At 34.3% G+C, this 72,089-nt stretch overlaps 1 protein-coding gene across 1 annotated transcript; it reads right to left on the reverse strand.

The window, feature by feature from the left end:
• Positions 1-18,408: 18,408 nt before the first annotated feature.
• Positions 18,409-51,970, reverse strand: LOC145788567 (inositol phosphorylceramide glucuronosyltransferase 1-like). Its single transcript, XM_082883358.1, has 11 exons — positions 51,470-51,970; positions 50,307-50,427; positions 48,061-48,246; positions 47,600-47,763; positions 46,594-46,701; positions 46,235-46,372; positions 46,013-46,117; positions 45,336-45,621; positions 45,117-45,240; positions 42,848-43,011; positions 18,409-18,976 (listed from the first exon to the last, which is right to left on the reverse strand). Exons 1-10 carry the CDS (start codon positions 51,701-51,703, stop codon positions 42,870-42,872), a joined length of 1,608 nt encoding a protein of 535 aa, XP_082739484.1. The 5' UTR covers positions 51,704-51,970; the 3' UTR covers positions 18,409-18,976; positions 42,848-42,869.
• Positions 51,971-72,089: the final 20,119 nt, after the last annotated feature.

A 72,089-nucleotide genomic window follows, 5' to 3' on the forward strand; every position in this document is an offset into this window, starting at 1 on the left:
ATTAAACAAAAAGGGATTTTTAACTCCAATGCCTGTGGGAGCTTCAATATCCCAATCTGAATTTTCTAAATTTTTTATTAAAAAAAAAAACTTAGCATTTATTGATTTGGTCAAAATTCCCTGATCAACATTTATTAACTTTTTTCAATCCACATGTTTTTCCACATGCTTGCATTTATTGATTTGGTCAAAATTTCCTAATCAGCATTTAAAATCTCCTCATACAAATAATTATAGATACAATCTGTGTATAGTTACTATAGTACCCTTTTCAACTTCTCTCATACACTATGGTTAGTGATAAGATTGTTAAATTATTTTTATAAAAAATCTTAAAAAACATAATTTATATATTAAAAAAATCTAAAATACATATAAATATCTATAATTATATCGTGTATAGTACGGGTGATAGGCTAGTATTAATTTTATTACAAACTGACATCTACATCAAAATTATATTATATTAAAGTTTAATATTTTGATAATAATCATGTGTTGGACTTTTTAAGGAAATTTTTTATATTTATTCTTAATGCATTAAAGTTTTATTATGAAAGGATTTTGACCAAATCCTTCAAAAGGCGAGTAGGTTGGGAAAAGTTAATAAATGCTGAGGCTTTTTTTAAAAAAAAAAAAATCAAAAAATTAGAAAATTAATATTGGGATATTGAAGCTCCTACAAGGCTTGCGGGTTAGAAACCACATTTTCCTTATATAATACTAGCATATCACCAGTGCTATGCACGGATTGTGTTTACAATTATCTATATATGTGAATTGCGATTTTTAAATGTTTTCTTTTTTTTTTAAATGTCTTCTTTTTTTCCTTTTTTATATTATATTAAATTTTATTATTTTGATAATAATCATATGTGTTAGACTTTTTAAGAAATTAAATGTCTTTTTATTTATTTATTATATTATATTAAAGTTTAATATTTTGATAATAATCATATGTGTTGGATTTTTCAAAATTTTTTTTTTATGCTTGTTCTTAATGCATTAAAGTGTTATTATGAGGGATAATAATCATATGTGTTGGGACTTTTCAAGGAATTCATGTGTTGGGTTTCAAAGAATTTTTTTTAAACTTGTTTTTAATGCATTAAAGTGTTATTATGAAGGTAAAACTTGAGGGTTGGGAGAAGTTAATAAATGTTAAGGTTTTTTTGTTTTTTTAAATCAAAAAATTAGAAAATTTAGATTAGGAGATTGGAGCTCCCACAAGGCTTGGGGTTAAAAACCCCCTTTTGCTTAATATATAGTATAGACTAACCTATCATCCGTGCTATGCACGGGATAATTATAAATATTTATATTTGTTATTAACTTTTTTTAATATATAAATTATGTTTTTAAATATTTTTTATAAAAATAATTTAACAATCTTATCACTAACCATAGTGCATATGAGAAATTAAAAGGGCTACTGCAGTAACTATGCACGGGCTGTATCTATAATTATTTGTATGAGGGGATTTTAAATACTAATTAGGGATTTTGATCAAATCAATAAATGCAGACATGTGGAAATACATGTAGATTGAAAAAAGTTAATAAATGTTGATCAGAGGATTTTGACTAAATCAATAAATGTTGAGTTTTTTTTAAATAATTTTTTTTAAAAAGGCTACTGTAGTAACTATGCACGGGCTGTATCTATAATTATTTGTATGAGGGGATTTTAAATACTGATCAGAGATTTTGATCAAATCAATAAATGCAGACATGTGGAAAGACATGTAGATTGAAAAAAGATAATAAATGCTGATCAGGGGATTTTGACCAAATCAATAAATACTGAGTTTTTTTTTTTAAATAACAAATTTAGAAAATTAAGATTGGGAGATTGGAGCTCCTATAAGGTTTGGGATTTAGAAACCTCATTTTCCTTAATATATACTAGCCTATCACCCGTGCTATGCACGGGATAATTATAAATATTTATATTTGTTTTAATTTTTTTTAATATATAAATTATGTTTTTAAAGATTTTTTATAAAAATAATTTAACAATCTTATCATTAACCATAGTGTACTGGAGAAATTAAAAAGGCTACTGCAGTAACTATGCACAGGCTGTATCTATAATTATTTGTATGAGGGGATTTTAAATGCTAATCAGGAATTTTGACCAAATCAATAAATGCAGGCATGTGGATTGAAAAAAGTTAATAAATGTTGATCAGGGGATTTTGACCAACTCAATAAATGTTGAGGTTTTTTTTTTTTAAATCAAAAATTTTAAAAATTAAGATTGAGAGATTGGAGCTCCCACAAGGCTTGAGGTTTAGAAACCCCATCTTTCTTAATATATTTACTAGCATATCACCTGTGCTATACACGGATTATATTTATAATTATCTATATTAGCTTATCACCCGTGCTATGCATGGGATAATTATTGATATTTATATTTGTTTTAGATTTTTTTAAATACATAAATTATGTTTTTTTAAGAATTTTTATGAAAATAATTTAACAATCTAATCACTAATCATAGTGTATGAGAGAAGTTGAAAAGGGTACTGCAGCAGTAACTATACACAGATTGTATCTATAATTATTTGTATGAGAGGATTTTAAATACTGATCAGGGGATTTTGACCAAATCAATAAATGCAGGCATGTGGATTGAAAAAAGTTAATAAATGCTAATCAGAAGATTTTGACAAAATCAATAAATAAAAGGAGATAACTTCAACAAAAGGAGATAACTTCAATCATACAAATCACAATTTTTTTAATACTATCTAATCATCATCAATAATTAAAAAATCAATCACAAATTAAGTCAATTGATAATTAAAAAACACAATAATTTATTTTTCAAAAAACATAGTGAGTTAAAAAGATCAATTACAATTTTTTTTTTCTCAAAATACAATCTAATCATCATCAATAATTGGTACATTACGTGACCCTAATGAGTATAATCCATTTTGTTTTTCAAAAAATACAGTGAGTTAAAATCAAATCACAAATTAAGTAAATTGAGAGTTAAAAAAACACAATAATTTTTTTTCAAAAAACACAGTGAGTTAAAAAAATCAATTATAATTTTTTTTTTCAAAATACAATCTAATCATTATCAATAATTGGTACTTTAAAAATAAAATAAGAAAAAAATCAAATCAAATCACAAATATTTTTATGCTATATAATTACAATCATATTTTTTTCATAAATAATTGTAAAGAAAACTATTAAAATAGTAAATAAAAGAGTAAATCACATTAAAAAAAAGAATCATTGAACAAACTACAATTACATCACATTTTTCCCATAATAAAATAAATAAATAAATGAAAAAAAGAACCATTGACTAACTGCAATCACATTAAAAAAAAGAACCATTGAACTAATTACAATCACATTTTTTTCTTTGTGAATGTTTATGTTTATCTAACTTCAATCATATTAAAAATAAAATAAAATAGTAAATAAAAAGATTAAATAAAATAAATAAAAAAAACCATTGAACTAACTACAACAATCATATTAAAAAAAGAGCCATTGAACAAATTACAATCACATCACATTACAATCACATTTTTTTCTTTGTGAGTGTTTGTGTTTATTTAACTTCAATCATATTAAAAATAAAATTAAAATAGTAAATAAAAAGATTAAATAACATTAAAAAAAAAATCATTGAACTAATTACAACAATCATATTGAAAAAAAGGGCCATTGAACAAACTACAATCACATCACATTACAATCACATTTTTTTTGTGAGTGTTTATGTTTATTTAACTTCAATCATATTAAAAATAAAATTAAAATAGTAAATAAAAAGATTAAATAACATTAAAAAAAAAACCATTGAACTAACTACATCAATCATATTAAAAAAAAGAGCCATTGAACAAACTACAATCACATCACATTTTTCACATAATAAAATAAATAAATGAAAAAAAAGAACTATTAAACTAACTACAATCACATTAAAAAAAAAAAAGAATCATTCAACTAATTATAATCACATTTTTCTCTTTGAGAGGGTTTATATTTATCTAATTTCAATCATATTAAAAAACCAAATTATAATTTTTTATTCGTTAGACAAATCACAAATATTTTTATGCGCTATCTAACTACAATATTAAAACAGTAAATAAAAGGAAAAGTCAAGAAGGAGAAAACGAAAAGAAGACTTATTGTTTGCATACGTAGTGACTGGAGTTGAAAGTGTAGGAGTGAGAAGTCAATAAGGAGAAAACAAAAAGGAGACTCACTGTTTGTAATAGATATGTGAAAAGTTAAAAAGAGTGTGTGTATTGGATAAGTTAAGAAGACTTGGAAGAATTTAATAAATGCTAAGTTTTTTTTTTCAAAAAAAATCAAAAAAAATAAGAAATTAAGGTTCAAATATTGGAACTCCCACAAAATTTGTGAGTTAGAGATAGATATAAATAAATAGATAGATATAGATATAGATATTTATATTTTTTTAAAATTTTTTTTAATATACAAATTATTTGTTTTGGAAAAGGTACTGCAGTAATTATGAGAGAAGTTAAAAAGTCTTGTGGGTTGGAAGAAATTAATAAATGCTAAGATTAATTTTTATTTTTAAAAAAACAAAAAATTAGAAAATTAGGATTGGCATATTGAAGCTCCCACAACCTTGGGGGTTAAAAACCCCATTTTACTTAATATATAGTATAGATAATTATCTATATATGTGAATTGTGATTTTTAAATGTCTTTTTTTTTTCCATTTTTTATATTATATTAAAGTTTAATATTTTGATAATAATCATATGTATTGGACTTTTCAAAGAATTAAATGTCTTCTTTTTATTTTATTATATTATATTAAAGTTCAATATTTTGATAATAATCATATTAGCCTATCACCCGTGCTATGCATGGGATAATTATAGATATTTATATTTATTTTAAATTTTTTTTAATATATAAATTATGTTTTTTCAGATTTTTTATAAAAATAATTTAACAATTTTATCACTAACCGTAGTGTATGTGAGAAGTTGAAAAGGGTACTGCAGTAACTATACACGGATTGTATCTATAATTATTTGTATGAAGGGGATTTTAAATGCTGATCAGGGGATTTTGATCAAATCAATAAATGCAGGCATACGGAAAGACATATGGATTGAAAAAAGTTAATAAATGTTGATCAGGAGATTTTGACCAAATCAATAAATGCTAAGTTTTTTTTTAAATAAAAAATAAAAAATTTAGAAACTTCAAATTGAGATATTGAAACTCCCACAAGCCTTAGGAGTTAAAAATTCATTTTTGCTTAATATATACTAGCATATCACCCGTGCTATGCACGGGTTGTATTTACATATATATGTGAATTATGATTTTTAAATGTCTTTTTTTTTCATTTTTATATTATATTAAAGTTTAATATTTTGATAATAATCATATGTGTTGGACTTTCCAAGGAATTAAATGTCTTCTTTTTTTATATTATATTAAAGTTTAATATTTTGATAATAATCATATGTATTGGACTTTTTAAGGAATTTTTTTTTATACTTGTTCTAAATGCATTAAATTGTTATTATGAGGGATAATAATCATATGTGTTGGGACTTTTCAAGGAATTCATATGTGTTGGACTTTTCAAGGAATTTTTTTATGCTTGTTCTTAATGCATTAATGTGTTATTATGAGGGTAAGGCTTGGGGGTTAGAATAAGTTAATAAATACTAAGGTTCTATTTTAAAAAAAAAAATCAAAAAATCAAGAAATTTTGATAGGGATATTCGAGCTCCCACAAAACTTGTGGGTTAGAGATAGATATAAATAAATAGATAGACATAGATAAAGATATTTATATTTGTTTTAAATTTTTTTTAATATACAAATTATTTGTTTTGGAAAATGTATAATTATGAGAGAAGTCAAAAAGTCTTATGGGTTGAGAGAAGTTAATAAATGCTGAGATTAATTTTTTTTTTAAAACAAAAAATTAGAAAATTAAGATTGACATATTGAAGCTCCCACAGGCCTTGAGGTTAAAAACCCCTTTTACTTAATATATAAGTAGCTTATCACCCGTGCTATGCACGGAATAATTATAGATATTTATATTTGTTTTAGATTTTTTTTAATAGAGAAATTATGTTTTTAAGATTTTTTATAAAAATAATTTAACAATTTTATTACTAACCATAGTGTATGGAAGAAGTTGAAAATGGTACTGCAGTAACTATACACAGATTATATTTATAATTATTTGTATGAGGAAATTTTAAATGCTGATTAGGGGATTGTATCAATAAATGTAGGTATGTGGAAAGACATGTGGATTGAAAAAAGTTAATAAATGCTGATCTGGAGATTTTGACCAAATCAATAAATGCTGAGTTTTTTTTTTAATAAAAAATTTAGAAAATTCAGATTGAGATATTGAAGCTCCTACAAGTCTTGGGGGTTAAAACCCTCTTTTGCATAGTATATAGTATAGATATAGATATAGATAATATAATATAGATAGATTAGATGTGTTGAAATTTTCAAAGAATTTTGTTTATGCTGGTCTTTAATGCATTAAAGTTTGATTATGAGGGGGTTTTGACCAAATTTCCCAAAAGACATGGGGATTGGGAGAAATTAATAAATGTTGAGATTTTTTTTTTTAAAATCAAAAAATTAGAAAATTAGGATTGGGATATAGGAGCTCCCACAAGCCTTAGAGGTTAAAAACCCTTTTTGCTTAATATATAGTATAGAAGTATAGATATAGATGTGTAGGACTTTTCAAATTTTTTTTTTTTATGCTTGTTCTTAATGTATTAAAGTGTTATTATGAGGGATAATAATCATATGTGTTGGGACTTTTTAAGAAATTTATATGTGTTGGATTTCAAAGAAGTTTTTTTTATACTTGTTCTTAATACATTAAAGTGTTATTATGAGAGTAAAACTTGGGGTTGAGAGAAGTTAATAAATGCTAAGGTTTTTTTTTTTTTTTTTTTTAAAATCAAAAAGTCAGGAAATTTAGATTGGAAGATTGGAGCTCCCACAAGGCTTGGGGTAAAAAACCTCATTTTGTTTAATATATAGTATAGACTAGCATATCACACGTGCTATGCACGGATTGTGTTTATAATTATCTATATATGTGAATTGTGATTTTTAAATTTTCTTTTTTTTTAATGTCTTTTTTCCCCCCTTTTTATATTATATTAAAGTTTAATATTTTGATAATAATTATATGTGTTAGACTTTTTAAGGAATTAAATGTCTTTTTTTTATTATATTATATTAAAATTTAATATTTTGATAATAATCATATGTGTTGAAATTTTCAAGAAATTTTTTTTATACTTGTTCTTAATGCATTAAATTAAAGTGTTATTATGAGGGATAATAATCATATGTGTTGGGACTTTTCAAGAAATTCATGTGCTGGATTTTAAAGAATTTTTTTTATGCTTGTTCTTAATGCATTAAAGTGTTATTATGAAGGTAAAACTTGAGGATTGGGAGAAGTTAATAAATGCTGAATTTTTTTTTAAATCAAAAAATTAGAAAATTAAGATTAGGTGATTGGAGCTCCCACAGGCCTTGGGGTTAAAAACACCCTTTTGTTTACTATATAGTATAGACTAGCCTATCACCCGTGCTATGCACAGGATAATTATAGATATTTATATTTGTTTTAATTTTTTTTAATATATAAATTATGTTTTTAAAGATTTTTCTATAAAAAAAATTTAATAATCTTATCACTAATCATAGTGTACAGAAGAAATTAAAAAGGCTACTACAGTAACTATGCACAAGCTGTATATATAATTATTTGTGTGAGGGGATTTTAAATGCTAATGAGGGATTTTGACCAAATCAATAAATGCAGGCATGTGGATTAGAAAAAGTTAATAAATGCTGATCAGGAGATTTTGACTAAATCAATAAATGCGGAGGTTTTTTTTTTTTTTAATAAAATTTTTAAAAAATAATATTGAGAGATTGGAGCTCCCATAAGGTTTGGGGTTCAGAAATCCCATTTTCCTTAATATATTTACAATTATCTATATATGTGAATTGCGATTTTTAAATGTCTTTTTTTTTTAAATGCCTTTTTTTTTCCTTTTTTATATTATATTAAATTTTAATATTTTGATAATAATCATATGTGTTGGATTTTTCAAGAAATTAAATGTCTTCTTTTTTTATTATATTATATTAAAGTTTAATATTTTGATAATAATCATATGTGTTGGACTTTTCAAGAAATTTTTTTTATGCTTGTTCTTAATGCATTAAAGTGTTATTATAAGGGATAATAATCATATGTGTTGGGACTTTTCAAGGAATTCATATGTGTTGGATTTCAAATAATTTTTTTTATGTTTGTTCTTAATACATTAAAGTGTTATTATAAGCGTAAGACTTGGGGGTTAGACTTGGGGTTTAGGAGAAGTTAATAAATGCTAATGTTTTTTTTTTTAAATCAAAAAATCAAGAAATTTAGATTGAGAGATTAGAACTCCCACAACGCTTGGGGTTAAAAATCCCATTTTATTTAATATATAGTATAGATAGATAGATATATATATTCTAAACTATTGAATTGTTAGCATTTGCCTCTATTTAAATAACCATAGCACAATAAAGCTATGGAGGCGTTAGGTCTCTCCATAGTGAGCTAACGGAACTGCTACGTAGCTCGAAATTGGCTTAACTCCAAAACGACGTCGTTTTGGAGAAATTTTTTTTTTTTTTTTTTTTCATTCATTCTCGTTTTTTTGATCATCTTCAGCTGGGTTCATCTATTATCAATTTGGATGGTTTATTATTCAAAAACACAGAGATCATCTATTAAAAAACACAGAGACCTGGGTTCATCTTCATCCACGTATGAATTTGTGTTGTTCTGTGTGGACAGAACAACCCAGCTGATATTAAATTCATACGTGGACAGAACAGAGTTCAACCGATCTTCATCTTTATCATTTTTTTTCGTTGTTTTTCTGCAGATCATCTTCATCATCTTCAGCATCATCATCATCTTCATCAACAAAAAAAAAAAATCACCCTCTATCTTCGACAAAAAAAAGATCTTCTTGAACAAGATCGAAGATATCACAGATCTGGCAAAACTTCTGCAGATTTCGTTGATGATCGAAGATATCACAGATCTTGTTTTTTTTAATGAAGATCGAAGATGATCGAAGATCGATGATGAAGATCGAAGATGATCGAAGACATCACCACCGATCACCGACCGCCATCACCAACCGCCATCACCAATCTTCCTTCTCCTCTCTCTTCCTCTTCTCTTCTCTCTATCTTTGCTTCCTCTTCTCTTCTCTCTTCTCTCTCTCTCGCCTCTGTCTGTTATTGAAAAGCAAGGCAACTGTTATTGAAAAGCAAGGGAAGGAAAAGAATTAAAAAATAATAATAATTTCGAGCCAGTTTTCGAGCCCAACTATTTAAGCTACGGGTCATTTCCGGTGAGCTACTATGCCCCTTCTGTCTTCAAGGCTTCGTTGGAAAAGCTAAAGACTCTATTGGAAATTTCAGACTTAAATTTAAGATTAATGTTTTGGAGCTCGAAAGCTCGAAAATTATAAATACATTCCAGAATATTTATTTAAAATATAAATTGTCGTTTATAATTTATAAAATTATAAATATTTTTTTGTTATAATTTTTTATTTAACAGAATTAATTTTTTAAAAAATCATAATTACTCTCCTATACAATAATAAAATTACTTAAATTATGAATTAAAACATATTTTTAACATCATTAAAAATTATTAATTAACTTGATAATATATTAATAAAATAGGTGATTTGTTATAAAATTAAAAACTTCTGGAGTGAAATATAATTTTCAAAACTATGCGAGGCGATTTATATTTTAATCAAATATCAAAAAAATGTATTTATAATTTACCCATTTAAAATTAAATTTATTCACTCCTTGAGACTTCGATTAAACCACGCTGCTTCATTCACATTCCTTGAGACTTGGATTGAACCATAGTCCTTCATTCACACGTTGGAACTTCCAGTGCAGCACCACCTCGTCTTTTGTGCTTCGTCGTGTTTACAATTTTTTTAGTTGGAAAATTTTAAATATATATAAAATTTATAAAAAAAAATGATAAAAATAATACGGAAATATCATTATTATAATGATATTTTGTTTTCTAGTGAAAAGTTTATAATAAATCAAATTGTTATGTATGAAAATTATATATAAATAAAAAATTTATATAACATTACACTCTTTTTTGATGGAGAGATTTGGTTAATAGTATGACTTATCTTTTTTTATTTTTTCATGTTAATATATCTTTTTAATTTTTTACATTTTCTCCATTTGTTTATATTCAATTCTCTGCTAAATTAAGTAGAAAATGAACTAACTAAATAAGGGTATTTTAGTAATTTAATCATTACATTTAACAATGATAATCACTTACATTTGAAAAGATAAAAGGGGTGCAGTGTGATTTCAATAGTATTCAGGGGGTTTACTGTAATTTAATTATTAAAAAATTGGAGACAGACAAAAACATGAAAAATAAAAAGGAAATCTATTAGAAAATCATAGATTAATAAATAAAAATTTGTTCTCTATTTTCATTTCCATGTTGCTCATTCTAAACAATGTATTTAAAAAATTATCTTTTTTATTTTTAATTAAAAAAATAGAAAATCTTATTATTTAAATTAGATATACCGTTTGGAATTAATTTTTAACAACGTGACTCGGTAAATTAACAACATTATTACAAACTTAGATTTGTAAACTTATAATTTATTTAGAAAAAGATATTGACAATTTAAATTCATTTTATTCATAAACTCCCTAATATGAAAATACATATTCAGAATAAATTATACATTGATAAGGGTGGGTGCATAATATTTTTTATAAATTAATAACCAAAAAATGAGGTACGGACAAAGAAGCTGCTACGGCGTAAAAAATGATAACAGAAATATACAAATGCTCTACCAAACAAATCAAACCATATATGTATATTACATATGAACCAATAAATATAAAATAAATCTTTGATTAAACAATGTTTTTAACATAAACATGTACATAATCACTCTCATATTATTCATCTCTGGAACTAACTAAAAAAAAAAAAAAAAAATCCTTCATCACACTCCAACAAATAATCCCAAATAATTCCACATATATATGTATGTTTGTTTTAAGAATCGGAGATCTAGTGTTTCATGAGCGCAAGAAAAGACAAAACAATCGAAGAGAAGACGATAGCTGCAGATATCGGCAATGAGTAAGCAAATCCAGCGTCCATTGACGGTGACGGTGCTGGAGCCATTTCGAAGTCTTGCGACGATCCAATAACAGAGAAGATAGTGATGACCAAGAAAACTGTCAAAGCCTTGAATGAGCTCAATTGGGCCATTGTAGATCAGAGTGAGAGAGAGGGAGAGAGAGTGTTTCTCTATGGAGATTGAATTTGAAACAGAAGAGATAGTAGCAGTAGTGATGCTTGTAATAGAATGAAAGATAGTGAGGTAAGAGGAAGATATATATAGGAGAGGGATTTTCAAAGTAGGGTTTAGATTTTTGAAAAGACTCAAATTAAATGATGAGTGGAGTTTTTTTTTTTATTTGGAAAAAAAAATTAAAAATTAAGATTTGAATATCGAAGTTAGTAGGATTTAGATTTTCAAAATAGGGTTTAGGTTTTCAAAAAGGCTCAAATTAAATGATGGATGGAGGTTTGTTTTTTTAAAAATAAAAAATAAAAAAATCAGAAAATTAGGATTGGCATATTGGAGCTCTCACAGGCCTTGGGGGTTAAAAACCCCATTTTGCTTAATATATAGTATAGACTAGCCTATCACTCGTGCTATGCACGGGATAATCATAGATATTTATATTTATTTTAGATGTGTTTTTAATATATAAATTATGTTTTTTTAAGATTTTTTATAAAAATAATTTAACAATCTTATCACTAATGATAGTGTATGAGAGAAGTTGAAAAAGGTACTGCAATAACTATACACAGATTGTATCTATAATTATTTGTATGAGGAGATTTTAAATGCTGACCAAGGGATTTTGACCAAATCAATAAATGCAAGCATGTGAAAAGACATGTGAATTGAAAAAAGTTAATAATTGCTGATCAGGGGATTTTGACCAAATCAATAAATGCTGCGTTCTTTTTTTTTAATAAAAAATTTAAAAAATTCAGATTGGGATTATTTAGAGCCATTGAACAAACTACAATCATATTTTTCTTTTTGTGAGTCAACTTCAATCATATTAAAAAATAAAATTATAAACAAAATGAGATAATTTCAATCATACAAATCACAAATTTTTTAATGCTATCTAACTACAATGACATTTTTCTCATAATAAAAAAATTAATTGAAAAAAATAACTATTAAAATAGTAAATAAAAAAGATTATTTAGAACCATTTAACAAACTACAATCACATTTTTCTTTTTGTGAGTATTTATATTTATCTAACTTCAATCATATTAAAAAATAAAATTATAAACAAAAGTAGATAATTTTAATCATACAAATCACAATTTTTTTAATGCTATCTAATCATCATCAATAATTAAAAAAACACAATAATTTATTTTTTAAAAAACATAGTGAGTTAAAAAGATCAATTACAATTTTTTTGGGGTCAAAATACAATCTAATTATCATCAATAATTGGTATATTATGTGACCCTAATGAGTATAATCCATTTTATTTTTCAAAAAACACAATGAGTTAAAAATTAAATAACAAATTAAGTGAATTGATAGTTAAAAAAACACAATAATTTTATTTTTCAAAAAACACAGTGAGTTAAAAAAATCAATTACAATTTTTTTTTTAAAATACAATCTAATCATTATCAGTAATTGGTACTTTAAAAATCAAATCAGAAAAAAAACCAAATCAAATCACAAATATTTTTATGCTATCTAACTACAATCATATTTTTTTTCATAAATAATTGTAAAGAAAAACCATTAAAACAGTAAATAAAAGATTAAATCACATTTAAAAAAAAATCATTGAACAAACTACAATCACATCACATTTTTTTCATAATAAAAGAAATAAATAAATAAAAAAAAGAACTATTGACTAACTACAATCACATTAAAAAAAAAGAACCATTGAACTAACTATAATCACATTTTTTTCTTAGTGGATGTTTATGTTTATCGAATTTCAATCATATTAAAAATAAAATTAAAATAGTAAATAAAAAGATTAAATAACATTAAAAAAAAATTATTGAACTAACTACAACAATCATATTAAAAAAAAAAGCCATTGAACAAACTACAATCACATCACATTACAATCATATTTTTTTCTTTGTGAGTGTTTATGTTTATTTTACTTCAATCATATTAAAAATAAAATTAAAATGGTAAATAAAAAGATTAAATAACATTAAAAAAAAAAACCCATTGAACTAACTACAACAATCATATTAAAAAAAGAGCAATTGAACAAACTACAATCACATCATATTTTTCCCATAATAAAATAAATAAATAAAAAAAAAGAACTATTAAACTAACTACAATCACATTAAAAAAAAGAATCATTCAACTAATTATAATCACATTTTTCTCTTTGTGAGGGTTTATATTTATCTAACTTCAATCATATTAAAAAATCAAATTATAATTTTTTATTCGCTAGACAAATCACAAATATTTTTATGCGCTATCTAACTACAATATTAAAACAGTAAACAAAAGGAAAAGTCAAGAAGGAGAAAATAAAAAGAAGACTTATTGTTTGCATACGTAGTGACTGGAGTTGAAAGTGTAGAAGTGAGAGGTCAAGAAGGAGAAAACAAAAAGGAGACTCACTGTTTGCAATAGGTATGTAAAAAGTTAAAAAAAGTGTAAATTAGAGAAGTTAAAAAGACTTGGAAGAATTTAATAAGTGTTAAGTTTTTTTTTTTCAAAAAAAATCAAAAAAATTAAGAAATTAAGGTTCAGATATTTGAATTTTCACAAAACTTGTGGGTTAGAGATAGATATAGATATAGATATAGATATTTATATTTGTTTTAATTTTTTTTTAATATACAAATTATTTGTTTTGGAAAAGGTACTGCAGTAATTATGAGAGAAGTCAAAAAGTCTTGTGAGTTGAGAGAAGTTAATAAATGCTGAGGTTAAATTTTTTTTTTTTAAAAAAAAAAAATTAGAAAATTAGGATTGACATATTGAAACTCTCACAGGCCTTAGGGGTTAGAAACCCCTTTTGCTTAATATATAGTATAGATAGATAGATAGCCGTGGTGCTACGTGCACCAATTAGTGTACTAACTAATGTACCAACAGTAGTTATGATATTATTATTAACTCCACTCATTAATCACATCATAAATACCAAAAATCTCTTAAATTATTCCACATCATCAATATGATTTTTCAACAATTGTCATTAATATTTTGGAAGAAAATATAAAACGTACGAAATTAGAAAAACTAAACTAAGATTCCTAAGAAATTATTGAGATTATTGATATAATTTATTCATTTCTCTCACATTTTCAATTTGGGATTAATATGATTTTTCAATAATTGTTATTAATATTTTTAAAAGGAAATATAAAACGTGCAAAATTAGAAAAATTACGGATCATTGGAATTGCTAAAATTTTTACGTGAGTTGCATGTAATTATTTTCATTTAAAATGAGTAAAAAAAATAAAAAAAATAAATCAATAACTATATAAATCTGTAATTTATGTAAATATATATGATGTTTAATTGTAACATAATCCAGTTACACCCGCTTATATAGTAGAAACGATTACTAAATTAAAAAAATTAATAACTTAAAACTAAAGTGTAATTCTAATTATTTAATTTATTTTTCAATTAAATATATTCAAATAATGAAACTATATAAAAAAATTATTTTAAAAGTTGAATATAAAACATGTTGTGACATATGTATAATTTAAAATAAAAATCTTAAATATTATGCTATAAAAAAACTAACTTACAATAACTATATATGATAATTTTATATAATATTAAATTATAACATATAAAAAATATTAGTAACTTATGTATTGATTAGTTAATAAAATTAACATTCAAACAAAAAAATAAATATACAAAGACCGTATACAGGATAGAAGAACTTATTAATATTAAAAAATATTCTTAGCATAATACTTACCCAAAAAAAATCTTAACATAATTTTTTTAAATAAAAATAAAAGATTTAATTTGATAGATGGTTGGATTGGGATGAAAATTGCTAAATTAATTAATGTGGGATTCTTTGTTATTAGCTATATTATATTAGAATTTTATATAGATAGGGAACCTAATACTATATATATGATTTATTAGTTTATCTTTATTGGGAAATTTATTAGAAAATTAAGTATTTGTATCCCAATTCGTTCATCAGACATTCTTGTATTTTACCCTTAAAAATATATTTTGAATCCTTAGCAACTTGATGATATAAATATTCACATTAAATAAATTTAACAATATGAATGTTTATATTGATAGTGTGAATGTTTATATCATGAAGCATTTACACTGTCAATGTGTGAACATTAATGTACGTTTCACCCTATTATTATTAGGAATATTTTGATAATTATTTAACTCATAGAACTTATTAGAATATAAAAAAATAATTTAAATTAAGTGAAATATAAATAGATAAAAAAATATTTCTAAATAAATGCCCATATTTTCATTATCATGTTACCTTTATTATATTTTTGTATCATTTTTTGTGTTTTCAATAATTTTTTTTCTTTTTCAATCAGTACAATATCAGACTTCTCCTATTCTCAAGAAAAAAAAAAGAAAAAGAAAAAGAGTTAATATGATATAATACATTAATTCCAATTTATGTTGGCCTTAACTCTTAATTTCAATAATTTATTTAATGACATGAGTCGATCTACCAACATAAAACAATACTATATATATATATATATATATATCAATTAATGTACTTACTAGTATATAAACTGATGATATGACATAATTTTAAAGATTTTGGATATTTATAATTTATATAATAGGTGGAGTCAGTAATAATGGCATAACACTAGTTGGTATACTCGTGTGTACATTAATTAGTACTTTATAAAAAAATTTTAAAAAAAATACTCTATCCGTCCCTAAATATTAGTCCCTTATTCCATTTTTCATTGTCCTAAAATATTAATCCCTCTTTATAAATCAAGTACAAAAATAATATAAATTTCTTATTTTGCCCTTCTTTTAAATTAATAAACAATTTAAAAAGTACAATTATGACATTGATATTCCCAAAAAATATACTATCAAAATGGTAATTTTGAAAAATTAACTTTTTTCAAATGCAATAAGTGTACTACCAAAAAAAGTTAGATTCCCCAAAAGGGACCAATATTTTGGAACGAAGGGAGTAATTATGATTATTTTGAAGCAATTTAATACTAGCCTATCACCCGTACTATACACGAGATAATTATAGATATTTATATTCGTGTTAGAATTTTTTAATATATAAATTATTTTTTTTTAGGTTTTTTATAAAAATAATTTAACAATCTTATCACTAATCATAGTGTATGGGAGATGTTGAAAAGGGTGCTGTAGTAACTATACACGGATTGTATCTATAATTATTTGTATGAGCGGATTTTGACCAAAACTCACAAAAGGCATGTAGAAAGGCATGTAGATTGAAAAAAATTAATAAATACTGATCAAGAGATTTTGACCAAATCAATAAATGCAAGCATGTGAAAAGTTATGTGGATTGAAAAAAATTAATAAATATTGATTAGAAAATTTTGACTAAATCAATAAATGCTGAGATTTATTTTTAAAATAAAAAATTTAGAAAATTAAGATTAAGATATTGAAACTCCCACAAATTTTGGGGGTTAGAAACCCCTTTTCCTTATATATAGATAGATAGATATAGAATATAGATATAGATATAGATATAGATTTTATCTTGCAATATGCATAAAATTTGTAAGTTAACTTTTATATTTATAACTTTTTAAATTATTGGTTTAAAAAAATTAAAATATATATATATATATATATATATTTAGGCAACTTTGATAATTTGTATTAAAAAAAAGTTAAACCTGATTAAATGAGATTAAGGCCTTGTTTGTCATAATCTAAAAAAATGAAAAAGTCAAAAAGTTACTATTTTATTTAAGTCACATCATCTCTCTAACACATCACTTCAAACCCAACCTACACCCAACCTATATTTCATAAAAAGTCAAAAAATACACTTATTTAGAATATCTCAAACAACCCCTAAGTTATGACAAACCGCTTTTTGTTAAGAAAATATACAAATTTAAAAGTTATAATTAAAACAAATATACTATTTAAGTGATATTTAATAATAATTAATACGATATTTCTATTATTAATCCAATAATTTAAGTTACATTTCTTTTAATTTCAATTTCATAACTAAAAATACAATATGAATATAATACACATATGAATTTCTAGTCTTTATGAATAAGAATGTTTCAAAATAGTTTCAAACTTTCATAATTTTCTTTTAATTTTTTTTAATCTAATTTGATTTTAATTTTGAATAAAATTTTGATTTGATATGAATTACTTTATTTTTTTTATTAAATTTTTATAAATTTTAAAAGAATTTTCAATCTTATCCCAATTTTTTTTTCTTTTTACCAATTTTGATAGAAAAAACATATTTTTCAACGTTTCATCTTTTTAAATTTTTATCAAATTATAATTGGATAAAAAAAAATATTAACAGTTGAAGATTCTCTTAATTAGAATTATAGTGAAATAACATCTTAAAATAGTCAAAATTTGAGTATGTGATTGATTGAAATGTATAATTTAATTAATTCTTTTTTCATATTTGTATAAAAATTGACACTTATGACTCATCATTATAAGTTAGATTATGGAAAAAAAAAATTTTGGGATGTCCAACATTTTCTATTTGTAAATATCCTATATATTAAAAAATGAAAAAAAAATGAAAAAGAAAAAGAAAAAAAATTTAACTTTTTGATATGTGTTTATAAGTTTTTTATTTTATTTTATTTTATTTTTTATGGACATAAACAATTGATGTTTCAATTTAAAAAATTAAAAAGTAAAAAAAATAAAAATAAAAAAGATTGAATTTTTTAGAGATTGAAGAAATTATCTAACTTTTCTATATACTATTAAGATGGACTATTTTAATCACATAAAAGAATAGAAATCATATTTAGAGATTATCCCTATATATTATGTTATTATATACAATTATAACGGTAACAAATTAACTATAATATATATGAAAAGTTATATTAAGTTTTCATTTTCAATTAATTGAATTATAATTAACAAACTAACAAATAGTAGTAATGGTTTAATGGGATATAAAGAGGATTAAAAAAAAAAAAACAATGATATTTAGTCACAAAAAAAACAATGATATTCAGGCTAAGCCTGTGTTTGGCAAGGGCTAAACCAGGCTTTTTTGGCTATTTTAGCCACAAAAAATAAAATAGGCTATTTTAGCCATAACAAACAAAATATCACATCCAACCTATAATCATTACATTCTTCTCTCACAAAAAAAGTCAAAAAAGCAAAAAAGCCAAAAAGTCCTTCCCAAACCAAGCTTTTTAGCCCAGGCTAAAATAGCTAAAAAAGCCAAAAAGCCAAAAAGCCAACCCACTTCCCAAACGGAGGCTTAAAAGTTCTAAATTTACCTAATTATACAAAAATCTAATGTTATAATAAAATCTTGAAGTCTCAATAAATTTTCACATTTTTTATAAAATAAAATGACAATAAAAAATAAAAAAAAAATCTAATACCCATTTCTTTTAGTTCAATTTTATAGTTTTCATTGAAGAAAACAAAATCCGATGAAAATCCTTGGCATGGAATGGACATAGATATTTTGATGGCAACTATAATCACCAATAATTATTCTCTACCATGCAAACCTGTAAAAAAATACATAAACCTCACTAAAACCAAAACCAAAATCAAACTAACAATAGAGAAAGCGAATCACACAGGAGAAAAAAATTAAAAAATAAATAAATTTATAGAGTGGAGAATGCTATCTCCAACAACTTAAACCTCACCTAACTCAATTTGTTAGCTCCTCCGCCAATGCCCGCAAAGTTTATGAATTGGGATGACTAATGAGATTATTCTTTAAATAAGACTTGAAAATTGATTAATTTTTTTCATTAAGTGATTTAAAATTTTGATATATATATATATATCAGAAAAATAAATAATTATATTACTAAATCAAAATTCAAATTTAGATATTGCCATATTTTTTTTTAGTTTCATATCTAAATTCTTATCTTTTTTTATTTTTATATGGTTTCTATTCGAAGTTTTGTTTTTCAATTTATTTAAGATGGATTTGTGAGTTTCTTATTTTTTTTAATTATTATTATTTAGGTAAGTTATGATGTGAGTTAGATATATGATAGACATGCAAGTTTTACTGATTTAAAATATAATGGTGGGAGATATTTTCAAATTAGATTGGTTTAGATAAACTTTAAAGATTTCTAAAACTTAAAATTGGATATTGAGATGCAAAAGAAAAATTTTAACTGAATAAATGAAAATCAAATTTATTAATTTTATCTATTTGTATATTTGATTTTTTGTTTTATTTTTTATTTTTTTTTATTATAATATAATATATAAGATATGGATGGATATCTACAACTTTTATGAAAAATATTATTTTATTTTTTGGGAAAGAAAGAAGGAAGGCAAGTTTTAATTTTAATTTTGTTGAAAATCAGTGAGAGAGATTAGGATGGAGAGATTATGAAATATTTTTATTATTAAATAAATAAATCATTCAATAGTTTTTTAATCTATTTTACAAATTAAAAAATCAATAATTTAGTGATTAAAATTTTAATAGATATACATCAAAAAAATTGATAATTATATTACTAAATCATAATTTAAATTTAGATGTTATATCTTTTTGAGTTCTATACCTAAATTCTTATCTTCTTTATTTTTGTATGTAATCATAATGTATGAGAGAAATTGAAAAGGATGTTGCAGTAATTATTAGAGGAATCAAAAATGTTTGTAGGTTGGGAGAAGTCAATAAATACTGAGATTTTTTTTTTAAATCAAAAAATTAAAAAATTAGGATTAAAATATTGAAGCTCTCACAAAACTTGTAGATTAGAAGCTCCCTTTACCTTATATAATATATATATATATATATATAGATATAGATATAGATATTTATATTTGTTTTAGATATTTTTTTAATATACAAATTATTATTTTTTAGATTTTTTATAAAAATAATTTAACAATCCTATCATTAACCATAGTTTATGGAAAAAGTTGAAAAGGGTGCTACGGTAACTACGAGAGAAGTCAAAAAGGTTTGTGGGTTAGGAGAAGTTAATAAATGCTGAGATCATTTATTTTTTGTAAATCAAAGAATTAGAAAATTAGGATTGAGATATTGAAACTCTCACAAAACTTGTGGGTTAGAAATCTCCATATAGATAGATATGATTTTTCAACAATTGTCACTAATATTTTGGAAGAAAATATAAAACGAGCGAAATTAGAAAAACTAAACTAGGATTCCTAAGAAATTATTGAGATTAATGATATAATTTATTTATTTCTCTCACGTTTTCAATTTGGTGTTAATATGGTTTTTTAAATAATTGTCATTAATAATTTCTTACGAATTGTAGCTTAGTTTTTCTAATTTTGCACTTTTTTTTGGGGGGGGGGGGGGGGTTGGAATTGCCAAAATTTTTACGTGAGTTGCATGTAATTATTTTCATTTAAAATGAGTAAAATAAATCAATAACTATATAAATCTGTAATTTATGTAAATATATATGATGTTAAATTGTAACATAATCAAGTTACACTCGCTTTTATAGTAGAAACGATTACTAAATTAAAAAAATTAATAACTAAAAACTGAAGTGTAATTCTAATTATTTAATTTATTTTTTAATTAAATATATTCAAATAATGAAACTATATAAAAAAATTATTTTAAAAGTTGAATATAAAACATGTTGTGACATATGTATAATTTAAAATAAAAATCTTAAATATTATGCTATAAAAAAACTAACTTACAATAACTATATATGATAATTTTATATAGTATTAAATTATAACATATAAAAAATATTAGTAACTTATGTATTGATTAGTTAATAAAATTAACGTTCAAACAAAAAATAAATATACGAAGAATGTATACAGGATAGAAGAACTTATTAATATTAAAAAAAATTCTTAGTATAATACTTATCCAAAAAAAAATCTTAATATAATTTTTTTTAATAAAAATAAAAGATTTAATTTGATAGATGGTTGGATTGGGATGAAAATTGCTAAATTAATTAATGTGGGATTATTTGTTATTAGCTATATTATATTAGAATTTTATATAAATAGGAACCTAATACTATTGTTGGCTGTATAATTTGTAAAAGTCGATCACAATTTAACACATAGTACGAAGAGGGCAATTTAGGGAGTTAATGCAAATTGCCAACCAAAGTCAGGCACGTGTCAGTCCGTATTGGTAATAATGGATCTGCATAGTACCGGAACAATCAAGGGATACAAGGTGATGTGGCCTAACGGTTACTCACAAAGTTTAAATTCAAAATCAGGAAGGAAACCTAACTGCAAGAGTGGCGTAATGGGACTGACTGAGAGAGAGAGCATGTTCAGCAATCATGGGAGGGCATTTCGATGGTTGAAAGCCCACTTCGACGATTATCATTGGAAAGTATAAATAGCGGAGAAGGCTTCAGAATGAGGCATCTAGACTCAGATAAAAAAATCAGTTTATTTACTTCATTTTTCCTTCCAGTTTTTACAGTTCTTTATATTTCAGCACTTCAATTCTTGTACTGCACTTCATTTCCTAGGAGTAGTTTTCAAATAATTTGTTGCTGTAAACCTCTATGAGGCTGGGTTAGATTATTGTAAGTTTTCATTCACTTAATGAAATTCAGATTCTGAAATTGTTCTTCACTTGTTATTTACTAAATTCTCTTAAACAAACCACCAGTAAAAGTCCTCTTCATTGAGGTTGAGAGAACTAAAACACAATCGTCTAATAATTAATTGGTAATTAATATTCTGTAAGGACTAATTGATCCTTTCTGACACGCTTAAAATTTCATTATTAACCTTTAAAAACCAAAAAAGTAACATATTTTTGGCACACCTAGTGAGATTAATTGAAATGGCTAGACGTAGGAGGCAAGAAGAAAATGAACGCTTGGAAGAAGGTGTGGAAGGAGAGGTAGAAGGACCTGATCCAGAGAATAATGTGATAACATATCTTATGGAAACACCTATCTCATTAGAACTTATGGTCGAACAGACCAGCAATTCAAAACATGCATCACATGTTCAAAATATTGGATGAGGTCATGGAATTGGACCATCCACTGTTCCATTTACCCAGCCAATGAATCCATAGGGAGGCTTGGTAGATGCCATGAGATAACATTTAATGTACACAATGGAAAGATGGACAACATCCTTTATAGATCGAATGAATTCCCATCAACCAACTAGCACAAGGCATATGGAGGAAAATTCAAATATTCCTGAGCAAAGATTGGCTAGAGATAAATAGCCCATGCAAAGTAATGGACATACTAATGGTTAAACTAGTAATCAAAATTATGAAAGATCATCACATATACCTCAGTCATAGTATGAGCCTCTTTCGATGCCTGTGGCAAATCAAAATGTCTCAATAGAAAATAGCATAAAAATATTTCCAAATCTCATGTTCAAAGCCATACCTGGCACAAGGAGGTTCACTAATCCTCTGTTCAAATTCACACCCGGGGGTTAGAAGGGTTTCCTGCTGCTGGGAGAGAAACATCTGTTCCCCCGATTACAACACCTTTCGCAGGTCATTTCGCAGGACAGGCTCATAAATGTCAGCCATACCCTCAACAGCAGCCAGTACCACAGGGACAGCCAGTCCCAAATATATCTCCCTATGGACCAAGAGGACATCAAGCACATGAGATTCCACCAAACCCTGTGTTTGTTCCTCCAGTAGTAGTCCAACAAGCGTAGAATATGGTTCCTAAGGACCAAATTATTGATATTGTCAGAGAAATGTGTGGACTTATGGCTCGAGGGGTTCAAACTCCTGTATATAGAAAGCTATACCTAGAATGGGTGGATAGGGTGCACGAATACCCAAGGGGGTTTAAGATACTAGACTTTGCTCTCTTTTATGGAAATGAAAACCAGTTAATAGTAGAACACATTACCAGGTTTGCAGGCCAATGTGGTGAATTTACTAACAATGATTATATGAAATTAAGACTTTTTCTAAATTCTTTAATTGGGGCAGCTTTTGTGTGGTATATCAACTTTACACCTCTATCCAAACTTGGTAGCAAATGGAAGAGGCATTTCATGCTCAATTCTTCCAAACAGAGCTAGAAGTTTCCATGACAAATTTGGCAAGGTTGAGCCAAAGGCCTGATTAGAAGGCTGCTCAATTTATTGTTAGATCAAAAGAGCACGAAACAAGTGTAGAGTCATTCTACCAGAGCCTGAATTTGTGAGATTGGCTTAAAATGGTTTAGAGTTTAGGCTTTAAAAGAAATTTGATTCAACTGAGTTTCGAGACTTAGTGGAATTAACCTATAAAGTGTCTAGATATGAATCTTTACTTGAGGAAGAACATGATTGAAGTAATGCATCATATAAGACTTATTATAGGGACCCTAATTATGAAATTGATGCAGCAGAGATTGTAGGGAAAGAGCTTATGACCTGTGAGACATTAATTTATAAGGATACTACAATAGACCAGCAATTCAAAAAGAAATACCTTTGTAGGAAGTATTCTTTTGATTTAACAAAAGTAGATGATATTTTTGATCATTTGCTTGTAGCAAATTTCCTAAAATTACCAAAGGGAGTTAAGATCCCTACTCCAGAGAAACTTAAAGGGAAGATATACTGTAAATGGCACAATTCTTAGTTTCATTCAACTAAAAACTATATTGTTTTTTGGGACAGGATCCAAGAACAGATTCGAAAGGGAAGTTTAAAGTTCCCAGCCAAAGTAGAGAAAGCTATGGAGATTGACAGTAACCCATTCCCAGAGATTGGGGAAATTACAGCCAATGTTGGTGTGCCAGATTTCCAAAACCTATCCTTGAAGGAATTGAAGGAGGTTAATGTGTAGATGCATGTTGCCAGCTAGACTGCTTTCAAGACAGATACCAGAAGTTCACCAGCAAATGGACAGAGCTTTGCGGACCAAAAGAAGGACTCTAGTGAGAAGGCACTGGATAATGACTCTCTAGAGGCAGCTGTCATGCAAAGGATATGTCCCAGATGCATGTTAAGTTACAAATGGTTTAAAGGTCTCCCAATTGATGGAAAACGATATTATAAAGATGTGCAGAGACGCCCTAAACCAACCAGTACTTACAACAAGAGGCCATACCCAACTGGTCCCACTAGAGTGCATTCCAAGGGTAAGAGACCTCTACATGAGTTCAGACCACCCAATTATTGCAAGATAAAAGGCAATTATCTTGAGAGGAGGCCTGAAGTGGGCTTAAGTTATGGAATCAGAGCCAAAGATTGGCCTTTAAGATCAACCTTGAACAAGATAGAAAGTAACCACCCCAATAGAACGCCTAAATTAGGCTCAAAACAGGGGGATCAGGGCCAAACAGTGACCTCTACAAACAGCTTCAAAGCTGGCTTCGAAGGTTGGGAAAGCGAGCTCAACAACTGAACCAATGAGTTCATGGGCACCAGGGGTGCCAGACTGGTTTGTCATGCAGAACAAGCCTAAGGAAATACCTGTACATAGAAGTGTCTTTGGAGATCAGGGCAGAATGATTAAACCTCCCTTGGTGGCTCCAAATAATTGGGTATTACTTAAGCACCCAAAAACAAAGGAACCAGATATGGTTCCTGTAATCTCCAGGTCTTAGAGGAGAAAGATCCAGTGGAGGTATATTCAGTATCAGAAGGATCTGAAGGAAAGTGGAGAGAGTTCTTCATTGGCCTAGTCAAAAGGCTAGATAGAGGAAAGTCCAAAATTGGCTCCTCAGAACAACAAAAGTGTTAGCAGAGAGCAGTTGGCTAAAGTTCACATTAAATTGAAAGCCAAGGAAAGATCCACCTTAGCAGGTCTTGAAAAGGCTTTGATGGAAAACGACAGTGAGACAGAGGGAGAAGTTGAACTAGGCCAAAAGAAAGAGATGGCTACAGATGAGATATTTGAAGCCTTCATGGCTGAACAGACCTTTTTGGTCGAAAAGCCAACAGGAGTAGACCATAAACGAGTTGATTCGAAGGAAGTTACAGTACTGAGGTACCAGAGTGCAGCATGGAAGATGCTTCTGAAATAACTAAACAAGTTAATTTGGAAAAGAAACAAGTGCAGCCAACAGTTCAGTTTGGCTCATTTCCTCCAGTGTCAACAAACATGGTATACATATTACCATAGGAGTTCCAAGCTGAAGATAGAGATCAAGAAGGTCAGAAAGATGACCCTATTCCACTTTCTAGTGAAGATTCGCAGGTTAGTATGGTTCAAGACGAGTCTTAGGTAGCCACACCAATGGAAACAAAAGATGAAAGTGCGGAAGTGAGTAATAATCTCTTATATCTCTTCGAGTATCCTTCGAGATGTTAAGCCCTTGTATATCAAGGTTTTTTTTCAATGGGATACAATTGAACACGATGTTAGTAGATAATGGGGCAGCAGTGAACCTGCTTCCGAAGTCTTCTTTGAAGAAATTGAAAAAAAGAAACCCCAAATTAATCCCAACCAGCACAACTATTGCAGGCTTCGCTGGGGATAAACAGATGGCTCAGGGTATTCTGCCCATCAACTTAAGTGTGGGAACTAGAGATTGCATAACGACATTATTTATTATAGATAGTAATGCCAAGTAAAATGCTTTGCTTGGTAGGGATTAGATCCACACCAACAAATGAGTGACTTCCTCTCTACATCAGAAAATAATGATGGCCCTATGCAATGGAGAGACAGAGGAGATCAATGTAGACTCTCAACCCTTTGTCGCTTGTGCTGAATTTGCGGAGGCCAAGTTGTATACTGAAAGAGTGACACCACTCAGTATATTGAGAAAACCTGATGGATCAGCCGAAGTGACGGTTGATAAGGAAGTAGCACACTTGAAGCACTTACTGTAGGAGAGAGCTGATGAAAAATTTGTCACCAAGGATGACAATAATGTCTGGTTATAGGCAAAAAGAAAAGACCCAAGAAGTCAGACCCTTGGTTTTAGTCAAGTTTTCGATATTAGACTTAAAATCAATAGTCCAAAAAGTTCAGGAACAAGAGAGGGAAGCCATGGTAGTTGGCTGTAAGCAAGAGCAACAAGAAGTCAGGCCTTTGCCCTTTGATAGGTACTGTGCATTGGGCATCGAGAAAAAAGTCCAGGAAATACAAGAAGAAGAAACCTTATGGATAGATTTTGTCTATGAGGAAGAAGGCAAAAATATCGAACCAGAGAATGTGGGAGCAGAACAAAGCAAAAAAGTTGTTGCGAAGGTAGAAACAGTCGAAAGAGAAGCATTAGTAAGTGCTCAAATACAAGACCCCTTGGAAAAGTCAATTTAGGGGAGGGTGCTACACAACAACCCACTTACATCAATGCTTAGTTAAATTCTCTTGATAGGAACCAGTTGTTGGTAATCCTAAAACAATATAATGATTGCTTTGCTTGGTCTTATAATGAGTTGCTTGGATTGGACAGATCATTAGTAGAACATAGGCTCCCTATGAAGCCTAATTTCAAGCTATACAAGTAGAAGCCAAGAAAGATGAGTCCTGAAGTGGTTCAGAAGGTCAAGGAGGAAATTCTTAGGCTCTTTAAGGCAAACTTTATTAGAACAGCTAGATATGTTGAATGGCTGTCCAATATTGCGCCTGTGGTTAAAAAGAATGATAAAATGAGGGTATACATCGATTTTAGAAACCTGAATTTAGTAACTCCAAAAGATGAGTACCCCATGACCATAGTAGACTTATTGGTGGATAGTTCAGCAGGGCACAAGATTTTGTCTATGATGGATGGACATTCTGGTTATAACCAAATCTGCATTGTAGAGGAGGATGTCCATAAGACAGCATTCAAATGTCTTGGGAACATTGGCACCTTCGAATGTGTGAAAATATCATTTGGTTTGAAGAATGCTGGAGCTACATATCAAAGAGCAATGAACACTATCTTTCACAATCTCATTGAAGGATATTTAGAGTGTTACATTAATGACATGGTAGTAAAATCCCAGTCTATGGAGGAGCACTTGGCCCACTTGGTAGCAGCCTTCGAAAGAATGAGGTAGTTCAAATTAAAGCTTAACCCTCTCAAATGTGCTTTTGGTGTATCAGCTGGAAACTTCTTGAGATATGTAGTGTACAATAAGTGAATACAGATTGATCAGAATAAAGCCAAAGCCAAAGCCAAAGCCAAAGCCATTATTGAGGCCAACCCTCTATCAAGTAAGAAATAAGTACAAAAGTTCCTTGGTCAGATTAATTTTATTCGAAGATTTATTTCTAACACTGCAAGGAAAACTAAAGTATTTTCTTCTTTGTTAAAGTTGAAAGATGAAAAGGAGTTTGTGTGGACAACAGAGCATCAAATTGCTTTTGAAAGACTTAAAGCCTACTTGGCCAAGCCTCCAATGCTGATGCCACCAAAGAGCGACAAGCCTTTGAAGTTATACATTGCTGTAACAGAAGATTCATTAGGAGTCTTCTTAGCCCAGGACAATGAGGAAGGCAAGGAGCAAGCGGTTTATTACCTTAGTAAGTTTTTAAATTCTTGTGAATGTAAATACTCAGCTGTAGAAAAATGATTCCTTGCTTTGTACTTTGCAGCAATGAAATTAAGCTATTATCTTTTGCCTACTGTTGTCTTAGTAATTATAACCACAGACTTCGTTAAATATATGTTATCTAGACCAATGTTAAGAGAAAGAATTGGCAAATGGATATTAGCTTTGTCAGAGTTTGATCTAGAATGTGTTCCCCAAAAGGCAGTAAAAGGACAAATTTTGACTAATTTCTTGGCAGATCATCCATGTTAAACGGAAAGCCAAGAGATAATGGATCTTGGTATGATCAATGTTGAGCCATGGCAGATGTGGTTCAACGGATCAAAAGCCAATGGTCTGATTGGAATTGGTGTTGTAATTAAGTCATCACAAGGGACAGAAACTACGCATGGTTTTAGAACGGATGAAACTACTTGTTGCAATAATCAAGCTGAATATGAAGATTTAATAATGGGATTGGAAATGCTTATTGGATTACAAGCTCATGCAGTTGATATATTTGGAGATTTTTAATTAGTAGTCAATCAAGTAAAAAGAATTTTCAAATGTCAAAATACAAGCATATTACAATATCATGTTGTTGCATTACACTTGTTTTCTCAGTTTCAGAGAGCAAATGTGACTTATATCCCAAGGTTCATGAATAACAAAGCCAATAATGTAGCTTAGAAGGCTTCGAATTTCAGAAGAAGGGATGACACTCAATTGAACATAAGTTAAGCAACATATCAAAAATTAATACCACCTTTAGCTAAAAGGAATGTGGTGTTAGAAGTCAATCATAAATGACTTACAAGATCAAGATTGGAGGCATTCAATAATGCAGTACCTAACCGGCCCATCTTCGAAAGCCAGCAGAAAGATCAAATTGCAATCTATGTAATACATAGTGTATGGTAATGTTCTTTACAAAAGGGGAGCAGATGGGTTGTTATTAGAATGTCTAGGGCCGAAGGAGGCATTGACAACCATGGTTGAAGTTCATGAAGACATTTGTGGTGCTCATTTGCCTAGTGTGAAGATGAAATGGTTGCTTCGAAAGTATTCTTATTATTGGCCAACAATCTTTAAAGATTGTATAAAGTAGGCTAGAAGTTGCTAGGCATGCCAAAAGCATGGCATAATAAGACGTGTACCGATAATTGATTTACATGTAGTTGTGAAACTTTGGCCATTTAGAGGTTGGACTATGGATATGATAAGGAAAATACATCCACCCTTTTCGAAGCACCATTGTTTCATCCTAGTGGCCACGGATTACTTCATTAAGTGGGTTGAAGCTAAACCATATAAAGCTGTGAATCAAACTGAGGTTATTGGATTTATTAAAAATCTGATCCACATATTTAGCATCCCACATACCATAACCATAGCTAATGGGACTGTATTTGATGGAAAGTTGATAAAGTCTTTCACAACAGAATTTGGAATTAGTTTTATTAATTCCACCCCTTACTATGCACAAGCAAATGGTTAAGCAGAATCATCCAACAAGTCTTTGAAAAAAGGAATACAAAGAGTTGTGGAAAACAATCCTAGGGATTGGCATAATTTGTTGTTGGATGTATTATTGGCTTATAGGACTTCTCCAAAATCAAGTACAAGAGTAACTCCTTATGCCTTAGTATATGGACATGATGTAGTATTGCCTGTAGAAATTAATATTAAGTCTTTGAGGGTGAAATGCCAGGACCAGTTAACTTCTGAGCAATACCATCAAAGCATGTTTTTTGAATTAAAGGGTATAGATGAAGCTCGAATTCTTGCATTAAATAATATTATGTTCCAAAAGAAAAAGGCAGCCAAGAGCTACAATAAGAGAGTTAAGCATATTAGTTTTGATGAAGGTGATTTGATGTTGAAAACAATACTCCCAATAGGAATTAAAAGCCATAAATTTGGTCAGTGGTCATCTAATTGGAAAGAACCCTATCAAGTCCATAGAATTTTGCCTGGGGGAGCATACCATCTGAGAAATCTAAATGGTTATGTACACCCCAAGAAAATCAATAACAAGTATTTGAAGCCTTATTATCCAACTGTGGGAAACACAAGGAGTGTGAGAAATGCTAAGTTAAAATAAACACAAGAAGTATCAAAACACTTAAACAATAAATAAGGATTTCATTTTATATAGAGTTGAGTACATGCAGCCATAAATTGGCCCAAAAATCAGTACAATGTTTTATTGATTCTCTACTCCTAAGGGATGGGAACAATTGAATGGCTGTAGCCATATCCTGCCTTCGATCAGCTAGCCCTTGATTGGTGATTTGCAGCTTTATAGCAGTTCGATCCAAGGCTAGATTAACTACTGATAACTCTTCTTCTAATTGAGCCTTCTTCTCCAAGAGCTGGGTTCGAAATTAAGAAGTAGATGAATGTTGTCCCTTCAATTCATATACTTCAGCATCTATATGGGAAACAAATTCCTAGTCTTTCAATAGCTTCTCCTCTACAGTTTTGGCAATATGGCAGATGTTGACATAAAAATCTATGGTAGTTGTTGCCTGGGACAAGTGACTTGAAATAGTCATGTCGGATTGCTCAAGGACCTTATAGCACTAGAGGAAACCATTCTTGATGATAGGTCTTTATAAGGCTTCGAATGAGATCCTTGAGAATAATGTCAGCAATTCCAAACAGGTGCCCAAGTCCAATGGGTGTGAGGAAGCCCTACTGATGGTTAAAGAGCTCTAAAAAATTTCCAAGAGAGAGTTGGCCAGAACCCAAGGCTCAGCTTCATTACTGGCTGCTAGAATGGCAGAAGGTATGTCAAAAAGACTAGCTAGCTTAACTTCAAAAATGTCCATCTCTTCCACTGACATTGAAGGTACAAAAAGGTCTCTATTAGAAGGAAGGGATGGCTGCATAGGAATAGGAGAGGAGGTCGAAGTGTCCTTAGCAGTGTCCATAGTTCTAGCCACCAACAAGTCAAGAGAAGAAAGACTGGAGCTGGATGATGGTTGTGGACAAGGAATTGGTGAGCTACTAGTGTCTTCTCTGGGAGTATCAGCTATCATTGAAGAAGAAGTGATAACTAGGACCTCCCCAGGTGGGGAAGAAGCAGCAAGGACTATAGGGAAAACGAATTGGGCTAAAGAGAAGGTTAGATGAGGAAGATATGAAATTAAGCCTAGGGATAAAGAAATAGGGATGTTTGGCCTCAAAGAAGAAATGGAAAGTGGAGAGCTAGGAAGAGGGAATATTGTTTGGATAGGCTCTACACTCGTAGGCACTTTTATGGGGCTCTTCTTTCTTCTTGGCCTTTCATCTGTTAAAGGGAAATGAGATTGTAGACACCCCATTTTTGACCATCCTCAAGACTTGGACGTTATCGTTTGAACACTCGATGATTTTGCATGCTCGTGTTCGTTTTGAGTACCTGAAGGTCTCGGCCGAACGCTTTGCCTTTAAACCTGTAAACCTGTCTGTTTTGTGCTTGGTTGTGGACCAAGAGCTTGTTGCTTCAAGTCTGGAGGAGAGGATGGCCTGTTGGCCATCCTTACAGTCCATTGGCCATGGCTTGTGCCTGCCGGCCACATTGATGGCCGGTCGGCCACTAGTGATGGCCGACGGCCATTCCTTTTTCAAATAGTTGTTTGCCAGCTGTTGCTCACTGAAGTGCATTTCTATACACGCGTATGGAGGAATGAATACAAGTTTTAATCTTGATTTTCTATATATAGGGGGTGTCCTACCCCATTTTGGAGGGTTAGACATTTTGGATCAAAATTTTCTCTCTCTAGAATTCTCTCTCTCTCTCTTATTGTTTTGTGCTTTGTAGTTAGTTTTCTCTACACCTTTGTACACTAACTCTTAACCACACTTGATCACCTTGGACCTAAGGTCCTTTAGAGCCTAGTTTGAGTTTTGAAAGGAGGTTTGAGCCTAAAATTGTGGCTGTTTTGTGCTTGCTTCAAGAGGTATAAGACTTACCTTGTGAGCTTTGCTTTGAACACTTGTTTTGCCATCTTTTTATACTGTTTTTGGCCTAGTTTTTAACTACAAAAAAACTCTGAGTTTTGAGACCTAAAAGTGATGGTTTTAGGTCATTTTGTGTAGAAGGGTGATCCACCCTTCTTGTTGCTTTATTGTGTAAGCTTTTGTACTATCTTTCAGCATATTCACATCAAACTTTTTGGCTCTTTAAACCATTGAAATTCAGAGTTATTTCAGTGGTAAAAACTTGGTTTTGAAGTCCAAAATTAGAGGGTGTAGCCTCCCCTTCTTGTGCCTTGTTTGCAAGTCTAGATAGCTTAACATGTGAGCATGATTTTCTAACATTTTGTACCTCAATCTCAACATGTTTTTGCTACTATTTTGGACTGTTTTAGCTTTGTTTTGAGCTGGTTTGGTCCTTTGACGCTTGTATTGTGTGGTTGTGGTGCAATCTCCTTCACTAGCTTAATGTTTTAGGCTTTTAAACATGAATTGCATGAGTTGCTTGCATGTTTTAGTGTCATGTTGCACTCCATTTCAGCACTGAAATCTCGGCAATCTCCCTCTATTCTTCACTATTTCATTTGTTTTGAAAGTGGCTTTGAACCCCTTGTTAGCTTGAGTGTGGAATTGAGACCCTCATGCCTAATGATTTAATTCCTTCGGGAATTTGTTACCAACAGCATGAGACCTCTTTCATGTTCAAGGTACTTGTGGTTTAAGCCCTCTTTCTATTAGAGGACACTCATCTTTTGGACTAATCAATTAAAGAATTGATTGGTCATCTAAAATGGGTAAATAAAACATGACAAGTAAAAGAGGCAAGATAAAGCATCTTTCGTGTTGCATTGTATGTGTTCGGATCAAACGTTAATTCGAAACCGAGAAAAATAGGACGTTTCATACTCAAAGTGATGAAACGTGCCACTTTTCTTAGTCACCATTGCCCTTGATCGTGCATGATAGGGTAGTGGTTTTGATGAGTCTTGTTTTGTACTCATTAAACTTGTACAAGCTTGGTTCTTTAGCCATCATGCATGGTTAGCAGTACATACACTCCTTGAGAATACACTGCTTTGTCTCTGTTTGCTCTCTGTTGCAGCAAAAAAAAGAGAAGTTCAGGGAAGGGGTGGTCGACCGGCCACCAGTAGTGGCTGACCGGCCACCAGCAGTAACCGACCGGCCACTAATGGTAGCCGACAGCCACCATTGGTAGCCGACCGGCCAGAAATGAATTTTTGCACAAGTGTGTTCCTGAGTTGGAGCAGAGATGTTCTAGAAGTTTGCAGCACTATTGGTGTTCAAGTGAGTGCAAATAGAGGTGTCCGATGGCAAGGTGGTGGATTTTCGGAAGGAAACCATCCGAAAATGCATGCGTCCCTCGCCTTCGAGGCCATTTACTTGCTTTGTTTAATTAGTTAGCCGTAGCTAATTCATTCATACAAGTGTTGTAATTAATTAGCTTAATTCGGTTTGTAATATTTGATTAGCTAGAATAGTTCATTAATTGTGTTGTAATAGCTTAGCTTAATTAGCGTAGCTAGTTAGCTTAGTCTATTCATTCGGACCATCCTTTGCGAGGGCGCATCGTTGTAATAAATGTACGTGCATGTGTGCATGTCTTCCAACTCCATGTCTTTTTTCTTTTATTTAAACTCTTTTGATGGTTAGATTAGGGATCATTTTCGATTAGCATACCTTATGCTTGCATGTTTGCATCCATTCATTTGTCTTACATGCACCGAGGCTCGACGCATCATTCAAACTGCATTGTAATTTCAATACTTCTTTGAATACGTGTTTCAAAGCATGTTATCAAAGTGTTGCAAATGTCATATTAGTAGTCGAGCCTATTAATTTCATATTGCATGTGTTGCATTAGGCATCTTGCATAGTTAGGATCATGCATTTTTCTAACTAGTTTTTGTTTTGACTTGGAGTACTCGGTAAGTTTTATGCTTTAGCATACTTGCATTAGTGTGATTGCCATATTGCCATGTTTTCGCATGCTTGCCATGTGGCTATGTGCTTACTTGCTAAACTGCATGAATGCCTGTGGATGAAGGCTTGATTGTTTGAATTAGAACGATTCAACAAATGTGTGTTTTAAGCCCACTTGAGGTGGCAAATCCGCATTTCCAAGTCCACTTGAAGGTGGCAAATTCAAACCATTTTCGCAAAACAAACATGACTTAAAATGTTCCAATTCTTGCTATTTAGTCTATACTTGTTTGTGTGCGTCACATAGTAAAGTTAGCTAATAACCGGAACAAAAACACATAAGGTTTATAAAACAACATATCATAATTAGTAGAGGCCGATCTTTGATCAGGCAAGCAAGGGTGCTCATTTCATGACCTTCCCCCTTTGTAACTAAGTTCCCGAGCCGAGGCAACTTTGATGATGACGGACATGTGGCCTTTGGCATGAGTCAGGGTTTCCTAAATTTTTCGAAAATAAAATATTTAGGTGACGACTTTGTAATTTGGCAAAGTAGTCCAATTTTGGCATTACTTGATTTAAAATCGATTTTCCAAAATGATTTGCCGGATTGGACTTTTTTATGTTTATCAATTTCATACTGCACTTGTGAGACTAGATTTAGAACCACAAGTAGAGTCCGAACTGTGAGGCCTTTCTTTTCAAACCCTTTCTGAAAGGCTGGGGGCTTGAAAAAAGGCGAGCCAACAGTTTCTGGCGACTCTGCTGAGGATTTAGAGAACTTGACTCAAACTCATGATATGTTGTTTTATCTACATTTATGTGTTTCTTTGCATTACATTTGCATTGGTGCGCCTAACTCACAGTGTTTGCCATCTGCTATTCCTGAGCGGTTTGCTAGAGACTTGCTTGGAAAAGCTTGCCGAAAGGCTGACCGGTTGCGGGCTCTGCCACGTTGGGAACACAAGCCTTGGATCTGGACTACCGTTGTACCATTTGATCCTCCTTTCACTTCTCGGTGTTAGGTGTGAGAGGTGTATTAGGTAGTCTTGCTGAGATATCCTTTTTGACCAATCAACCTAGTTGCATATTGGAAGCCATAGAGACTGTTCCAAATTAGGACAGGTTGCTCAATACAGGATTATATGAAACCGCTTGTTTGCGTAGTGAATCCCTAGCTCCTGATGAGATTAGGACAAAGTAACCCTATCCCATCATAGGGGTGTTTTGGCTCTCACTTGCTTGGTATGTGCTTTTAGAGTGAAACTCTGCAGGAATGTATGTATCAGTTGCAAGTCCGGGTATCAGTGTTGAAGCAGAAATTTGGGGTAGAAATTAGTGTTTGACTACAGTCGTCTCGCTTAAAGATTTCAACTGTGTGTTGTCTTTGTCTAAGCCGAGGTGTTGTGTGTTTTCTGATTTTTGTTTCTTTTGCTTTATTTTTGTTTTTGCAAGGTAGTGTTTCACAATTGCTTCAGACGAGGCAGTTACCCCCCGAGCACTCTGGACTCGAGTAAGGTAGATTTATCGATCGGAGGATCTTATTGGAGGACAACTAGTGTTTGCTTCGCTACCTCTGGTTACCAGATGGAGGAGAGTTAGGCATAGCTCACCGGTTCAACAGTAGCCAATTCAGCAGTTACTGACTAGTTCAACTGTGCTCAGTCAAACCCAATCATCTATTTCAATTTCAGAAAGGGAGAGCACACCAATTACGATAGATCAGCACCCCTCAGTCAACATGGAGGATATGATGCGCCAACTTTAACAGATTATCAAGAATATGCAGTTGGATGCTGCCCGCCAAGCGAAAATTGTAGCCCAACAGGCTGAGTTGATTGCTAGGCTATAGCAACAACAGCCGCAATATGGAATAGCTTTTGTATCCCATCCACCTCCTGCAAACATCCCAGTACCCAGAGCACCTGCTCCCACAGTTAATGTCCAGGAAAATGCAGACATCCCAGTGGATCCGATTCCGCCCCAGACTTCCAAAGCACCGGTTTACCCAACGGAGGCACCATTTGAGCTTGAGGTCGATCCTACCGCACTGAAAGTGAGCAAGCTTGAAAAGCTTTTCAAATGAGCTCAGGGTGTTAATTCGATCCCAGATATAGAGGATGGCTATACTGATGCGGCGGTGACATTGCTAGACAGGTTTAAAATGCCGCATATAGATCGCTTTGATGGCTCGGGTGATCCCATGGTCCACTTGCGGCTATTTTCAGACATTTTGCGGCCAATGGGCCTAACTAGACTGTAGAAGTTTTCCCTCTTTGGTCGGACCTTGTCGGGTATCGCGGTCATTTGGTATGTTAAACTTGAGGATTCTCTAAAGAGGAACTGAGAAGAGAAGGCTGAGGCCTTTATTGCTCAATACTCCTATAACACTCAAATCGAGGTCACAACTCGTGATCTCGAAGTAACTCGCCAAGAGCCGATGGAGGGCTTCTCTGATTTCGTCACTCGGTAGAGGGCCAAGGCCTCCATGATGACCACTTGACCAGCCGAAAAGGACCAAATCAGAATGGTTGTCTGTAATCTGTAACCGAGGTTGCTACAGAAGATGATAGTCTTACCTCTGCCTACATTTGCTGACCTCCATGAAATAGGAGTACAGATAAAGGATGCAATGAAGCAGGGTCTGATAGACCATGAGAAAGAGTAGCCCAAGAGGGCTTTTACACTCAGTTCCAATGCGGCTACGAGTAGTAATGCAGCTGCAAGAACCTCTGATGTTGGTATGGTCACCACCACACCGAAAATAGCTACCCCTTTTGCCGGTACATCCGAAACCACCTCACAACCTGCAAAGCACCAACCCCGAGGCCAGAGGGTTTTCACCCTACTCTACATGTCTCTATCTTCGGCCTTGAGGGTTCTAATCAAAAAAGGGTATCTGAAATCCCTAGAGCCGCGCCCATTGCCTAATTCCCTCCCTCCTACACACAACCCGGCCAAGTACTGCGCTTTCCACCAACAACATGGTCACGACACCGACCTATGCTTTAGATTACGTCATGAAATTCAGGATCTCATTGACAACAAAGTGATAGCACCTCATCAAAAGCCTAACGTCACTACAAATCCTCTCCCACCACATAACCAACCCCCTCTACCCAGGCAAATAAACCTTATCCAAACACTGGCTGTCCCGTACGACCCCAGTATATACATCATCTATTTCCACCTACCTAAGCCGGCACTGTTCATCCCAGAAAGCACAGACTTGTGCATGATGATAGAGTCCATATCCCAACCCGAACCTGTGGTGGTAGCTGTGGTAGCAGAAGGTATGCTTGAGGGCTCTGTGAGCTTAACTGAAGAGGAATACAACCTGTGTCGCTACATTGTGCCAACCAATCAGGCCAGACCAGGGGTGGAATTGCTGATGGGAATGGAGGTTAATGTAGCCCGGGAGGACGGACCAAGCCAGGGACTAGATGACTTAGCCGAGCTCGAGGAGGACATCAGCAATCTATAGTTCTTCGATGAACAAGATCTAGGGAGTATACAGATTGGCTGGTTTGATATAAACGGATCAACGAATAATACGGGATGGCTCAGTGATGAACCGGATGTTGATGAGGGGTTTTAACCAAAGCAGGAACAGCTGGAAATAAGGATTGCTGCAACGGCCAGAACGGTCGACGACAAGGGAAATTTGTCGGAGAGCACCTGTACTAAGAATTTTGCTCAGAAATTTAGTAGCGTTAGTACAGCCGATACAGAACAGAAGGTCGCGCTGAAGTGATTTGAGCATGAAAGAATTGAAAATGATCAGAAGGCTAGAAAAGCCAAAGGCCCTGCAGGGATTGACTGTGATGCGGATGTGGGAATATTTACAACGGAACCGGACAGTTGCTTGTCAGTTGCCGAGGGAATGTGGTGGGAAGATGATGATTTGCATCTTGTCCACACGGATGAAGATTGGGGATAAAATCTGCCAGATGATACATGGTATTCCGAGGAAGTTGATCACATGACTAGGAGCGGGTGGTACTTTAAGCCCCCATACCTGGACCAACCAGAAGCATCTAGGAAAGATAAAGAAGCTGAGAAACAGAAAGATAAATTGTTAGAGGAGGAAGCTGTATTGAAGTAGCTGAAAATATTCAGGCGAACATATCCATCTGGGGTTTGCTCATGGTTTCATCGGTGCACAGACAAGCCGTCCTATCAACAATGGATAACGCTAAGCTCTCTATCGACACGACCCCCGAGCAGTTAATGGGACTGGTCTTCCTGGGAGGGGCTTCGCCGACTTTGACCTTTACAGATAAGGAACTGCCGCCTGAGGGCTCTGAGCATAACAAACCACTATACATCTCTGTTGAATGTAAAGAGAAGTGGCTACCAATCGTCTTGGTTGATATTGGGTCTGCAATTAATGTGTGCTCGTCGCGCACGGCCTATGCTATTGGCTTGAAGCTAGCATACTTTGTACCAACATTCCAGATGATTCGAGCTTATGAAAATACAAGTCGGGAAGTGATGGGGACAGTTCGAGTCAGAACGCAGGTCGGCTCGGCACAACTGGATGTTGAGTTTCACGTCCTAGATGTTCCAACCACTTTTAACTTACTCATTGGACGACCGTAGTTGCACCAAGTAAAAGCTGTCTCTTCCACTCTGCATCAGATGTTGAAGTATCCCCATGGGAAGGGGGTAGCCATTGCTTTTGGAAATTCTTCTATACATCCTCCACCGGAAGTCACTACACCAGTACTGGAAATTGTACGCGGTGATGAGGATGTTTTCATGTTTGGGTTTAGCTTGGCTGAGGCCCGGGTGGTGCAAGATATCCTAGCTATTGATGAGGAGTTGTACATCAGTGCTCAATTAGTCTACCTTATGAATAAGTTACAGCATGTACCCGAAATGGAATTGGGAACAAGCGGTCGGAAGGACGTTGTTGAATTGGCCAAAGTGCCACATAACCCTCATACCTTTGGTCTAGGTTACATGCCTACCAAAGAGGACTGGGTAAGAAAAAGGAAGGAAATGGCAGGAAGAGCCAAAGCTAAGCAAAGTGGGAATCACTATGAGATGGTGCATAGACCCATTCAAGGAACCTTGAACAGCCGCTTTGTCTGGGAAGGGAAAGATTTTCCATTTTGCGACTTTCCTGAGCCATGGTTGAACTCTGAGAAGCGGCGTTTGCCTGGCTTTGAGATCTTCTTCGACCTACAGTTGCAAGGAGATGAAGTTGCAGAAGAATAGACTGACCTACCAGCTGAGGCTGAACAGAGTATAGAGGATGACTCCAATGGCAGTGAACTTGAGGTATGAGCAGCGCTGGGTTGTCTCCTTTTGGATCCTCAGAACAAGCCGGAGAGCTTGGGGGATGACTTCACCGTTTCCATGGTCGGAGTGTGGACCCTTCCGGTGGTATTCTGGATGCATCTATCGCACTTTCCCTCGTTTGGAAATTCCAGGAGGGCTTTTTGTCCAACAGTTCTGAATTAGGTAGTGAACGGGGATCTGATTCCACAGAGTCTGTGGAGTCAGAATCAGATTCCAGTTCTTCTGAGTTGGAGTCTGGTATTTCTGGGGTTGATAACCTGAATGCCGTTGTTTTGTCCAGGTCGTCTTTTTCCTTTTCTTTTGAGTCGGTTGTAACCGAGGAATTGGACGAGCCGGAAGCTTTGAATAAGAATGGTACCACTACTGTTTCTGAATACTTTTTTGTGCCACTTGTATATTGCATTGATCATGACTTTCAAAATTTTCATAAACGATGAAGAAGGAATTCCTTTAGTTTTGAAATATTTGATTGATCGAGAGGAGGAGAGGTTTGTACAACCCCTGGTTTATGAAATCATTTCAATTAATGTGGGTACTGAGAAGGATCCGAGTTCGGTCCAGATCGGGTCCACGTTGTCTTCGGAGGAACGCGAGCACTTAGTCACTTTATTAAAAGATTTCAAAAATGTTTTCACGTGGTCCTATGAAGACATGCCTGGAATCGATCCTGAGATTGCACAGCACTGGATCCTTCTTGATCCTAAGGCCTGACTCGTCAAGCAGAAGCTTCGAAGAATACGCCCGGATTGGGTTTTGAAGATCAAGGAAGAGGTCACCAAACAGATAGATGCCGGGTTCTTGCTAGTATCTGAGTATCCTACTTGGCTGGCCAACATTGTTCTGGTGCCGAAGAAAGATGGTAGAATTCGAATGTGTATGGATTTCAGAGATTTGAACAAAGCTAGTCCAAAGAACAACTTTCCTCTACCGCACATTGACGAATCGGTGGACTTCACCGCAGGCCATGCTTTGCTCTCCTTTATGAATGGGTTTTCCGGGTTCAACCAGATCTTGATGGCACCCGAGGATAGGGAGAAGACCGCCTTCACCTCGCCGTGGGGAACTTATTGCTACAGGGTGATGCCGTTCGGTTTGAAAAATGCTGGGGCTACTTATCAACGAGCTGCAACCATGATCTTGCATGATATGATCCACAAAGAGGTTGATGTGTATGTGGACGACATGATTATCAAGTCCAAGGAAAGAGAGAGCCACTACACCGCATTGAAGAAATTTTTCCAACGAATCAGAGAATATCGATTGAGGCTGAACCCACAGAAATGTACTTTTGGTGTCACAGCAAGGAAGATGCTGGGGTTCTTGATTACACAGAGGGGCATTGAGGTCGATCCTTCCAAAATCAAGGCCATCCTAGAAATGCCACCACCAAGGACTAAAAAAGAGGTGCGAGACTTTCTAGGAAAAGTGCAATTCATAAGACGGTTTATTGCAAAATTAACCTTGACTTGTGAACCACTATTTGGTCTCCTGAAGAAAGGAAATAAATTCCAATGGGATGACCGATACCAGGTTGCTTTTGAGCAGATCAAGCAGTATCTACAGAACCCACCCGTGTTGTCACTGCCGGAGTCGGAGAAGCCGTTGATTTTGTATCTGTCAATAACCGACACGACAACAGGCTACATGCTTGCGCAGGAATTTGAGGATAGAGTGGAGAAAGCCATCTATTACCTGAGCAAGAAGATGCTAGAATATGAGACCCGTTACACCCCGTTGGAGAAGGCTTGCTTGGCCTTGGTATGGGCTACCAAGAAGTTGAGGCACTACCTGTTAGCTCACTCTGTAATTCTGGTTCCGAGATTAGATCCCATCAAATATCTCTTTGAGAAACCAGCGCTTAGGGGTAGGCTAACCCGTTGATTGCTTATTCTCTCCGAATTTGATTTGAAGTATATGACTCGCAAGTCTGTGAAGGGGGGAACGGTAGCGAAGTTCCTAGCCGATCACCCAGTCAAGAGAGACAAAGCAGTAGAGTATTTGTTTCCAGATGAGGCCATTTTGCAGGTCGAGGAAAAGATTTGAACTATGTACTTTGACGGAGCGTCTAACCAGTACGGTTATGGGATAGGGATGCTGCTGATAGCACCTAACAATTCCCACATACCTTTAGCTTTCAAACTCCAGTTCAAGGTATTTAACAACGAAGCAGAATACGAGGCATGTATCGCTGGCTTGGAAGCCGCCTTAGAACTAAGGGCAAAATGGTTGGACGTCATTGGGGACTCGAACCTGGTTGTGTCTCAAGCAAAAGGAGACTAGAAGGTTAAGGAAGAAAGGATGAAAATCTATCACCAAACCCTGGATGTTCTGATTCTCAGGTTTGAGAAGCTAACCTTCATGCACCTGTTAAGAGAGAACAACAGGTTTGCTAACGCTTTATCAACTCTATCTTTCATGATAGACATCCCTTTGGGAGTCCGGATGCGCCCGATCATTATTGAACAGAAGTATGTGCCGGCCTACGAGCTGATCGCCGCAATAGATGAAGTGCAAGATCAGAACCCCTGATATCATGACATTTGGAACTTCTTGGAAAATGAGGCTTATCCACTAGGGGCAAATGCCAAAGATAAAAGGGCAATACGACGAATGGCTACTCAGTTTATCATCTGCAGGGGTAAATTGTACAAACGAGGTCATCTAGGAATGTACAAACTGTGCGTCGATGAAAAAGAATTAAAGCGGTTAATGGAGGCCATCTATGTAGGAGAATGTGGTTCACACATGAGCAGAGTAATGCTAGCTCGGAAGATTCTCAGGCAGGGTTACTACTGGTCAACCATGGAGAAGGATTGTATTGGTTTTGTTCGGCGATGCCACAAATGCCAAATTCATGCAAATCGCATGAATATCCCGCCGTCGAAACTGTACAACATGACTTCACCATGGCCGTTTTCAGTCGGGAGAATTGATGTTATTGGGGCAGTTACTCCGAAGGAGTGGGCATGAGTATATCCTGGTGGCAATAGACTATTTTACAAAGTGGGTTGAAGCCCAATCCTATGCAGTACTAAAACCATCGCACGTAGCCAAGTTTATTAGGAATAATATCATCTGTCGTTATGGGGTCCCGAATGAGATCTTTTCAGACAATGGTTCCCACTTCAAAAGAGAAGTGATCGACTTGTTGGATAAATACAACGTGACTTTTCATAAGTCATCTACATATCGGCCGCAAACCAACGGAGTTGTTGAAGCCGCCAACAAGAACATCAAGCACATTCTACAGAAGATGGTGGAAACCTACAGGGACTGGCCAGACAAGTTGCCATTTGCTCTCTAGGGCTACAAGACTTCAATTCGAACATCTACTGGGGCAACTTCGTATTCTCTGGTTTATGGGATGGAAGCTGTTCTGCCGATTGAAGTTGAGGTTCCGTCGTTGCGGGTTATGGCTGAGTGCCAGATAGCAGAAACAGATTGGCAGTAGAGCAGGTTCAAGGAACTAATGCTGTTCGACGAGAGGAGGCTGAAAGCACTGTACCATGTCCAATGTTATCAACGTAGGATTATCAGGGCTTTCAACAAGAGAGGAAGCAACACCAAAAGATAAAAAAATGGAATTTCTAAACTAGCAAAATTCAACCACCCCCTAATATCTCTACTCCCCCCCCCCTCCCCCCACGCCGCACGCGGAGCACCACTATATTACAACTCAATTAGGGAGAAATATATGCCAAACAAATCACAGATTTAAAATAAAAACCGGAAGAAAGAGATAGCTACTGTCTATAACTTACATCATTAGATTCAAGCCTCCAATCAACATAAGAAACATATGCTCCTTGTCCGTGGTGTGTCCTTTTCTTCAAAACCTCTCAAAAATGATCCAATCCCTAGGTGTTCTGAAGCATACGTCATGAAAGACGCCAAAACTAGGCCTCCCACAAACATTAAACCTAACCTGCACGTATAGATAACAAAGGAAAAAAACACAATTATTGACTTGATCACAAACAAAAATAGCAAAATAGGGATTTTGGAATTGCATCTTAATTCAAGGGTCACTATGTAAAAATAGCAAAATAGGGATTTTGGAATTGCTTCTTAATTCAAGGGTCACTATGTAAATATTAACTACATATAGCATAATTGAGCCTCCGGAAAATAGAAACAGAAGGCACTGCAGTTCTTGAGAGTAAATACAAACTTGCCTTCAATGAAACAAGATTAGATGCTGAAAGTTAAAAACTTAATTAGGTGCATTTAACAATCCACAATTAGTGTCTTTTTTTTTTTTTTTTCTTTTTTTGATAAATACAATTAGTGTCAACTTAAACTATAATAACCCTTGGTCTGGCACTCTTACTGCTACTAATTCAGTAAAAACTTTTTAGACACTAATAATTTATGATGAAAGTTTTCCAAACTTTTGGTGGTATCAAACGACGTCACAAGTACAAAGTGGAGTAAGTGACCCATAAGAGCAGTTTTTCTTCGTAATCATTTTGTGTGTGTGTGGTTTTTTATTGGGGGGGGGGGGGAGGCTGGGGCCGGGGGGGAGACTACTTGACAGGAAGAACCTGAATTATAGTATATTGAATTTCAATGCATCACAAAATTCAACCTTCCTCATTCCCAACATCCACACCCAAAGAGGAAGGGGACAAGAAGGATAGTGTACATAGAAGAAATAATTAATATGCAGATCACACACTGTCTATACATATAAACAGCCCAGATGCAGAAAATGACCATTGTTCATCATTGTCACTCACCCAACACAATTAATTTCTTTGCGATGATAAAGCAACTTCTTAACAAACTTCACCAATTCCAACCTAAGCACTCAGCTAACTCGATCTAAATATTCTCAGTCCACTCAAGCTGAACTTAGCAATTTCAAGAAATGGACTTTTAAATATGTTGGTACTCACCTGAAGATTGGACTTTTAAATGCCCTGTCAAATGAGTTTGGATAACATTAATTCTTCCATAGATCCAGTAAATATCTATCCCAATTCTTGCCATTTAAATGTTATACATATTATAGTTCACAAGTTCATTTATTATAGAAATATGTGATATTCGGATGAATCACGCATAGCCTTGAACTTCTTGTATCTTACACATATTGAGCTCTTCATGTATGACTATCCTTTATTATTCTGAAAACTATCTATTCTACTAAAGTTCATTATGTTTCTTCTTACAAGAGGGAACTATGGAAAGATATGAGGAATTATTTGGATTTTCCAAATTTAGTTTAGGTTTTTTGTTTTTTGTTTTTTGTTGACAAGAGACCTCCCCAAGGAGTAAATATTGGATGCAAGGGTGATAACATGTGGCAGTATCACCATCCAATAAGCATTGTTGATTTGCGGCAGAGACCACAATATTGTTGGGTTAGTGGGTTAGTGGGAGACAAGGGTTGATCACTTAAGGCATTCGCAACTTTTTATTGGCCGGTGATACACCACATAAGATGGTATCACCGTTACATTCAATAGTTTTTCCTCCCCAAGATAGGGCCACATTGGACCCATTCTTGCAGAGTAAATTCCTGATACGCGCAACCACATATATCATTTAACGCCGGGAACAACACTAGGAAGGCTCGAACCTTGGATATCCTGGTTTACAGTTCATCCCAAGGTAAGCCCCTTCAACACTGAGCCACCTGTGCGGGTTCGAAATTCAGTAACTTAACAGAAGTATTCCATATTTAGCTATTTATGTTCAAAAAAGAAGATAGCTAGAGAATTATAATTTTCTAGTAAATATAATTGCCCAGACATTTTAATGCAGATTATTAACGTGTGAGGAACAATATTATAAAGATTTGAACACAACGTATAAGAGAAAATATGAAGTTTCATGATTTGCACCAATACAGTGTATCAAAAATCAATGCAATCCATTGTTTGACAGGAAATGAGGCCACAAACACAAGCAAGAATCAAATAATTAATTATGCAATTGCACCCTGTAAAAAATTTCATGCTTTTAAATCAATGACCACCTAATGCATGGCAGTGATATCACTACAGAACTTTTCCTGCAAAGTACCTGGGGAACAGAGCAGTGATCCCGAGAAAACAAGGCAATGAAGGGGCAGCAATAGCCAGGAATGCCATTCCTAACCCATAATAACATATAGCAACATCATAAGAAGATACCTGCAGCTGATGACCTACAACATGACCCCAAAAAAAAGTTGAATTGATTGGCATCAATCAAGAATGACAAAACTTACATAAAACTTGGTTATGCGTAAACTCAACCAACCTTTTCCAGAATCACAATCAATAGATCCAGGACGAGAAGAAAAGGAACCCACTTGATTTGCCTTCATTTTTCCCCACTGATAAATCAAATATAGATAACTTCCAAACAACAAGAAGAAGATTGTGAATGTCCACTCATACATCAAGAGCAAACCAGTCCATGGCATTACTTGCCGAGGGACAATCATAAGTGCAAGTGCAAGGGACACCAGAGCAGCCACTAAACAGACGTAAACAGAAAGTCCACCCAAAAACGCAGGCACCTTTGACTGTGCTCCATTTGAGAACTGTTTATGATCACAACAAATAGTTTCAACAAACATCAAAAGAACATATATGTACATATAATTTAAAGTTATACTGCACTCCATTTCAGAACTGTTAATGACCACAACAAAGTGTTTTAACCAACATCAAAAAGAAGAAATATGTATATATAATTTTAAATTTAGAGTCTTAGACAGTAAGCTAGGAAAGGTTGAACTCCCATTTGCACATGTTGAAAGCATCGAGACTAATACCAACTCTGTGAGACAGCAAAGGCATATGGGCATTGGCCATCATCACAGCACTTGGAATGAGAAGTGTATATATATTAAACATTAATATATAAAGAGAAAAAAAAATCCAAATGATCATGCATGCACTATTTCCTAGAAGTTAGAAGAGAAAATTAACCCGTTGATTGGAATTAGCCGTAGAAGAAACAGCTGAATAAGCAAGAGCACCCCTAGATCTGAATATGTAGGAAAGGTGCCTAATATGATCGCAGAATGAACGTGTCTGCACCAAAATCAACTGCTTTCAGCTCCAAAAAACAATTATATATCTCATATCTGCCCAAGTGTCATAAAAAAAAGGAAAAAAAAAGGAACGAGAGATTATAAGAAAACTGCTGACCTGAAGAAAATACCGATAATAACAGAAAAGTAAAGCAAATAATGGTAGCAGAAAAAGAAGTTTGACAAGAAGTGCATCATTAGGATTTCTGCCCCCACCAGTTCCAGGAAGAGATTCTTGAAGCTGTTCCCTAACATTCTGCAGTAGTAACAAACAAAAAATTCAGATAAGTATGGGGTGGATTTGTTACATGAAGCTCTTCAACTGCATGAACCAACTTGCACCATTCTCCATATATGGAATAGAAAATGCCAAACATGAAGGATCCGATGCAGAAAAACTAGATGAAAATATGGAAATTTATAGTGTGGGCAAAGAAAAGAAAACGAATCACAGTTACGAGTAACAATGAAAAGTACCTGCCAGACATCAACAGGTTTTAACAGCCAAGATGTCCACCAATCCCATGGTTTAAGGGGACCAAGTGTATAGTGAATAACACGAAGTAAATCCTCATCCACCATCCACTGCATGTCAAACGAGAAAAACATTAGAAAGTTTAATTAACAAATTCGATGCAAATAAAGTCACACTCAGTCTTATTTTTAAGCCACTGTGTCATCCATCTAACAGTGAACACATAAATTATAGTATTATAAAAGTTATGGCAGTCATATTTTTAAATTTTCATAATTTAGATATTATTCAAACATGAACAGAGGTTAGATTTTAGTGTGGTGTAAGCATTCAAGACAGTCTTCTTGACTGAATAGAAAATTGGATGGGGGGAACAAAAAAAAAGAGTAACCAAATATAGTTAATCAACCAAGACAAATTCTTCTTTAATTGGTAAAGTAAATCTGTATGAGATCATCACAAAAAATAAGAAAGTTCATAAATGCTATTGTGATAAAACAGGAAACAGAAGGTATCCACTATCACAGATATCTCAGCCACCATCATAGTTGGATTGTGATAGAATCAGTAAGTGAGATGAAGGAACAGAAGGTAGGTCCAGCACTTGAACTCAACCGTTATTTGTATCATGTTAAGGACATGGCTGCAACAAAAAATGGCCAGCAGTTGCTGGCAGCATCCAGATCTACAATTACAAAGTTTTCAGCCAAAATTCTCAGCAACATTGTCCAATATCAAGGCAGCTATAGATGTAATTAGAGAGAATGCACAGATGTAGATTGATATATCGACCTACACTTAAACTGTTATCCTCAAGTGCAAACAAATACGAAGTCAACAGATAAAAAAACAACACCCAAATAGTACATATTAATGTATGTTTGGGAGGATGCTAAATAAAAACAAACACATGGATGGATTCAACTCTAATGAAGAAATAAATACACTAGTCCAGCAATGGAAATCAAGTATAAATAGAAACATTGTTTGAAGTTCAGAAACCAGTACCTTATTTGCAAGCATGTAAAGGCCAACATCTGCATTATATAGAGTTGAGAGTCTCTCCATGTCGGGAACTGTTCGAGAATTTAACACATGCTGTGGCAAATCTGGCTCAAAAACGTGTGCATTGGGGAACCCTGCATAGTAGGAGTTCAGAAACCCCTGATCTCCTGTGAGGTAAATAGGATGTTAGCTTTTAATTTAACTCTTGAATTCACCACCCAAAAAAAAAAAAAAAAAACCCCACATTTCATAGTTCCACGGTTATAAAAGTAATTTCTGAACTTTGTTGCAATGATGGATGCTAATTATTTGACAGTAGGACTAGCCTAATCTGCTTGACCTTGCGAACATACAGAGACAATACTCTTCCTACGAATAGAATATAAAACTTTTGCAATTAATAAACAATAAACAACATATAAAATGTAGCAGACAACAAATAATGCATGAAGCAAAGCCTGTACCTCCAGTATAAGAACGCAAAGTTTTTACTTGGCTCATCATATCATTAAAAACCGCTTGAGACGGTTCCACTACCATAACTCCTGAATTAAGCCTTTCTGAGTGCTTTAAATTAGCACAGAACTTCCCGCATTTAAACAAATCTTCAATACTCTTCACAACTATTGTATCAGCATCAAGATACACCACTGCAACAACCAAAGAAAAGAGAGAAAATAAAGTATCAATACCATTGGGCTAACCATAGGATACAAATTAGTATGCTCCATCACTTGCTACATAAAAAGAAAAACAATAAAAATTATTGTTGCTCAGAAAATATAAGTAAGCTCTGCTCTGGTCTAAGGAGAAAGAAGGGCTCGCTGGTTGTTCTGAATCAACTATTTTTTTTCCATTTCCCAGTCATGATGACATTAGTAACTTCGAAGACCAAGATCACTTGCTCCTTCATCATTCTTACGCGGAAGCAAAGTACAAGCTCATACTCCTGGGAGGGGGTAGATTCCTGGTTAGAGGCAAAGGAGGCAGAAGAATTTGAGAAGGATATCACAGAACAAGAACATATTATTAAGGAGCTAGATGAAGATGGCTATGCGTTCAGCAAGCATGTCAAATTTATTGCACAAGAAAGCAATCTCATCCATCCATCATCATAAGCGGAGCTCTGCCTGATCAACCAGTGACTGGAAATGCTTTGGATGGTCAGCAAGTGACAGAAATGGGCTCAATCCACTTGAAGACCATGATTCTCTCCTGAAATAGTCCAGGGTCATAGGCACTTAATTCACTTGTAGACGTCCAAGCGGAACTTGGGAGAATGTAACTGCTGGATATGTCCTTGGTGTGAAGCCAACATACATGTTGATGAATCATGTTCCCATCGAGATAGAATTGCAGTTCCAAATAGGATGGAACCTCTCAAACATATGAATCCCAAAGAAGCAAAAGAAGGCCACCAAGACAAAAGAAAATCTATAAAGAACAAATATATAGCCTCTGTTTGGGAAGTGGGTTTGGGTGGGTTTGGGGCTATTTTAGCCACAAAAAACAAAATAGGCTTTTTAGGCCAATAAGACAAAATATCACATCCAACCCATAATCATTACATTCTATCTCTCACAAAAAAGCCAAAAGCCCTTCCTAAACTAGGCTTTTTAGCCCCATGCTAAAATAGCCAAAAAAGCTAAAAAGCTAAAAAGCCAACCCACTTCCCAAACCAAGCCATAGTATGTGAAATAAAAAAAATGATGAAAATAGCAATCTACATCAGAAGAAAATAAGAGCAAAATATGAAGAACAAATCAAAATAGGGACAAATGTACCCAAAAAAAAAAATCAAAATCAAAATAGGGACAAGAACATATGCTAAAAAATTACTATGCTTAACAGTTTAAGTGGTAATATATTGTAGACATTTAACACGTATATTACAACCAGAATACAAAAAATTCTTACAACATATTTATATATATAATTTACATACATAAAAATTCCCCTAAGTGAGGGGGGTTGTATATTTGATTTTGCCGATGCTCATCTTAGACAACAAGATATTTAACTAGGCCATGTTCATTTGGAAACAGTGTTATTTTTCTGCTCACATGTTGAGAAAAAATTATAGCAAGGTTGGAAAACCACTTCCAACTGATAAACTTACAGCCACCATAGGGAGATTATCCGATGTCAGTGTGTGTGGAGATTCAAGCAGATCGACCTGTGGTTGCTCTGTCCTCAGTTTCAAAGGAAAGCTTCATAAACCAAAATTCAATTTGAGTAAAAGCCAGTTGTGTGCGATCACCTTAATGTGACTGGGCATACATATAATAATTGGGTCATAGGCACCAACACCACCCAAAACTAGTCATGGAAAGATCTATTGGTGATGCTAAAAGCACCCGTAGGAAAAAACTTGGATTTGGATTCAATAGGGTGGATAGCACTGGAAAAGGCAAAGGGGACTTGCCTACTACTGGAGTGGCAAAGGACTGCAGATCCTACTTCAGGCGGAGAAGAATCAATAATCCCAACAAGATAGAAGCTCTCCCACAGAGAACGGTATAACTCATGTAATACCAAAAACAGATCAAATCAAGTTCCTTAATGCAACTAGTTTGCTTCATTGATTCAAGTAATTTATTTTCATTTAGATGGAAACCAAAAGAATAGGAAATTTTTTATTCAGGGTTTTAGTTTTTCTTCTAGACAGTCCTCCATTTTCTTTGCAATTAAAAAAATAGAAGTACATTACCTTTCTTGTAGTCAGTCATGTTGAATATTTTTAGCTTTGTGTAGACTCCCCAAAATCTTTTTGGTCGCACTTGATTAGGATTTGCCAATAAACTAATTAGCTTCACAATCCAACCATCAGCCTGCAAATACAAAATCACCAAAACGCATCAATGCTAAAGAGAAAGGGAGAGAAAACTAACTAAGCTAAAATTGAGGAAACTTTTAGCAAAAACCAAAAAACTCAAGTCATTAACAGAGCAGTTAGAAAACATTTAAGAGTTCTCATAATCCTATTGAGACTAAACCACACTTTGCTTCTTGCTTTCAAAAGCAAGATTATGGCTTCCAAAATGTCAACCAAACATAAAGAAACACATTAATTTCATTATGTGGAAAGCAGAGGAAAATAACAAAAGTTTCAACTACAAATTCAGTTATGTTTCCAAAAAGGATAGACCTTAACTCAGTTCTGAATCCAGTGAGCTCTTTTTAACTTAAATCCAAACCTCTTTCCTTGTCCTTAACTTTCTTGGCAACAAAACAGGTGAGAAAAACTGGTAACTAATTATCTGAAGTCCTCATAAGCTCTAACATAAACAATTCCATGTTCCTAACTATCTCTCTGTTAGGCAAGTAAAGAAACATACCAATACTAAAGAAGTTAAAACTTCTTCCCACAAATCCAAAACCTGCCAAGAACTGACCGGGGAACCTTATAAGACTCGAATTTTTCCTGAATTTTCTTATTAACCAAACAAACATGAAGTAGAATTGACACATTGGCAAGTAAGACAACATACAAACACATCAGAATTTAACTCTCATACATATTCCCCCCAAAAACAAAATCTTGCCTCAAACTGATTGGGAACCTATGAAAGAAAATAAGATTAAAAGTTCTCCGAAATTCTCTGAGAAACCAAACAAGCAACCAAATAAACATTAATTCTTATGATTTACTATAAACCAAAATCTGCCAAAAACTGATTTGGGAAACCTTATGAAAGGAAAAAAGACTTGAATTTTTCCAGAATTTTCTTATTAACCAAACAAGCAATAAGTAGAATTGACAAATTAGGAGCTTAAACAGTACGTCAACCAAATAAACATTAATTCTTATGATTTTCTATCCTCAAATTAGATTTTCTTAGCAACCAAACAGGAAGAGAGTAAAATTAACACCTGTAAGAGGTTCTTGGCGTAGTCAGAGACGCCATCGGAGACGAGAGCAACCATGTCCTTAGTAGATCTGGTGTCCCGAATCGACTTCCCGAGAACACGAACACCGAGTAGAAACTCATCGCCGTAGAGAAGAGTCACGTAGGCCTCAGCGGAGGACTGAAGAGCATGGATCGTATGCTGAGACAAAGTAAATAGAATCAACACAATCCCTAATCTCCAATCACTCGGTTTCATCGCAATTGAAACAAATTCAAGATATCAGAACGTTGGGATTTTCTCGAGAAAATTAAAATTTTCTCGAGAAAAGTTTATTGGGATTTGTGCAATTTTTCTCTTATTCAAAAGATGGTTTTCTTCTTTGTTCTTTCTTCCTCGAGAAAATTTTGAATTTTCTTGAGAAAAGTTTATTGGAATTTGTACAATTTTTCTCTTATTCAAAAGATGGTTTTCTTCTTTGTTCTTTCTTCTTCTTCTTCGTTGTCGTGTCTCTGAACAGTGTTCCAACTGGTTTGAAAGTATAAGTTATTTTTTAGCCCTTGTGGTTAGATTTATTTTTATTTTTGACCCCTAGAGCTTCGGAATATGACAGTTTCACCCTGGGCTATTTGAAACCCGGTTCGCCCCTGACCCAACCGAGTAGATCAGACTCGACAATAAACAGTCGGCCCCAAGGCGGCCCATGAATCATGATTGTCCATATAAAGATAAAATTGTCAAAATGTTATAATTTTGAAAAAATTATTATAAAAAAAAAAAGGTCACAATAAAATAAATTTTAAAATTTTAATTTTATCAATTTAAATATTAATCTTTTTATTATTTTAAATTTAAATAATTCACTTATTTTTTTATAGATAAAATTATCCCCAAAAAAAAGTGTGTTTAGTCATTAAATTCAATGAAAACAAATATTTTAAATATTTTTCGTACACCTTTATTGAGTTTAATTATTAAAATATAATTTTTTTTATAATTATAGTGTTGATCCCATCACGTGTAATAATTAGCACATAATTAATTAAGGAGATTTAAATTTTAATTGCCTATTGAGGATTTATTTTGGAATTAGAAATTGATATCCTAAATAGCTCAAGAAGGTATAATTGGTGACTTGAATTATTTTAATTTCGAGTATCGAACCCTATGAGAGTTTAATTAAATATTCGATACAGTTTAGTAAAATTGATATTTCATTAAGTGAGTCTGAATTGGAGTTAATTAAGTTATGAGAACTGGGAATTGGGAATTAAGATTATTATAAATACAACTTATTTATGAGGTATTTAATTGAATATGTAATTTATTGACGAAGATTTTGAGTTTGATCTAAAATGGAAGGCCTTGATGATGTGAGAAACTAAAATTGAAGATGGAAATAAGTTTGATTTGATATTTGAAGTCTTTTGAGAGTTTGATTAAAAATCTGATTCAGACTGATAAATTTAAATATAATTAATCGGACTTTAAAGGAAGTCAAATAAACTAATTAAATTATGTGAGATTTGTGATTAGTTATGATTAATTATGATTAATTTAATTATGTGTTAATCAAGATTTAGTAACCCTAAATATTGCTTAATTAAATTAATCCCAAACATAAATTAAATTAGGAAGGAATCTAATTGAAGGGTGTATATGGGTGTGGGTGTGGGTGTGTAGAGAAGTCTGAGTGTTGGTGTATTCTAGAAGCTTTAAGGCAACAAATAGACATACATATATATATATACACGAGTAATATTAGAGACCCCAAATAATCTATCAAATATTTTACCAAATCTCTCACATGGCTGTAGGATTCACACACGTGGGTTTGTGAGTCTCACACCCATATGAGAGATTTGGTAAAACATTTGATAGATTATTGGGGTCTCTAGCATTTTCCTATATACATACCAATATAAGGGTTCATGTGTGTATGTTGGAAGCATTGTGAGCTTAAAGAAGGAAGAAGAAAAAGTGAGAGCACCCAGAGAGAGAGAGAGAGAGAGAGAGAGAGAGAGATTTGTGCTAGAAATCTAACTCAAGAGTCCAAGAAGAAGAAAAAATATGGAAGAAAAAGTTAGGAAATGTATGGAATTGAAGGGAATCAACTAAACTTCTTGACATTAAAGTTAAAGGTATGAAATCATGCTTGATTTTTGTAAAATCTTTATACTACACTTGAAATTAAAGATGAATTTAGAATCAATATCTTGCAATTGGAAGGAATTAAGGAGAAAATGAAAGAAATTGAGCTAGAATCATGGTTTTGGGGATTAATTTAGAAATTAATTATGTTTGGTTTGCTTTTATAGAATCTTTTTATAATACTTAAGATTGAGAAGGATTTGAGATTATAGTTATGGAATTAGAAAGAACTTAGGTTCAATTGCATATAATTTGGATGAATCGAGGAGTTGAACTTGAAAGTAAGAAAGCTATGGAATTAATCTTATGGATTTTGTAAGAAATTGGATTTTGAGTAAGACATTGAGCTTAGATTTTATAAATAATTTAGCTAAGAACTGAAATTAAGAAATAGTTGGTTTCAATTTCAAGTAATTGGAAAGAAATAATGAAAGGATGAAGGAATTTGGAGATTAATTCTATCAATTAATGATTTTTGGATTTTGGATGTTAAATTAAGTTAGGATGAAGAATATGAATTATGATTCTTTAAATTTGTTAAGTTTGGATTTAATTTTGAGAATTAGTCTTGGCTTAAGCTCTATAAATTACATCCAACAAAAATTGTTTGAAAACTTGATCCATACAATGGAATATATAATTGATTTTGAAGAAGAGTTTTATAGGTAAATGGTTTAAAATTGATCAAGTTTTCTTAATTATTTAAAAGTTGGTATATTTTTAGACAAACCTTGTTTATACCTAAGTTTTGGAATGATATTTTGAAAGTTTAATTCAAGTGTTAGAATTTGTGGGTTTAAAATTGGGTTTGATATGAAGAAAATGAATTAAAGCTAAATTTGGCTAAATTTAGAATTTGAGAATAAAAAATTGGTTTGATTGTGAATTAAATTTCGTACATGCAAAGATGCTACTAAAAGCTTTATAGCTTTAATTTTATGTTTTATAAGAAAAAGTTTGACATCATTGATTTAGTGATAATTGATTAAGAAGCCAAGTAAGAAATCAGTCTGTCTGGAAAAAAAGGATTTGGTAATGAAAGAATATGTAAAATGAGAATCCAATTCATTTGAATAAAGAAGAATAAGTATAGTAGAACTTCAGATTACATAAATAGCAAAAAGACAAGAAAAGTTAAGTTTGATCAAGGAAATGATATTGTGTTTCATTGTGTATTTGTTATGTGTTTGTGTAGGTCACGCGTTATGGTCCGTTTACTCTGTCCTTGGAGTTATCTGTGAGTAACACTGTTATAAAGATATGTTTAAGTAAAAGTATTTATTTTCTGCATTACACTATTCTCTATTCTGAAATGGTTCTTTTACTTAATGAATTATGATCCTATTTTCTTGAACTATATTCGTGGCATCCTTAGCACCTGTTTACTATTATTGTTACAGAGATCTCTGTCAGTTCCACTTCTTGGAACTCTTGTTTACTGTGTTGATGGCCATCATATAGAACTGTTCGGTCTTCATGACTGCCTGTATTGTTTTGCTATTGAATGTACCACGTATAACTACTATGCTTTCCGTATGAAATATGGATCTGCTAAACATATGATTCTGATTTTATGTTTATTACTAAAATTGGCCGATTTGGATTGCAGTAAGGACATCATTCATAACCTCTTTACACTGTTATTATTCACTAGGCTTTAGCTCATTGTGTTATATATGCATGTAGGTGATCAGGCGCGTGACCAGGCCTAGAGCTTCTGCCTGGACTCTGTTTTGTCAACCAACCTATTTGCTTCATGTGAAGGTTCCGGATATGTCAAATGCCGAGGCTATGTGATTAAAGTTTAAGTTTTTGGTTATTCTGTATATAGGGCTAAGTCCCTTTTGTCTTCTTTATATATGTGCTGATTGTCATGACCCAAACCCGCCCCTATGGGTTTAACACCGTAACCGGCCAGTAATCTGTGATTACCGAAGGCCTGCTTTACAGTCAAACAATAATACAGAGTACAGGGGTATGGCGGAAGCCAAAACAGTAAATAGACAATGTCCAATGAGCTGTGACAGTCTGTAAGCCAAAAAGACTTTTCATATAGATTCACATTCAGAAACAAAACAGTATGTACAATATATACAATCATTCAAGACAGGGACTTAATCCCTATTAGAACAGTACAGTACAGTAACATTCAGTCTATACGGTAATTACAAAACAGATACAAAAAGGGGGAACTAAAACACCCCAAAAGTCCTAGCTTGATAGGTTCGGAACCTCGCAGTGAGGCATAATGGTTGGCTTTGACAAAAGGGAGTCTAACCCACGCTCCTAGCTCCGGTCTGGTGCCTGTACACCTACATATATATATGAGCAGTGAGTTAAAGCCTAGTGAATAACATAATGTGTAAAGAGGTCAAGAATGAATGTCCTTTCAATATTGAAAACAGTCAATTGATTCAGTGTATCAGTCATTCAGTCATAACGGTCATATGTGGTATATCCATTAGTAGAACAGTATAGTAAACAGTAGGTCTTGAAAGACCGAACAGTCAATGATGGCCATCAGTAATGGTTCCAAATATAGGAACCGACAGAGATCTCTATAACAGTAGCAGTAACAGTAACAGTAACAGTAGTTGCTAAGGATGCCACAACATAGTTCAGAATAGAGGGCAAACATTCATTCAGTTAATAGTAAGCAGTTCAGAAAACAGTTCAATTGATCATTCAGAAAATATTCATTTTCGAACATATCTTTACAACATTGTTACTCACAGAGTTCTGGGCTACAGATAAGCTAGAGCGCGTCTTCGGATGCCGACCCTACACAGGTACAGAGTGAACACACACTAAGCTACACAGTTGGGAAAAAATAGTAACTTGATCCCTATCTAGACTCGGTGTGGTTCTACATCAATATCCTCATTAAGATGCCTTAAACTAGGCCTAGGAATGCCTAGGATAAAATGAGGATGCAAAAGATGCACTTCAAAAATATTTTCAGGATTTTCAGAAAACAGAGGTCCCGCTCGAGCGTGGGTTTCCCCGCTCGAGCGGACATGCAAACAAAAGGGTACGCTCGAGCGTAAAGTTTCCCGCTTGAGCGGACTGAAAAAGTATTAAGTGTGTAAAAATCACGCTCGATTGGGCGCTCGATACCCGCTCGAGCGTGTGACACAAGTCCTCGCTCGAGCGTCCAATACCCCGCTCAAGCGGACTGTAAAACAGTGTAAAGTACTGGAAGCATGATTTTCCCGCTCGAGCGCCAGTAATCCCGCTCGAGCGGAAGTCCAAATTCTGGAAATTCCAGATTCGAACCTTAAGCTCAAAACCAAGTTTCAATGTACCAAATTCAATCCTTTTGGGCTAATTTTCTGGAAAATACTTCAAAACCCATAGTATAACATGTTTCAAGGATCAATTTGAGAAATCAAAGCCCAAAGGTAGTTTAATTAAATCCAATTTTGAACCCATTTTCATGAACATGATTTCAATTGAACATGCATGGATTTAAACCAATTCAAAGCTTCAAACACTTGCTCAAATGAGCCAATTCATCCAAAAACAAGATGAGATCATAGACTATAACAATAATATGAACATGCATATGGAATTCCATGGACAAACACCTCAAAACTCAAGAATGGCAACATGCATGCATAAATTAAGCTATAATACAACATTATAAGCCATGTCTTGGATCTAACCTTTAACAATCCTCTAAAACATGCTAGAAGTAACTCAAATCAAACACAAGAAGGTAAAAGCTCTATCTTATGTCTTGAATTAAAGGTCTAGAAGCCCAATTATGCACTTAACTTCCAAATCCCCTAAGCCTCCAAGCAAAATCAAGATGAAAACAAGTTGAACTCACTTCTCTCACTCTCCCTCACTCTCTAGCCGGTTATACACTCAACAAGGCTGATGAAATATACAAAATAGAATGAGGGCAAGTCTCAAATGTTCCATGTAGTGGGCCACTAAGTGACATTTTGGCAAATAAGTCCAACCAATGCAATTTAGTTTATTTTAATTTAGTTTAATCATACCAAATCACATTTCGATTAAATACACCATAAAATCATATAAATCTCAATTAGCATAAAACACTAAATAATTCCCGGTTCGGCCGCCGATAAGGCCTTCAATTTACAGTTTAAAGCATACTACATAAACAGGTAATTTTAACAGTTAACAGATAGATATACACTTAAACAGATACACTTAATCAATCAGTTCAGTGATTTTAGTTAATTCAGTCAATTATCATAATCAGTCTCGGTTTAATAGTAATCAGTGGCGAGGGTTGTCACAGTCTCCCCTCCTTATAAAGAGTTTGGTTCTCCAAACTCGAATTACCTTCATTTTGGAAGAAAACAGGATTCAGTGGGAACAAGTTAGGATATCTCTTGGCCATGTCATCTTCCCTTTCCCAAGTGGCATACACGCCACCATGGTTCTGCCAATCAACTTTCACTAACGAAATCTCTTTGTTTCTCAATATCTTGATCCGTCTGTTCATAATCTGTATAGGCCGTTCTTCATAAGTGTAGTCATCACTCAGCACTACACGAGTAGGCTCAATCACGTAGAAGGGATCCCGAAGGTATTCCCTCAACATTGAAATATGGAACACGTTGTACATATGCTCCATTTCAGGAGGAAGCGCTACTTGATACGCCACCGGATTGATTTTCTCAATAATCTCATACGGTCCGACATATCTCAGTACTAACTTACCCTTGACTCCAAAACGAGTCTGGCCTTTCATTGGTGTCACTTTCACAAAAACGTGATCACCTACTTCATACTCTCTGTCTCGCCTTCGGACATCCGCATAACTTTTCTGTCGGCTCTGTGCAGTTTTCAGTCTCTGTTAGATTAGTTTTACTTTTTCTGTTGTTTCATAGACAATCTCGGGCCCAAGCAAAGGCCCATCTCCAACTTCTGCCCAGCAAATCGGATATCTACATTTTCTGCCATACAAAGCCTCGAAAGGTGCCATACCAATACTTGAATGGAAGCTGTTGTTGTAGGCAAATTCAGCTAACGGTAGATGACTTTCCTAATTTTCCTGGAAATCAAGAACACACATCCGTAGTAAATCCTCTAGAGTCTGGATGGTTCTTTCTGACTGGCTATCTGTCTGAGGATGGTATACACTACTCAATCTCAGTTCAGTACCCAATACAGTTTGTAAGCTTTGCCAGAATCTCGATGTAAACTTCGAGTCCCTATTAGAAACAATGGACACAAGCACTCCATGCAATCTAACAATTTCATCAATGTAGAGTCTAGCCAATTTGTCCGCATTATAAATTGTTTTGACAAGTAAGAAATGAGTAGATTTAGTTAGTCTATCGACAATAACCCAAATGGAGTCCATACCTTTACTGGAGCGAGGTAAACCAACAATGAAATCCATGGTGATATGTTCCCATTTCCACTCCGGTATAGGTAAGGGCTGCAGTAAGCCTGCGGGTCGTTGATGTTCCGCTTTGACTTGTTGGCAATGAAGACATTTTGACACAAAATCAGCAATCTCTTTCTTTATTCCCGGCCACTAGAAATTCAGTTTCAAGTCTTGATACATTTTCATATTTCCTGGATGGATAGACAGTTTTGAATTGTGGCCCTCATGCAGAATTCTTCTTTTCAGTTCAGAATCATTCGGTACACATAGTCTTCCCTGAAATTTTAGTACATTATTCTCAAATTTGAATTTCAGCCTCGGTTTAGATTCCCGTTCATCGATGATCTTCTTCAAGAAGTCATCCTGTTGTTGCTTCTCTTTAATCTCTTTAATCAGTGCCGGTTGAGCAGAAATAGCAGCTATTGTCCCACCTTGTTCTCGCAAAACAATCTCAATTCCAGACTTTTCAAGGTCACTTAGCAACTCTTTCTGTCCGGTGAGTAAACAGGCTAAGTTCCCAATCGATTTCCGACTCAATGCATCGGCAACGATGTTGGCTTTCCCCGGATGGTACAAAATCTGTAGGTCATAGTCTTTAATCAATTCTAGCCATCTCCGCTGTCTCATGTTCAGTTCTTTCTTTGTGAAGAAATATTTTAAACTCTTGTGGTCTGTATACACCTCACATGTCGCCCCATAAAGGTAGTGACGCCAGATTTTCAGTGCGAACATTACTGCAGCAAGTTTTAAGTCATAGGTCGGGTAGTTCTTTTCATGCGGTCTTAGTTGTCGGGAAGCATAGGCAATAACTCTCTCATTCTGCATTAAAACACACCCCAAACCCTTATGAGAAGCATCACTAAAAATGGTAAAACCATCCGTACCTGAAGGTAGGGTAAGAACCGGTGCAGTCACAAGTCGAGTTTTCAACTTTTGGAATGCTGATTCCCTTTGGTCAGTCTAGTCAAATGATATCCCTTTTTGTGTCAGTTGAGTCAATGGTAAGGCAATTTTGGAGAAGTCTTTGACAAATCTTCTGTAATACCCGGCTAATCCCAAAAAGCTTTGGACTTCTGTAACATTTGTTGGTCTAGGCCAATTTACTACTGCCTCAACTTTCTGCGGATCAACTGAAATTTCATCCTTGCTAATAACATGTCCCAAAAACATAACATGATCAAGCCAAAATTCACATTTAGACAGTTTAGCATACAGTTTCTGTTTTCTTAGGGTTTATAGGGCAAGTCTCAGATGATGTTCATGTTCTTCTCTACTTTTAGAATAAATCAGAATGTCGTCTATAAATACAACAATAAATTCATCGAGGAATGGTTTGAAAATTCTATTCATAAGGTCCATAAATGCAGCAGGTGCATTGGTAACTCCGAAAGGCATAACTAGGAATTCGTAATGTCCATATCTTGTTCGAAAAGCAGTTTTGTCAATGTCCTCTGGTTTAACTTTCAGCTGATGATATCCGGATCTGAGATCAATCTTAGAGAACACTTGAGCACCCTGTAACTAATCAAATAAGTCATCAATACGCGGCAATGGATATTTATTTTTCACAGTTACCTTGTTCAGTTCACGGTAGTCGATACAAAGTCTCAGTGAGCCGTCTTTCTTTTTCACAAACAAGACAGGTGCACCCCACGGTGAAGTACTAGGCCTGATAAACTTTTTGTCTAGTAGTTCTTGCAGTTGCACTTTCAATTCTTTCAGTTCAGTCGGAGCCATTTGTAGACACCCCATTTTTGACCGACCTTAAGACTCAGACGTCACCGATTGAGCGCTCGGTGATGTTGCATATTGTGCTCGTTCAGAGGTCGCGGAGTCTTGGCTGCGAGCCTTGCCTTTGGACTTTCGGACTCTTTCATACCTTGCCCCAGTTTGCGAACCAGGCTCGATTTTCTCTGTTTCTCTTCCCAAAGGGAGGGAGAGGTCTCGTAGATCATCTCTCAGTGGCCATAGGCTACGTTTCGTGGTCATAGGCCATTTTGCCCGTTTGGAGTCCGGTTTCCGGTTTTTCGGAGCCGTTGGTCGTGTGCCTCGGTTCGGGACCGCTTAACCACCTCTGTTTGCTCCGGTTTTTGACATGTATCTTATTTACTCCCTTTTGAGGGACACTGCGGTCCGAGAAACCAACATCGTGGTCGAACACCACTTCCGGTGCCTAACAGTCAATTTTTTGGGCCTCGGGCTGCGCGTTTCGGCCCCCGAACCTTCATTTTGCATCGGTTTGAGTTCATTTTTAGCAGGGACCTCTGTTTCATTGTTAGGAAGGTCGTAGAAGGGTGGGAGGCTAGTAATTGTTCTAACAACCAGTTTTATTCCTCCGTCGCCCGTTTTTCTCACTTGAAAGCCAATGTTGACCACCCTAAGGTCACTTTTTCTAGCCCTAAACCACATATTTGTGTTGTAGACACCTGGGAGGCCACCAATATCATATGGCCGGCCAGTAATTGTGTGTGACCCTTTTGAACCCCTCCTAAAAGTGGCCTTTTCTCTCTCCTGGTTCATTCTCTCCAATTTTTGACCACATGGTTGTGTTGTGCACACATGAGAGGCCCTCTTTTTGGAATGGTCGGCCATTAATCTTCATTGACCCTTTTGACCCTTGGCCGACCAGCCATGGGGAAGGTCGACCGGCCACCTAAACCCTAGGAAACCGGCCGGCCATGATTCTCTCTCCAGGAACTTTACAAAAATGCCCTCTGTTTCCCCCCAGATTTTGTATCCGGGGGGGCCAACTTTTGGGGGGAAATTTGAATTCCATTTCCTCCCCTCTTTTCTCCCCTCTTTTGCCTATATAACAGCACCTCCAGCTGCATTTTTAAGGGTTAGAAATTTTGGTTTGGAGCTCCTACATTGTATCTCTCTCTCTCTACACTCCAACCCTCAAAACTTCCCAAACCCTACACCATTTCTACACCACCACCTAGCATCACACCACCACCATCCATTCCAGCCACTTGGAGCTGTTTTCCAGAGCTAAGGAGCCACCAAACTTGGTTCAAGAGTTGTCAAAGATTTGGTCTTCAAGGGTAAGTCTTCTCCTCCCTCTTTCTTGCCTTATTTTGTTCAATATATTAGCCATACTTGCTTGCATATTTGGGCTCCGACCCTAACTGAAAATAGCATTATTTTGAGGTCTTTTTCATGTTTGTTTTAGGGTCCTTCCATGTTTAAGGTCTCTAAATACCACTTGCTTCTTTACCTCTCTTGTATGCCTCTTTCTTGCATAGTATTTTAGGCCTATTTGTAAATTGTTTTGAATTTGGTTATGAACAGAAAAGTGGCTTATTTTGAGCCATTCTTCAACATTGTTGAAGGGATCTTCACTGTTTGAGGCTTCCTTTTGTCACTTGCCTCTTTATCCCTCTTTTGGCCTTATTTTTGCATGTTTTGTTAGCCCCTTGTACTTGTATTTTTGGGCTCTGATCCGAACTGAAAATAGTCATATTTTGACCCCCTCTTCATGTTTGATCAAGGGTCTTTTGCTTTTTGAGGCTCCTTTTTTACACTTTGTGTTTAAACCTTCTTTTAGGCCTATTTCTTGCATAGTATTTTAAGCTTACTTGCGCACTGTTTTGGGTTTGGTCACTAACTGAAAAATACCATGTTTTGGGCCCCTCTTCAACTTTTTTGAAGGGCCCTCCTAAGTTTGAGGCCAGAAACCATCACTTGCCTCTTTGTCTCCCTTTTGGCTCATTTCTTGCACAATGTTTTAGGTCTGTTTGTGTTTAGATCCGTGGCTTGTTGTAAACTGTAAAGTGCTTCATTTTGAGCCTCTCTTCAACTTTGTTGAAGGGCTCTTGGTCATTTAGGGCCAGCAGCTGCTACTTGCTTCATTACCTCTCTTACGGGGCTATTTTTGCATGCTAGCTTAGTCCTATTTGTGTTCATTGTTTGGCCTTGCTTAAAACTGTAAATATGCTTGTTTTGGGACTTTCTTGATTCTTTCTTCACACTTTATGTTCAAATAATGCATGCTTTGCATAGACATAGGTCATTCCATGTACCTAATTTCATATTTCGGGTCTCATTCCATGTATCGGGTGCCATGTTTCCATGTTTCGGGGCTGTTTTGCATCATATTTTGGTACTAAAATTTTCATGTTTGCATATCATGTTTCATACCTTACCATGCTTTGTTAGAGTAGCATTTATGCCTTAGGTTCGGTCTTCGGTTTGCGTGCATGCGTGCGCGCATCTCGAGTGTCTCATTTTCATCTAATGGCCTCTTATGTGAGTGTGGATAAGGTCCACTCATGTTGGTGTAAGTCCATTATGCATTGTGTATGCCATTTCATTTCATAGCATTGCGTGTGCTAGGTTGTATGTTAGCGCATTGTGTATGCCATGTTATCTCGTGCATCGTGTATGCCATTTCATAGTATTGTGTATGTTAGATTGTATCTTAGTTGCATTTCATGCACATCATGCATATTGCATCGTGCTTGGGATAGGAGTTAGCCCGAGCACGGGAAACGAGGGACGTTTCGTACTTCGAGTGACGGAACGTGTCTCAATTCCCTGTCACCGACACTCTGGATTGCCCATGATGGAGTTAGGTCTTGTTGTGTTTTCATATGCATTCATTCTATATTGAGTTACACAATTTGACTCCTCAGCCATCATGCATCGAGATGCGTGATTGGTGGCACGAGGATCGAGGCATGCATACATTTGTGAAAATACATTGCAATGCCCTTTTCCTACTCTCTGTTGCAGCAAATCAAGAATCAGTAGCCTTTCAAAAGCCTTGCACAGCATTCCGGCATCAATCGCAAACAGAGGCTAATTGGGGCATCGCAGTGGATTTCCGTGCCAAGCAACCCGAGCATGCATCATTCATCATCCGGAGCGGAGTCGAGGCAGTCCCTGGCTTGCATGCCAGTTTAATGCTTTCCTAGTTAAAATTGTTATTTAATTAGGATTCTGTATTTATTCGGGACTGTATTATTTATTCATTCGGGACTGTATTATTTATTCGGACCCTCCGAGCGAGGGCACAACTGTAATAAGTGTGCGTGAGTGTGATGTATGTCTTCCAACCCCACGTCTTTCTCTCTTTTATTTACCAACTTATGATGGTTAGATTAGGGCATGTTTCAATTAGCATACAGTATGACAGCATGTTTGCATTCATTCATCTGTATTACATGCACCGGGCTCGGCGCATTATACTAACTGCATTTGTATTTCAATTCCAAGTTGAATACATGTTAACTGTAGCATTTCATATGCCATGTTTAGAATAACCGAGCCTGTTATAATTGCATTTTTGCATGTGTTGCATTAGGCATTTCTGCATAGTTAGGATCATGCATGGATTTCTAATTAGCTTCTGTTTTGGCTTGGAGTACTCGGTAAGTTTTATGCTTTAGCATCCTTGCATGCGTGTGAGTGACTGCCATGATAGCATGCTTACCATGAGGCTATATGCTTATGTGATATAACTGCCTGAATGCCTGTGGGTGAAGGTTGGGTTACTTGGATTGGAACAAATCATCAACTGTGAGTTTTAAGCCCACTAGATAGTGGCAAAATCATGTTTTCTAAGCCCACCCGAGGGTGGCAAAATCTGCACTTTAAGCCTACTTGCGAGTAGCAAACCATCTTTCAAAAACAAACATGAAATGTTTCATTCCAATTCAGGCGACCCGGTTTATACTTGTATGCTGTGCGCATCACATAGTAAATCTAGGCTAATAACCGGAATAAGAACGCATAATGTTTTCAAAACTAGATATCATGGTTAGTAGAGGCCGATCTTTGATCGGGCAAGCGGGGGTGCTCACGAAGTGACCTTCCCCAATCGTACCCAAGTTCCCGAGCCGAGGCAACTTTGGTGATGACGGACACGTGGCCTTAGGCAACGAGTCAGGGTTTCCTAAATTTCCTCCAAAATAAAATATTTAGGTGGCGACTCTGTATCTGGCTAAGCAGTCCATGTTTGGCACTTCTTTACAAAAATCTATTTTTAAAAACGATTTGCCGGATTTGGACTCTTTGGTTCAGATTAAGAACCGTGACAATTTGAGAGTCCGAGCTGTAGTGAGCCCAAAACAAACGGAACGGGACCTCATCCTCCCGGGGCGTTCGGGGGACGTCTACACCATTCGGTAAGGAGTTTAGATACTGGCTGTGTACCCGGAATTACATCAACGGTGAACTTAATCTCCCTATCAATCAAATCCCTTAGCAGATCATCTGGAAAAACATCTGGGAATTCTCTGACTATAGGAACATTGTTCACATAAGTATTATCATCAGTAGGTACAGTCAATATAGAACAGAAATACCCTTTACACCCCTTTCTAATCAATTTGTATGCTTTCATAGATGAAATTAGATATGGGGGAGATACTACTCCTACTCCGTTAAACTCAAATTCAAGCAAACCAGGTGGACGGAAAACTACTTATTTTGTTACACAGTCTATGGTAGCATGATACTTCGTTAACCAATCCATCTCCAATATTACATCAAAGTGATCAATGTTCAGAGGCAGTAAATCAATATACAGATGCATATGCCCAACAATAATTTTACATGCAGGGTATATATAAGCACAAGTCATAGATCCCTCAACAGGTGAAGATACAGCTAACAGATAGTTTATGGGTTCTAATGGTCTATTCAATTTTCGCGAAAAAGCATGCGATACATATGAATATGTAGACCCCGAATCAATCAGTATATAAGTATTTTGGGTACAAATAGAGAGGATACCTGACACAACGATCTCGGTATTTTGTACGTCTCCCGGTACGAGTGCGAACACTCGGCCTTGCCTCATAGGTTCTTTCCCAGTAGCTTTAGGGTTGGGTTTCGGTGGAGCAGTTAATGCTGCGCCGCTGGCTGCAGCTTTACTATTGCTCTGAGGAGCAGAGGGGCAATCTTTTACCATGTGGCCCACCTTGCCACACTTGTAACAAGCACCAGATAATTTATAACAAGCCCCTATTTTTTCCCGCGCTACTCAGTTGCGGGCGTTTCAGTCTGTTTCAAAGCTTTGATAGTCGCTTCGGCTATAATGGCTCGGTCAAGAACATCCATATATTTGAGCAGTTTCAGTACATTAATTCTATCCAGTATTTCTACATTTAGGCCACCTTCAAACTTCCTGTCCTTCTTGTAGTCGGTGTCCACTACGTGTGGTGCATATCTAGCAAGTTCGGTGAACTTTGTTTCATATTCCGCGACAGACATGGTACCCTGTTTCAGTTGTTCAAACTCAGTCACTTTTCTGTCCCTGACACATTGAGGGAAGTACTTTTCGAAGAAGGACTCCTTAAATTGAGCCCAGGTCATGACAGTATTTGGATCACGGATTAACATCCACCACCTTCTAGCTTTTTCTTGTAGGGTGAAGGTAGCTAACAACACTTTATGAGCTTCAGAACATGGAAAAACCTCAAATAACTTTTTAGTCTCAAGAACCCAAACGTCGGGTTTTAGCGGTTCAAGGCCTCCCAGAAAGGATGGCGGTTTTATCTTACTAAACTTCTGTGTCAAAGCTATGATATCATCATTAATAGGTGGCTCTGGTTGTACTGGAGGAGGTGGGGCTGTGGGTTCTGTTGTTGCTCTAGTCTTTGAGTTAGTAATTCCACCATTCTCTCCAACCTCGCCATTCTTGCCTCAGAGGATTCAGTTTCATCAACATTTCTTGCGTTGTCCATCTCACTATAGGCAGTTATAACAATTATAAATATAGGCAGTTGCATACTTAGGCAGATTATCACATTAACAGTTATATTCATGTCTTAGCCACACACGCTTATCACACTCATGTAATGAAATGATCACTTTTCTAGGACATCCTATAGCTCATTTGGACACGTGTATGCAGTATAACTCGTGGTTAAGTATCGCTCTAATACCACTCTGTCACGACCCAAACCCGTCCCTATGGGTTTAGCACCGTAACCGGCCAATAATCCGTGATTACCGAAGGCCTGCTTAACAGTCAAACAATAATACAGAGTATAGGGGCATGGGGAAACCAAAACAGCAAATAGACAATGTCCAATGAGCTGTGACAGTCTGTAAGCCAAAAAGACTTTTCATATAGATTCACATTCAGAAACAAAATAGTATGTACAATATATACAATCATTCAAGACAGGGACTTAATCCCTATTAGAGCAGTACAGTACAGTAACATTCAGTCTATACGGTAATTACAAAATAGATACAAAAAGGGGGAACTAAAACACCCCAAAAGCCCTAGCTTGACAGGCTCGGAACCTCGCAATGAGGCACAATGGTTGGCTTTGACAAAAGGGAGTCTAACCCACGCTCCTAGCTCCGGTCTGGTGCCTGTACACCTACATATATATATGAGCAGTGAGCTAAAGCCCAGTGAATAACATAATGTGTAAAGAGGTTAAGAATGAATGTCCTTTCAATATTGAAAACAGTCAATTGATTCAGTGTATCAGTCATTCAGTCATAACGGTCGTATGTGTTACATCCATTAGCAGAACAATATAGTAAACAGTAGGTCTTGAAAGACCGAACAGTCAATGATGGCCTTCAGTAATGGTTCCAAACATGGGAACTGACAGAGATCTCTATAACAGTAGCAGTAACAGTAACAGTAACAGTAGTTACTAAGGATGCCACAATACAGTTCAGAATAGAGGACAAACATTCATTCAGTTAACAGTAAGTAAGCAGTTCAGAAAACAGTTCAGTTGATCATTCAGAAAATATTCATTTTCGAACATATCTTTACAACATTGTTACTCACAGAGTTCTGGGCTACTGATAAGTTAGAGCGCGTCTCCGGATGCCAACCCTACACAGGTACAGAGTGAACACACACTAAGTTACACAGTTGGGAAAAAATAGTAACTTGATCCCTATCTAGACTCGGTGTGGTTCTACATCAATATCCTCATTGAGATGCCTTAAACTAGGCCTAGGAATGCCTAGGATGAAATGAGGATGCAAAAGATGCACTTTAAAAATATTTTCAGGATTTTTAGAAAATAGAGGTCCCACTCAAGCGTGGGTTTCCCCACTCGAGCGGACATGCAAACAAAAGGGTACGCTCGAGCGTAAACTTTCCCGTTCGAGCGGACTGAAAAAGTACTGGGTGTGTGAAAATCACGCTCGATTGGGCGCTCGATACCCGCTCGAGCGTGTGACACAAGTCCTCGCTCGAGCGTCCAATACCCCGCTCGAGCGGACTGTAAAACAATGTAAAGTACTGGAAGCATGATTTTCCCGCTCGAGTGCCAGTAACCCTGCTCGAGCGGAAGTCCAAATTCTGGAAATTCCAAATTCGAACCTCAAGCTCAAAACCAAGTTTCAATGTACCAAATTTGATCATTTTGGGCTAATTTTCTGAAAAATACTTCAAAACCCACAGTATAACATGTTTCAAGGATCAATTTGAGAAATCAAAACCCAAAGGTAGTTCAATTAAATCCAATTTCGAACCAATTTTCATGAACATGATTTCAATTGAACATGCATGGATTTAAACCAATTCAAAGCTTCAAACACTTGCTCAAATGAGCCAATTCATCCAAAAACAAGATGAAATCATGGACTATAACAATAATATGAACATGCATGTGGAATTCCATGGACAAACACCTCAAAACTCAAGAATGGCAACATGCATGCATGAATTAAGCTATAATACAACATTATAAGCCATGTCTTGGCTTTAACCTTTAACAATCCTCTAAAACATGCTAGAAGTAACTCAAATCAAACACAAGAAGGTAAAAGCTCTACCTTATGTCTTGAATTAAAGGTCTAGAAGCCCAATTATGCACTTAACTTCCAAATCTCCTAAGCCTCTAAGCAAAATCAAGATGAAAACAAGTTGAACTCACTTCTCTCACTCTCCCTCACTCTCTAGCCGATTATACACTCAACAAGGCTGATGAAATGTACAAAATAGAATGAGGGCAAGTCTCAAATGTTCCATGTAGTGGGCCACTAAGTGGCATTTTGGCAAATAAGTCCAACTAATGCAATTTAGTTTATTTTAATTTAGTTTAATCATACCAAATCACATTTCGATTAAATACACCATAAAATCATATAAATCTCAATTAGCATAAAACACTAATCAATTTCCGGTTCGGCCGCCGATAAGGCCTTCAATTTGCAGTTTAAAGCATACTACATAAACATGTAATTTTAACAGTCAACAAATAGATATGCACTTAAACAGATACACTTAATCAATCAGTTCAGTGATTTCAGTTAATTCAGTCAATTATCATAATCAGTCTCGGTTTAACAGTAATCAGTGGCGAGGGTTGTCACACTGATGCATGACTAATGCGATAATAGATGTATATAAAAAAGAAAAAGTTTAAATATTGTCTGTCTCATGTAAGTTTGCACAGCTCAATAGATGAAGAATGTTTTTATTTTGCTTCCGCTAGCCCCTAATATTATGTATTTGTTTAAGAGGCCTGTGGTAATCTTCGGATTACTGGCCGGTCATGATATTAAACCTATAGGGGCGGGTTTGGGTCGTAACAATTATCTTCAAGAGAGTTTGGTATAATTATGTCAACATGTGAATTAATTGTATTTTTTCTAAACCGTAAAAGATATGAATGGAATTACTAAAAAAAAAAAAACTAATCATTCTAACATTGATCATAATAGAATTATAGGATTATCAAAGATCTTTCCACTATCACTTGTTGAAAAATAATGGTTTTTTAGCAACTTTAATTTAAAATTAAAGTGGGATCCAATCGCCAGTTGAGGTGGGTCTGAGTGGTTTTGTATTCTCTCAAGTGAGAAGATTTCAATACAAAAATAATGAGCTGAAACTATTGAATTGTGAATGAGAATTATGTTATAAAACGGGCATCAATAAAGTTGGGTTTAGATTTGGACTTAGTCCTGGTTTGGACTGGGCTTAGACTTGTACTTGTGCATGTGTTGGGTTTGGTCTTAGACTTAGACTTAGACTGAGACTTGGACTTGGACCTAGTCTTGAGCTTTGGGCTGAGTTGGGCTGGACTTAGTTTGTGCATGTGTTTGAGATTAAGCTTGGATCAGGTTATGACCCAATACCCGTATCTATTTTGTAACCCATTTAGTTTAATTCTCAAAACTTATGCATTATATACATGTTATGATTTATATAATGGTTTTGGAGTTTTGAATCTTTGTAACTCTAGCCCTAATAGCTAGAGTTGATGACATTTGTTGACTTCATTAATGTTAGCCTTCATCGCTAAAGCTCTCCCTTACTAGTATAAATAGAGGCATTTCTCTTCTAACTTAGTCGATTGTTTTAGAGAGGTTTTGTGATGGAAATGAGATGGTGTTTTGAAATAAAAAATTGGAGATGGTTTTCTACACTAAAGAAGATTTTTCCTATCTTATTTGGTTAGCCGCTTCTTTGGTTCTTGTTAGAGAGAGTGCATTTATTGTTAAATTCATTGAAACTCTTCAGAAGGTGCTTCTGTATTAGCTGGTTTCGACCGATGTATCCTGGGAGACAAACACCGATGTACCTCCAGCATCCATCGGGAGACGATAAATCTGTTTTAAGGAAACTGTTTAGTGCATATTTCGGTTTGTTTCTTTTCTTACCATTTGTTCTTAAATTTTTCAATATTTAGTTTACAAAGATGAGTTCTAATCTTTAGCTATTCATGTTAATAATTTGTTTTATTAGTAATATAATCTAATTCATTTCTGTATTTTTAGTTATGTCGTTTATTCTGTATTTCATCATTTTAATAAAAAATTATTTTGTCATCTCTATTTAATTTATTTTATATATTTCTCATATATTATTATAAAAAAATACCAAAAATCTTGAAATAGATTCTTTATAAATAGTTTTGGAAGAGTAATTTAATTTTTATTTTAATTTATTCTAATAATTTTTAAAATTAAAATTAATTTAATTATCTAGAATTATTGAATTACTTTCTAAGCAAAAGGCAACTACACTTTTTCTTCCTTCTGCTTCTTCTTCTTTTTTTTTTTTATGTTGCGTGCTTGGGCTTACTTTTTCTAGCCGAATCTAGTGTGGGTAAAAAGTCAAGGATTTGCATTGAAATCCTTTAATTCTAAAAAGGCCTTCCCCCCACTAATTCTTTCAAAAAGTCTTTTTTTCTCTCTCAAGACAAGAAAGCAGAAAAGAAACATTTGAATACTAATTCAAATGTTGATTAAATGATACATGACTTCATAAAGGTCAGCACAGAAGGGTGGACTCTTTTGATACTAAAATCTTGTCTCCTAAAAAAAACTTAAATCTAACCCTAATCACCGTGTTACATTTAAAGTTTCTGATCTTTTGCGCTGCAAAAGTCAAAGTGAGTTTTGAATTTATAGCACAAAAAATTATAGCCGACACAAAAAATAAAAAAATAAAAAAATAAAAAAATTACTACATTGTTCTGGAGTACTAGAATAATCATTTCACATAGTTACCCTAATATTTTTAATAAATAAAAAATCACAAAATTCATTAGATACATCATTTGTGATATTTTAATTACTTAACAAAAATAGATCAGCGTTATCCCACTCATAAAATAAAAGCATCACTTAAAATACACTAAATGTGTCATCGTTGATATTTTTCCTAATTCCTACGTCTCCATGTCCTCCCGCACTAATAAGAAAGCAAGGAGAGGAGCAATATTTACTTCCCCGTCCCAATTTTCTTGACTCCTCGCCGATCATATTTGTTAAATATTTTTGTATAAATTTATATTAATATCTAATTTAATTTTTGAAATACAATAAGATTAAATAACCAAAATATTGCACTTGTTTCACATTTTTTTAATTTTATCATACATCTTGTACCATTTCTATTTTTCATTTGGAGAAAATTTCATTTTTATCCCTATACTTTGCCTTATTGATCAATTACACTCATAGACTTTGAATAATTTTAACTTTACTCCCAAAGTTTTTGAAATCGTATCAATTTATCCCTACTGTCACATTTAAACGGAAATTTTTTTTTAAAAAAATTACATTTTGACCTCAAATTTCAAAAGAAAGATGCAAACTCACCCTCTTTTACCCAAAGAACATAAACTTCCACTTTCAAGTTTTTTCCACAACCATGGTCAGGGATAGACTCAGATTCACGCT

Source organism: Camellia sinensis, chromosome 8 (assembly GCF_055761805.1).
Source record: "Camellia sinensis isolate YWXY chromosome 8, ASM5576180v1, whole genome shotgun sequence".
In the NCBI taxonomy this organism is placed as follows: Eukaryota; Viridiplantae; Streptophyta; class Magnoliopsida; order Ericales; family Theaceae; genus Camellia; species Camellia sinensis.

Coding starts and splice junctions, on each gene's coding strand:
- LOC145788567 (XM_082883358.1), bottom strand. CDS start 51,703: ATGAAACCGAGTGATTGGAGATTAGGGATTGTGTTGATTCTATTTACT. Junction 46,702..47,599: donor TTTACATGCTTGCAAATAAG/GTACTGGTTTCT, acceptor TTTGACATGCAG/TGGATGGTGGATGAGGATTT. Junction 46,373..46,593: donor AACCTGTTGATGTCTGGCAG/GTACTTTTCATT, acceptor TTACTACTGCAG/AATGTTAGGGAACAGCTTCA.